General features: G+C 38.2%; 1 long non-coding RNA gene across 1 annotated transcript; it reads right to left on the bottom strand.

Annotated features, from left to right (window-relative positions):
• Positions 1–27,266: 27,266 nt before the first annotated feature.
• Positions 27,267–40,114, bottom strand: LOC113756880. The gene is made up of 3 exons (XR_003466132.1): positions 40,050–40,114; positions 33,775–33,903; positions 27,267–27,335 (listed from the first exon to the last, which is right to left on the bottom strand). It is a non-coding gene; the product is annotated as an uncharacterized LOC113756880 (long non-coding RNA).
• Between the last annotated feature and the right edge of the window lie 15,476 nt (positions 40,115–55,590).

Raw genomic sequence — 55,590 nt, 5'->3', positions numbered from 1 at the left:
CGAAAATGCTTTTGATCTTGGGACTGACCCGGAAATGCTTTTGATCGTGGGACTGACCCGAAAATGCTTTTGATCTTGGGACTGACCCGGAAATGCTTTTGATCTTGGGACTGACCCGGAAATGGCTTGAATCGTGGGACTGACCCGAAAATGCTTTTGATCTTGGGACTGACCCGAAAATGCTTTTGATCGTGAGACTGACCCGAAAATGATTTTGATCGTGGGACTGACCCGGAAATGCTTTTGATCGTGGGACTGACCCGAAAATGCTTTTGATCTTGGGACTGACCCGAAGATGCTTTGATCATTGGGATAGACCCACGGGATCTTTGGAATGTTGGCGGCACAAAATCCAGGCCCAACGTGATATTTGGACTGGTGGCGGCAGAAACTCAGGCCCAACGTGACATTTGAACTGTTGGCGGCAACGAACACTCAGGCCCACGGGATCTTTGGAATGTTGGCGGCACAAAATCCAGGCCCAACGTGATATTTGGACTGGTGGCGGCACGAAACTCAGGCCCAACGTGACATTTGAACTGTTGGCGGCACGAAACTCAGGCCCAACTTGATATTTGAAATGTTGGCGGCACGAAACTCAGGCCCAACGTGACATTTGGAATGTTGGCGGCACGAAACTCAGGCCCAACGTGATTTTGTGATGTTCAGTGGGATAAGACCCAATCCTGCCATCCAATTGGTCAAGAAATTGAATTTGACTTGTTGAGAAACAAGAAATTAAATTTGATTTTCCAAGAAACAAGAATTTGAACTTGATTTTTGATTTTTGAATTTTTCTGATTATTCGAGAGAGTCTTTTTCACAAATAATTTGCCCCAGTGTAGGGCCCTTTTCCCTTCTTTCTGCTCTCTTTCTTCGGCATCGGCCTTCCATATCACCAGACGCTCTTTCGTCGATTTCAACTATGAATACCTGCACAGGGCTTACATGCACTCAAATGAGCGTGACTGATTTGAAAAATGCATTATTTTGATTCTTGGACGAAATCCTCAATTGGACTACAAAAATATCTGCCCCTGTGTGGGCTTATTTTGCGAAATTTTGCAAATAAAAATTTTGCCCCAGTTTGGGCCCATTTGATTGCAAAAATTGGTTTGGATGATTTCCCATTTACTTGAACAAAGAAAAACCGCACTTTCTAAAATTTAGAAAAGAGTGCACATATACAATAATGTGAAGAAACTTTAATCGTTAAGTTTGAACTCATGCAGAAATTTCATGATGAATTCCTCGAAATAACACCAAATTTAAGAAGAAGATTTCTTCCTTACTTTTAGCATTGGTGCTTAGGGTAATGGGTCACCACTTCTGGTTGACTCATCTTTTCAGGACCAATCAAGTGACTTTATTTTTGAAATGGCTAAGGAAATGGGAGATAAGAATCTGTCTCATTTTTGTGCCCCAGTTGTATGTAATCCATTCAATGTCACATCTTAGTGAAAGCAAAAAGTTTGTTACCCTTATTTTCAAGAAAACTTAGTCAACATACAAGCTTTCTAGGCTTGTAACATATGGACAGAAGTGATAGCTAAACATGTGGAAACGGGTTATGCCCTTATGATCACAAATGATTGATGGATTTCGTACGAGCATAATCGTCACTTTGGATTGTCATGAAAGAATAAGTCAACGATGGACTTTATTAGCTTGTAATTTGGCTTGAAAACGATAGCTAAAGAAGCAATTTTCAAAGGACATTGCACTGAAGATCGCATTTTTGAACATCGCCCTCATCTGGACTCCAGGTTCTTGGACTTGGTTTGACTTTTTATCATCACCCAACAGGGTCTTTCAACATCAAATCCTTTTGCATCTTTCTTTGCATTCATTTTGCTCATTTTTCCTTTTCTTTTTCCCCCTTCGCGGGGTTTCACATGAAGAGCAGTGTCAACCTCACACCTAATCAATTCAGAATACAGCAAAAACTTCCGGCATCAGAAATTTGCTTGACAGGGCTATTGCAAAGAACAGAAGTCAGGACTTTCGGTTTTGTAATGGGGTCAGGTGGGGTGCTTCAGAAAAGTTAAGGCTTGAAAACGGATTTCAAAACTGGTTTGAAGAATCTGAGATCGCATTGTTGCGCCAACCCTATTTTAGGGTAAAATCAGAATTTGCCTCAGTTTATGCTCGATTGAGGCTTTTTACTTTCATTTTCTTTCTTTTTTGTTTTTGACTCTCCGGCTTTTTGCCATTCTTTGAAATTTGCCCCAGTTTATTTTTGAACTGAGGTTCTCTTTTTCTTCCTTTGTTTTTGATCTTGTTGCTTTTCACTTTTCACTTCTTGAAATTTTCTTTTCAACTCAGACTCGCCCCCAGTGTGGGGTTTGCGATTCTCAGGGTTCGCCAAACGAAGTATTTTATTCTGAAGGCTCAAAAGGGATAACTAGAGATAGAATGCTTGATTGGAAAAGAAGAGGGCCTGACTTTTATTCCATTCCTTACAATAACTCTGAAAGGAAACATTCATTAATGGGAAATTTTTAGCATGTACCTGAATTAACTGATTGAGGAAGACCCTTACTCATCCATATGTGAAACATAGGCGATCCACGCGGACAAATCCCTTCCTTTTCTCTTTTTTCAAAATTCGGAACCCAAGTGGAGTCAATTTTCCACAATTTGCGGTTCCCTCCTTATTCGAGCATTTTTGCTTTTCCCCTTTCCTTTTTCTTTTTAAAATTTTCCAATCTCCTTCCCCAATGCGGGGTACGATCATAAGTGCATTAGAAAAGAACCACCAATTTTAGCTCAAAATGGGGATGCAAGGGGTGATCAGTGTTTAGGTTGTAGAAACGACGGCCAAAGCATCATTCTTACACCTCATGACAACCAAAGTAACGAAACGGTTATTGAAAATCCATTCCCCTATTTGATATTTGAAAATTTTCCAACATAGGGTAGTGATCATTAGGGCTCTTATTTGAAACGAAATTATTCTTTCATAGGCTCAAATGGGAGAGCAAGTGATAAAAATCTGTATAGGTAGAGAAAAGAATGCTCGAAGTATCACTCCAAATTTTCCAAACGAATAAGGATGATGCACATTTCTGCTTTCACTTAGATGTGATTGAATCGATTAAACACAATGGATATTTTCAAGCAAAGATGGCCCCAATTTGCGATTTATCAATCAATGTGACTGATTTTATTTTGGGGTTCAGTGAAGGAAAAAAGATATCTCATTGGGCCTTCTGAATGACCTCTTTTAATTCTGAACACTCTTATTGTGAATTTTCAGGTCGGAGGTTGAAAAAAATCCCAATTTAGTCTTATTTCTTAAAATTCATCATGAAATCTCCAATGAATAAGAATAAAGAATGAAATGTACATAAATATACACAAAACAATGATTGTCCAAACAGTTTATTGCTGAAAAAGTTTGAAACAAATTTTCTCATTCAATTACGATACAAGTGAGAAGGGAGAAACTTGTAAAGAGCTCCACATATACACTTTTGTCTCCTTTTCAAATATACAAAATTTCCCTTTGGAAAACAATTACAACATCTCTCAGAGGGTTTTCATCGTAGGATCCGCCCAAGAATCAAATAACACTTGTAATCTTCAAACTTTATTGGATTAAAATTATCATCAGATATAGAAGAACATTTTCGTCTTATTGAAATATTTTTATGAATGCAGGGGAGGGGGAAACAAAAGAAAAATACCCCGAGTTAGTAGGCAAAACTGCAAAATCGGTATGCATGTCCTATGGGAGAACCCTTTTATGCCAAGGGTAAGCCTAGCATGAAAATGCAATCCTCCAGAGCAGGCACTATACCATACCTGACGGATCTGATCAACTCATGGAGTGAAAATAATTTTGAAAGAATTTGGTCAATTGGGGTGACGAGAGACACTTTGTCAAAATGAGGTCAACGTCCGAATGGATTGATCACTTTTGATCGATACAAGAATTTGCAAAAACGCACGGGTTTGACCTTGACGAACTTCCTATCGAAGAGATTGGAATTCGTTTTAACAAATTTTCTCAGTGAATTACGGGTCAAAACCCTAATTGATCAAATGATTGGATGCAATGGACGATTTTTCAAAATTGACTAGATCTCCCAATTTGGAATTTGACAATGAAACCCCAATAGGGCAAATGGATTGAATGAAATTGACAATTTATTTAAAATCGATCGAATTACCCTAAAAGGGAAACAGGTCAAATGAATTCAAAGAAATTTCAAAATTAATCAGAGCACCCTAAAAAAGGGTGAATTGATCAAGTAGATTAAACGGAACTTGGTTTATTCAAAATCGGCTCGGTTGCCCTACAAATGGGTAAATTGGTCAAAAGACCCTAAAAAGGGTAATTTGGTCAATTGAATTGATAATTTATTCAAAAGCGACCGAATGACCCTAAAAAGGGTAAATTGGTCAAATTGATGATTTATTGAATGAATTGGCAAAATGGATTGGTTGAATTGTTCAGCCATTGGTTATTTCAAAATTATTGAGGTGCATTAGTCTATGACCTTCTAAAAATCAAATTTTGGCCTCAATTTGTTTATCGTCTCAATAGGAGGAATCATTTGTGAATTTCTTCAAATTAATGTCCTTCACGCAAGGGATTTTTACCAATTTTTGATAAAATGGCCAAAAAGTGATTATTAGATGCTCATATTCCAAAGATCGCTCCATGAAAATGATCGGATCCTACCTTACCTTGTGCACTACCCCTTCGGATGGTACGAGAAAGGTAAACGTGCAAGTCTCACTGGACTAAGTATCCGAGACACAAGGTGGCTTATTCCTAAACACGGGATTCCCTATGTGGCATTCCCTTTCTATGGTTAATGCATGATGCCAGTTTATTAAAGCGATGTAAATATGTGACAAATACGGCCTAAAGGACATAAATAATACATCGGGGGGAAAAGGTCTAAAAATGAAATGTATTTATTGAAAATCAAGTGCAATAACTGAAATTTAAACATGTAAGTTATCTAGTGGGTAAGTCACTAAAAGAGTGCCCAAGAGGCCTCTTATTGCTAAGGCATATGAATGCAAGCCAGGAAAACAAAAGAATGGTTAGTGCAATTGATAGTACACATAACACATTGGGAGCAATTAAGAAAAGAAATACAATAAAACAAGTAAAAGGGGTGGAACCCCTTCCCTCGTGCCTAATGTGCTTAAAATAGGGTGAGGCTGACTCTAGCCTAGGAAAATGCTAATATGGATGCATGAGGTTTGGTTCACTAATGCCTAGACTCGATAAAGCTTCGGCTCCCAAGCCTTCAGACCTAAAGGCGAAGGGTCATCACTCCCAGGGCCTTTGATCGGTGGCTCGAGTGATCCCTTAGGTAGCGCTATGGGCGCAGAGCACACCAGCCGCCTACCCAAGGCAATCGATCCTAATCCTACAAGGTGGTGTGGGAAACGCCCACGAAAAATAAAATAAAATGGGATAAAAGCAAGTAAACGTGCACGTATGAAGTGTTCCCCTATTTTGAGGGAAGGGGTTGAGAACCACGCGAGGCTCTAAAGGTGACACACCCCCTCCCAAATGCAATGCAAGCCCGAGATAAACAAGTAAACAACATCCAATCAACCAATCACACGTACGTGAGTGAGGGAAATGTTTGATACGCGCGCGATGCGAAAAAGTCCTAAAATAAAAAATGCAACCTTAATATCCAAATGCAATGCATAAAAAGGGTAGAAAAAGGAAATGAATGGCTAAGCCAAATGCTTGGACCCACTTAGGAAGTCCCCAGTGGAGTCGCCAACTGTCGCGCCCCACTTTTGAATGAATGTGAAATGTGTGTTGGTGATGTGTGTGTGAAGTGTGGTGTGAACGTGTGCAAAATGAAAAGTAAAAAGGCCATGGGACTTTGGAAAGCGACGATTTGGCCAAATGAAATTTTAAAAAGGGTTTTTTAAATATGAAAACGGAGTCGCCACTTGGTATAGATTTGGGGTGTACCAAGTCACCCAGAAAGTGTTTTTTTAAAAGACAAAGTAGCAAAACCCTTTTTAAAACGACTCCTAGTCCACGTAAGCCAAAGAAAAAGGTTCGGGGGTCACGTTTGACAAAGGGGAAGGCAAGGATAGAATCCAAGGCACCCCTTTGACCTAGCCAAGGCTAGTTGCGCGACTTAAACCAATTTTTCCTAGTTTTCTACCCAATGTATGTTCGCACGTTGGATATGACTATGTGAATGCAGAACGGAAAGAAAAATGCAATCCTAAATTCTACGATGTCTCTTGTGAGGCTTTTGGTCCCAAACCACATGAATTGTGGCGGCCAACAAAGGAACACCTCATAGAGGTCGATTAATGCAAATGAGACTCAAGTGCAAGTGTGGAAGTGTATGAAAGAAATTAAAAATCCAAGTGTTTGTGTGCAAGTGTATGAAAAGGTGCACGTGTGCAATTGTATGAAAATTCCAAGTGTTTGTGTGCAAGTGTATGAAATATAATGATAAGTGCATATAGGTGTAATTAAATGCAATTTTGTGAAGTAGAAATCAAAATGAACAATAAGGAAAGGAAAATGTGAATTGAAAAGAATGAGTGAGTGATAAATGAGAATGAATGAACCTAAGGGAATGCATCAGGTCGGGTATGGGAATGACTCCTAACTTGTCGACTTCGATTTTCCCTTTGATTAGAAGGCAAAACTAGCGTGCTAAGGCTATCGAGTAGCCACACTCGCTCGTTTCCCTTATCAGAAGGGGACCCTCAAGCAAATGGACCCTACAACTATCATGATATGCAAAAATCCTAAAATGAAGGGAAAAGGGGTTCGAGGAGCATGCCAAGTGATAAAACTAAGAAAAATGCATGATATGTGGTGAACAAGCAAATGATATGCTAATGAGGGGAAATCTCTAAGGGTCTAGCGTTGGACTAGCCCATTCTATGAATTCCGACTAGCGTTGGACTAGCGGAAACGTACATTCATCCATTCCATTCATTCATGGCTATGAAAGCAAGTAGACATGCCAAAATACTCGTAAACACATAGCACATAGCATTTAGCATGCTCGACTAGATGCAAGAGCCTAATAAAGCAATTAAACATGTAGCAACAAAAGCAAGCAACCAAGGGGAAGGGGAAATGGACCAGATGCTCTCCGAGCCCTATCTATTACAAGCCAAGAGGTGTACACATACCCCATAATAAGACTTCAAAAGGGGGAAGGGGAAATGGACCAAATTGCTCGCCAAGCCCTATCTATTACAAGCCAAGAGGTGTACACATACCCCATTAATGAATAAAATAAAAGCAAAAGTAAATGAAATAATTGAAAGGAATTTAGGCAAGGCAAGGCAAGCAACGTAGACATGCATATTCACATAACACGTAGGAGCACGTAGGGTCAAATGAAGTGCAAATATGGGATAGAGTGTACCTCCCTCGAATCAATGCCTTAAATGGAGTGAAATCATTCATTTATCCTCCAAAATAAAAGAAATGGTCAAGGTACCAATTTATTTGGGAAAATTAAAGAAAATGTGCAAAACAAGGCTCACCTAGTCATAAGGTCCCTAAAGTCATAACTTAAGTGCAATTTAAACTAGGCATGGTAATTAATTAAAACAAACAAACAATGAAGTGGCACAATTTAAAATTAACAAGGACCAAAATGATGAAATTCTCTAATTGATTGGGTCATAGTGAAATAAGGAGAGACTTGGGGGGTTAAAGTCCAATTTTAGAATTTATTTCATGCATGCATACGTAAAGAACTTAAAATTCTGCAACTAAAAGGAATGAATTCTGCTGACTTTTTGTCCCAAGCTTGCGGCAATGTCCAGATGCAATTCTATCCGTTTACCATGGAAACAAAATTATCAACTAAACCCACAACTTCATGGTGGGATTGAAACAAACAAAATTGGAGCTGACCAGCAAAAGAAAAACTAACAGCAAAAGAAAGAAAAAGAAAAAATGCAGCAAAACCTTCGACAATCAAGAACAGGCGCACACTACTGCCTTTTCCTTTCAAGTAAAGATTCCAGATTTAATCCAGAACTATTCATCTAGACTTCAACTTAAATTGAGCAACGAAACTACATGATGATCACAATCCAATGGCCAGAAATTTGGAAAGATCTTATGCAAAAATACTGGAAAAATATGCAAAAATCTGAAGAACAAAACTGCTGCAACTTTCTTTGTTCATTCAAGACAAATTTCATGCAAACAGGTTCACTGAATACCAGGATTTTAACTCTCAGCTATCAACTAAAACAATAGCTAGACTTTGTTGCAGGTCCAAAGCAAAGAATCTAAGCAAACCGTCAGGGATTAAAAGGAATTAATCAACAAAAGAATGGAAAAAGTGCAGCAGAAATTTTTCTTTGCAACTTGCTGTGCTTCATTACCGAAACATTACCAGCCAAACCTCAACTTTTGAATCAAATGATCATAAGACATTCCCCAAATCATCAACCAAGCCAAATAAGACACTCATTGCAAGATCAAATAAGAAAATTCAGGTTGATGACTGCTAAACACAAAGGGGCGGCAGAAAATTTATAACAGCCCAAACAAAAATGCAGCAAAACTCTTCTCCATTCTCTGTGATCTTACAACTTCATTAGCCATTCAGTGAGCTTACATTAGATTCCAGAATCATCATAAAACGTTAGCTTAGACATGCAAACCAAGAACTCTACCAAATCCAGATTACATCAATAAGGACCAAAGATATAGCCTTTCCAACAAGATTATCAAGCATCTGCTTGGCTCTTCAACTCACGGACAAGATGGGCAAGCCTTTTGAACCGAATAAATGAGAGGAGGGAATGGGAAACAAAAAGGGACCGGTCATGAACAATTAAGTGACGTTCATTTCTAGCTAAAATGCAAATTTTTAGATGTCTTAAAAGAACACAAACAGCATGCGATTGATGCAAGACCCATAACAGAGCAAGAACTCAGATTTCATATGAAATGACAATAGACAAACAAAAGGGTGAAGGTTACCTATTCACTGCCGTTGGAGTTGAAGCTTCATCCTGGGTTCGACGACAATAGGGAAACAGCTTCTGATGAGGAAATCTACTGGGGATGTTCAGCCTTCTCCTTGTTTTCTTTTGAATCGATCAGTTCCTCCCTTTCTCCCGTCCTTGCTTGATTTTCTTCAGCCTTCAATGCTTTCGTAAGCCACAAAGTCTAACCAGCCGCCCCTTCGTCATTTGATTTCTTCCTTTGTTTCCCTCCTGTCACTCCACTCTCGGACTTCCCTCTGTTTTCCTTTCTTTTCTGGTTCCTCTCCGTCAGAACCCCCTCTTGCCCGAAGCCTTTCTCTGTTTTCTGTTGTCACCCTCTCAATCTTTCTTTCACTCCTTCTCAACCTCTCCAAACCCCTAGCTGTAGCCGCCAACTTTCCCTCAGTAGGTTTCTTTTCTTTCGCTTGTGTTTCTCTCTTCCGAATCTCCCCCCTGCGGCTGTCCCTTCTTTTCCTTTTATATCAGGACTTTCCAACCCTAAAACAACTCAGCATATTTCCATATTTGCAGCCAAAGGAGCCGTCTCAACCATTTTTTGCAAGCTGCAACAAAACGCAGCTTCATGCCGCGTTTCTGTGTTTTTTTTTTTTTAAAAACTATTAATACAAAAATTAATAAAATATAAATAATAATAATAACAAAATAACAGAATTGAACACAATTTAAAATAAATAAAAAAGTGGCCATTTTCAATTTTTCACATTTTTCTTTTCCATTGTTTTTTCTTTTCTTTTCCCTAAATAAACCAAACAAAAATAAAAGATAAATTAAGTAGAAATGACTAAAATAGATAAACAAAAACAAAATTGCTATTTTTCCCTTTTCCTTTTTTTCCTTTTTCATTCATTTTTCCTTTTTCTTTTTTTCCCTTTTTTTTCTTTTCAAGAAATTCTATGCTAAAAACTTAAAAATAAAAATAAAACTATAAACTAAAAACTAAAAATCGAATAAAACTAACACGACAAATAAAAAAACTAAAAATAAACAGTAAATGAAATTACACCAAAAATTTGGTGTCTACATCGGGACTTGTAGTCTCGGGTTGAGCGGTAGTAGCAGACCTATCCGACTCCTCTGGGCTTGACTACGGGATCGCGTTATGATGGGGCTTCGACGAGAAGCTATATTTAAATATTACCTGAGAATTTTGAAAGGAATTGTCTTTAGATTCAACTCTCGCTCAATTATTCCAAAGAAAATAAAGAAAAGGAAAAGAAAAAGGCAAGAGTTAGTAGATATCCAGAAAATTCGGATGCATGTCCTATGGGGGAACCCTTTTTGTGCCAAGGGTAGGCCTAGCATGAAAATGCAATCCGCTAGAATAGGCACTATACAATACCTGATGGATCCAATCAGCTCATGGAGTGAAAAATAATTTTGAAAGAATTTGGTCAATTGGGGTGACGAGAGATATTTATCAAAATGAGGTCAACGTCCGAATGGATGGATCACTTTTGATCGGTACAAGATTTTGCAAAAACGCACGGGTTTGACCTTGACGAACTTCCTATCGAAGAGATTGGAATTCGTTGATAAAATTTCTCAGTGAATTACGGGTCAAAACCCTAATTGATCAAGTGATTGGATGCAATGGACGGTTTTCTTCAAAATTGACTAGATTTCCCAATTTGGAATTTGACAATGAAACCCTAATAGGGCAAATGGGTTGAATGAAATTGACAATTTATTTAAAATCGACCGAATTACCCTAAAAAGGGAAACAGGTCAAATGAATTGAATGAAATTTATCCAAAATTAATCAGATCACCCTAAAAAGGGTAAATTGATCAAATAGATTGAACGAAACTTGATTTATTCAAAATCGGCTCGGTTGCCCTAAAAATGGGTAAATTGGTCAAATGAATGAAATTGAATTTAGGGATTTATTCAAAAATCGGCCGAATGACCCTAAAAAGGGTAAATTGGTCCAAAGACCCTAAAAAGGGTAATTTGGTCAATTGATGGTTTATTGAATGAATTGGCAAAATGGATTGGTTGAATTGTCCAGCCATTGGTTATTTCAAAATTATTAAGGTGCATTAGTCTATGACCTTCTAAAAAATCAAATTTTGGCCTCAATTTATTTATCGTCTCAATAGAAGGAATCATTTGTGAATTTCTTCAAATTAATGTCCTTCACGCAAGGGATTTTTACCAATTTTGATAAAATGGCCAAAAAGTGATTATTAGATGCTCATATTCCAAAGATCACTCTATGAAAATGATCGGATCCTACCCTACCTTGTGCACTACCCCTTTGGATGGTACAAAATGTAAACGTGCAAGTCTCTTTGGATTGAGTATCCGAGACACAAGGTGGCTTATTCCTAAACACGGGATTCCCTATGTGGTATTCCCTTTCTATGGTTTATGCGTGATGCCATTTATTAAAGCAATGTAAATATGCAACAAATATGGCCTAAAGGGCATAAATAATGCATCGGAGGGAAGAGGTCTAAAATGAAATGTACTTATTAAAAATTAAGCATAATGACTGAAATTTAAACATGTAAGTTATCTAGTGGGTAAGTCACTAAAAGAGTGCCAAAGAGGCCCCTTATTGCTATGGCACAATGAATGCAGGCCAAGAAAACAAAAAAAATGGTTAGTGCAATTGATAGTACACATAACACATTGTAACAACAAGATAAAGCAATCAAAGAAACAAAGCAATAAAAAGGAAAAAGGGGTTGGACCCCTCCCCTCGTGAATAGTGTCCCTAGCTCAGGATAAGGTCGACTCTACCCTAGGCAAATCTAATATGGATGCATGAGGTTGGGATTCGTTAATGCATCTAGACTCGATAAGCTCAGGTCCCCGAGCCTTTAGACTTAGAAATCAAGGGTCATCAATCCCAAGGTTCTTTGTCGGTGGCTCGAGCGATTCCCCAAACACCGCTACGCACACATCGTGTCACGGCTACGTGTTTGAGTGAATCTATCAAAACCTCAATCTTCGACCAAAAGCTAAAGGCTATCAACCAATAGCTTTAAGCGGAAGATTGAGTGACCCATTGGAACATGCTACACACACATCGTGTCGTGATCACATGTCCAAGTGAGTCACCTAATCCTAATAGGGTGGAGTGGCGTGACAAGCCACTAAAGAAAAATAAAAGGGATAAAAGAAGTAAAGCGTATGCTCGTATGCTAGTGCTCGTTTGGAGGGGAAGGGTCAAGAACCAACGCGAGGCTCTAGGGTGACCCATACCTCCCAAAATGCAATGCAAGCGCGAGATAACAAGTAAACATTCATTCAAACATACATTCGTGAGTCGAGGGATTGGTTTGATTACATACATAAGACAAAGATCCTAAAAATGAAAAATGCAATCCTAATATCCACATGCCATGCATAGAAAGGGTAGAAAAAGAAAACGAATGGTTAAGTCAAAATGCTTGGACCCACTTAGGAAGTCCCCAGTGGAGTCGCCAACTGTCGCGCCCCACTTTTTGAATCGTGTTGAATTGTGTGGTGTGTAATGTGTGAGCGTGTGCAAAATGAAAAGTAAAAGGCCATGGGACTTAGAACGCGACGATTTGGCCAAGTGAAGTTCAAAAGAGTTTTTTGTATCAAAAATGGAGTCGCCACTTGGTATAGAGTTAGGGCGTACCAAGTCACCCAAAAATGATTTTTGTTTTTGAATAAAAAAAAGTAAATAAACCCTTTTTGAGAACTTTTGGGTCTACGTAACCAAAAGAGGGATCGGGGGTCACATTTGACGAAGGGGAAGGCAAGGATAAAAATCCAAGGCACCCCTTCGACCTAGCCAAGGCTAGTTGCGTGACTTGAACCAATTTTTCCTAATTTTTCTACCCAAGGTATGTATCGCGTATTGGATATGTCTATATGAATGCAAAAACCTAGACCTAGGGGGATTGGGGGAAATTTCTCTTCAAAGGTTGAGTGGTGCCAATCACATTAATTGTGAAGCCCAATAATGATCCTTTTGGAGAGGTCGCACCTAAACCTAAATGACGTGAAAAATGAGTGGAATGCATGCCATGTGAAAGTGTGAGTTTGTGTGAAGTGAGAAAAATGATAAAAGTAATAAGATAAGAGTGAAGGTGTGCAAATGTAGATGAAAGTACTCGTGTGCGAGTGAAGATAAAAATGTTCGTGTGCAAGTGAAGATAAACGGGTTCGTGTGCAAGTGGAGACAAAAAAGTGTTCGTGTGCAAGTGAAGGTGATAAAAAGGTGCATGTGTGCAAATGAGACAAAAGTGAAAGTGTAATGATAGAGTGGATTGAGAATGCATGAGCCTAGGGAATTCATGCATATTGGGTACGGGGAGACCTAAATCGTGACTTGATTTTCCCTTTGATTAGAAGGCGAAACTAGCGTGCTAAGGCTATCGAGTAGCCACACTCGCTCGTTTCCCTTATCGGAAGGGGACACTCAAGCAAAATGAACCCTATAGCTAGTATGGGATGCAAAACCTAAAGTGAGGGGAAAAGGGGGTCGAGGATCATGCCAAATGATAAAACTAAGGAAAATGCGTGATATGTAGTGAACAGGCAAATAATGCATTAATGAAAAAACAAAGGAAAAATCCTATTGGGTCTAGCGTTGGACTAGCCCTTTCTATGAATTCCTAATGAAAAAATGAGCCACAACTAGCATTAGGCTAGTGTGGTGACGTACATTCATCCATTCCATTCATTCATGGTTATGAAAGCAAGTAGACATGCCAAAACGCTCGTAAACACGTAGCACGTAGCACTTAGCATGCTCGACTAGATGCAAGAGCCTACTAAAGCAATTTAACATGTAACAACAAAAACAAGCAACCAAGGGGAAGGGGAAATGGACCAGATGCTCTACGAGCACTATCTATTACAAGCCAAGAGGTGTACACATACCCCATAAAAGCATAAAGGGGAAGGGAAAATGGACCAAATGCTCTTCGAGCCCTATCTATTACAAGCCAAGAGGTGTACACATACCCCATAAAAGCATAAAGGGGAAGGGAAAATGGACCAAATGCTCTTCGAGCCCTATCTATTACAAGCCAAGAGGTGTACACATACCCCATAAGACTTAAATAAAAGTAAAAGCAAGTAAATGCATGCAAGGAGGCAAGGAAAGCGAAGTAGACAGGCATATTCACATAACACATAAGAGCACATAGGAGAAACAAAAAGAGATAAAAAGAAATTGTACCTCCCCCGTGTGTAATGCTAGTAAGGTGAACGAGACTCAACTTGGGCTATGGTCACTAAAGAAGAAGCTAATTTGGGCTAAAACCATTCAAAGGAAAGGATTAATGCACCAATATAATGATAAAAGATAAATATGACACTCGGAATCCATCAAACATCGAATCCGTCCTCACTTTGCAACTTAGAAATGATCAAATAAAATAAAAAAAATAATAAATAAAAAAAAACAAATTAGACCAACCGATCACCTAAACCATCTCAACATGAATCTTCCATCAATTGCAACTCAATGAATATCAAAAAACTAATTAAAGCCCAAAATAAAGGCATGATCATCCAATCTCCAAGCATAACATCTACTAAAAACCCCAAAAACAAGCATTACTCAAACATTTGAATCTAATAAATCGTTTAAGCACTTCAAAGATTCCAAAAATAAAGAAAGAGTCAAACAATGATTGAAGTTGCAATGATTTTAGGACTTAATTACAAGATACTAAAACATGCTTGGGCTATTGTGGCACAAAGAGAAACTTAGAGGGATCAAATTGATTAAATGTTCCAATTACTTGGGCCATAGTGGCATAAGGGGAAACTTGAGGGGGCAAAGTGCTACATTTAGAAATATTGGCATGCATGCATACGTAAAGAACAAAATTTTCTGCAACAAACAAGAAACTTTCGGCAAACAACAAGGAAATTTCGGCAGTAACAAGAAAATCTTGGTAGGCTAAGCTAGCTCATCCGCAAATTCATCTATGAATCTTTAGCTAGCAAAGCATTAAACTAACTCCAATTAAAGCATGCTTAAACAATACTTAATCAAAGTAATTTCTTGCAAGTTTACAAAATCAAAAAAAAAACTGCTGCACTTTTGTTACAAAACCAACTCAAAGATTGCTGCATTTGCATTTTTTTTCAAACAGATTTTGGCAAAAACTAAAGCCAAGTTTGGACAAGTTTTATCTAGCAACATCCCCACCTTGAGTCAAACAACATAACACCCAACTTGGTTCCCCCAAACAAACCAAAACATAGCAGGAACAAACATGCAAGTGCTAGGAAATTTTATGCCAAGAAGATTCAATGTTCCTAACCTCATCAAAATTCCAGCAATGTTTAAACGTTGTTCAAACTATTTAGAGCCAAACGTACATCTTCAAAACCAATCAAACACTACCCTTTTCTACAATAGATTTAGCTAGCAAAAAGGAAATGGGCAAAACCAACTTATGTGTTGTTGCAAGAAGCTAAGAAAACAGCAAGTTATGGAGATGAACTGCAGCAAAAGAAAGAAAACCATCTACGGCAAAATTTCTGTTGTTATGTCGCAACTCCATTCACATGAACTTCACACATATAAAGCTCACCAAGCTCATGGGTTTATGAGAAATGCAGCAAAGAATCCAAGATGAAAGTTCATGGCTAAACTGGAGAATTGTAGCCAGGGAACAACATGTGTCAACTCATGGCTAGATGAAAAGTGCAGCAAAGGAACAACTAATGCAAGCTCATGGCTAAGCTGAGAAATGCAGCAAGGGAACTACAAATGCAAACTCATGGCTAGATGAAAAATGCAGCAAAGGAACAAATAAGGGAAACTTCATGTGTCACGGCTGGAAAATTCTAGGACAGAAAGTTCGGCAGTTTTAACTTACTTATTCTCAGCAAACATTCGACCATAGCTCAAGCGTTTTAAGGATGCAAATGTACAAACTCAACACCTAAGGATGCAAATGCCACAGAAATTTCGGCCACTTGCTCATATGTTTTTCCAATAAAGAATCAAACGTTTTTTCAAACCTTATTGAACCCAAATACACACAGCTTTGATTAAATACTTTCAAATCCAGGTTTGCAACTTTACACTAAGCAAATAACTACACAAACAAGCCAATCAAGAACAACAAAAATTAAACGGAAAGCCATGCCAAAAATCTAAAGCATATGTGCGCAAGACTGGTTCAATGGTTAATTTCAGCAAACATTTGGTTCTAATTTAAGGTTTTCAAGCCTTCCCAAACCCGCACGTATATTGCATCTTCAACTCCAACCAAACACATAACTTACGTGCATTAAACCAAAGAGGAAAGTCAGCCATTTCAGAAAGCTTAGCTACCCAGAAATTATCAACCAAAATGAAAATCTGTTTGCCGTTCAACTGTGAGTCAAACTTCAGATTCAAAGCACTTCAGAAATAACTGACATTCATGCTAAAATTTGACTCAAACAAACCAGAAAACAAGGCCAATGAACCAGAGTTTTAATGAAGACCGGCAGGTTTGCAATGAGCCTGTTTGGCAAAGAAATTGCCTTAGATTGCCGCAAGACTCTTCATCATTTTTTTGTTTTTTTTTTGTGTAATCTTCGAACCCAAATCACAAACCTTTATTATTATCGAACCACATCCCAACAATCAATCATCATGTTTTCACATTCCAACACTTCCATATGCAAAAAAAATTTTCCCAGAAATTCTAACTTTTTGGCACCTTTACCATTAGAACAATCATGAAGAAATAGCCTAAGACAAACATGAAGAAATAGCCCAAGACAAAAAGGCATGATCAATGACTATCAAACAAAGCTGATTTCCCGACAAACAAACTGCTGAGTTACGGACCATGTCCAAACTATGTTCCAACCATGTTCAACCATCAAAACTCAGAACATCGAAACAAAATAAAACATCATATCAAACCATGTTCAAACCTGCAATTTTTAACGTGAACTCGCAGACCAAAAGTTAAAAAATGTATAAAGTCTTAATGGAAAAGGAAAAACATACAAAATGCTGAGTTTATTTGGAGATACGAAACCAGAAAAGGACTACCTTTGTAGCCTATGAAGTTGAGATGTAAGAACCAAATTTCTGGGAGCTCGAATCTTCCGGCCGTTCACTGGAAAAAGTCGCAGCCTTGGAGACAGATTCTCTACCGTTCCCCTCTTCCTCGACTCTATCCTGCTCTCCTTTCCCCTTTTTGTTCTTCTTTACCCTCTTTTGGTTTCAACTCTCTCAACTCTCAGTTTCGATTCCTCCCTGATTTCTATTTCTTCCCTTTTCTTTTGCCGTGAATTCTCCCTATTTTCTCCCCAGATTTTTCAGCCGTTCCCCTCTCTCCCAAAACCTCTCCTCTTCCAGTTTCGCCTAGCTGTTTGATTTTCATGCGCCGTTGCCCTCCAACTCTCAGACCAAACCCTCAGCTCTCGATCCCTCTATTTCTTTTCCTCCTCCGTTTTTCTTTCTTTCCGATCCTCCCCTCCCTTTTCCGGCTGCCTTTTTCCTTGGCTTTTATATGGGACTCAAGGCTACTAAACCCTCACCCCAATGGTGAGGATGAAGGGCCTGTCCTTCCTTCACATCCAGCCATCCAAAGGACCCTCTGAGATTGTGCTTTGCACGCTGCAAAAAATTGCAGCGTGCATGCCGCGACTCTTTTCCCTTTTTTTTTTTTTTTTTTCTTTTCAATAAATACAAAATTGGTAAAACATAAATAAATAATATCAAATTAAAAAACCAGGTAATAATAATAATAATACTAATAATGATGAAAACAATCAAAAAACTAAACAACTAAAAATGGCCATTTTTCAATCTTTTTCTACATTTTCTTTTTTTCATTTTCATTCATTTTCTTTTTCTTAATAAAAATAACTAAAGTGCCCAAAGATTGAATTTAAAGAAATAAACATATTTTTGTGAACAAATTTTCCTTTTTCCTTTTTCTCTTCTCTCTTTTTTTATTTTTCCAATCCAACCAAAGCCTATTTTTTTTTGAATTTTTCTTCTTTTTCCTCTTTTCCTTTAATTTTCTCTTTTCTCCTTTTTTGTGATTTTTCATTTTCATTTCTCTTTCAAGAAAGCATTGAATAAAAACAAAATGACTAAAACATATTTTTGATGTCTTCCTTTTCTTTTTTCCTAAAAACTCTACGCTAACTTTAAACTTAAAAGCTAAAACCAAAAATTAAACTAAAAGTAAACAACGAATGCAAGCAATCTAAAATGAAAGTCATGAAATAGATGCCACATAAAATTATTCAAAAATTTGTTAAGTGACTTAATATAAACTAATGGCAGTTGACTTGAACATCCGGTTTTCTTTCCTTTGTGATAGTTTACGGCTTTTTGTGTCCCTTCACTACTACAAAAATGTCATTTTATGACATTTAAAAGCGTCATTATAGCTTGATGTAATGACGTTTGATCTATAATGACGCTCTGCTAGAAACGTCGTCCATTCCAGCGTCACTATAAGTTCATGACAGTTATACGAGTCCTAATTTGTAGTTCTATTGGCATTTATAAACGTTATTATTTATCGTTTTAATGACACTTTTAAATGACAAGAAATGCTAGAGAACAGTTAAGGTTATATGAATCTAAAGTGATACTCGATGCCTGTCATATATTGGATCTATCATGACGCTTCTATTATGTAAGTACAATAAGATATTATGACACATTTGCCGTATAAGTAAAATGAAATATTATGACACTTTCATGGTGTAACTAGATTAGATTGTTCTGACACTTGTTAACATGAAATTTTGTGAATATTATGAACCGCAAAACTCGAAGTGGTGACACTTTTAAGTGTCAATACATCATATTGCATTAGCCCTGTATCCCATCCGAGATTTTATACCCAAAAGCAGAATCACATTTCATCCTGCCTACACAATATAGATTCTAATTTTTGGAATAATAAAGTTATTACTACCACCTTATAAAGGAAAACCAAGGCGATTTACATTTTCATAGTAATTACTGCAATACAAGTAGCCAAAATGGTGCAAAAGTACTGAATCCAAGCAACTGACATTGCTGCTATGTCAACAAATTACATGCCAATTCAGAGATTTTTCAAAAGTTATGAGTATTACAGTAGCATTGCCAATACATATCAAAGAAGCAATAGTTCAACAAGAACTCAACAAAAAACGCATTGACAATGTCTTCAAAAAATAGCCATTTGACCCAAGGACGATCCTTTAGTTTTCTTCAAGAATCACCTACAAGTGTCATAAACCAAGAAATAGAAGTTACAATCACATCTACAGCTCTTCTTTTACAGTTTTAATGTTAGAAAATAAATAAAAACTAAGTTAACCAAATGATAAAGATAAGATAAAAAAATTACCAGGTTTATTGGCCAAGCAATAGCTACTCCAATTGCATCTCCAATCTTGAGAAAATTATGGTATGGCCTCATTAGCTCTTCATCATTCTCCACAGGCACATTCACATGAACTTCACACCAATGTGATCCCAAAGGTATGTCACCAACTTCAGCAGTTGGATCCAAATTTCTAACCACTCCAACAGCACAAATTTTGGACGAATCAACCATGCTTCTTATTGTAACTTTATCCCCAACCTTGAAAACAAATTTTATAAAACATATAACCACATATAAGAGAGCAAGTCTTGAACAGATATTCAATACACAGTACCACAAGAACCAACCCAAAATGACAGCCACAACAAGTACCAAAACCAAAGTGCAGTCCATTACAATCAATAATGATATCCAAAACAAGAATCTCAACAATTAACATATAGCAATTACAAACATGTTCATGAAAACCATTTGTGAACGCAGCATCTAAAGAAGGTCATAATTGAACTGTTTATTACTTTTATTGGCCGAGAAATAGCATTTGATGACTGTGAAGTATGTCTTTGCGAAGATGGCGAAATTTGTCCTTGTGATCTTCCTTGTTGAATTGATTCTAGTTGCTGAATTCTTCGCTCCATTTTTGACATCGCAGCGCTTTGTTCCATAACCAAGCGAAAACATGTTGAACGACTTGGTATATCGCCCCACAAATCAGATTGTGTAACTCCTAAACAATATGTACGAACTCTTCCACTCCTTTCTTCACCCATTACTTTTGCATACACGTCATTCCTACCCACACTATCTTCTTCTCCTTCTGGAAGTTGATTTTTTAAGCTTTCCATCTCCTCCTAAAATTAACAATTCAAAGTTACTACATTCTCGTTCTTATCGTAACAGAAAAAGCCTGTTATGAATGAAGTGAATAAGCAGCAACAACATACCATTTTTTCCCCAACTTCATAACTAGATGGCACTCCATTAGAATTAGTGTAGCATATGGTGAACATATCTGCTCTAGAGAGAGAATGCCCAACCTCTTTTTCCTACATATAATAGTACATCCCAAGAATATATCAGAATGAAAAATTAGATGTTGTTATCAATTTATATATTATACCTTTTCTACTCGAACTTGAGCAAATGGCTTTTTCCCTGTACTATGATTCATCTTTTTCTTCTCTCGGTGCTCCTTGTTTGTTGCAGATATTCTCTACATAGTTAAACATAACAAAAAATAGTTAAGTATAGGCAAACAGAAAAAATGATCATGACTATGTGAGCATTTCATACCTTTGACTCTTCGGAAAGCCATTTAGTCAAAATATTTCTCCATTGCTGTGGAAGAACTCGTTTTGGTCTTTTAAGCACTTGACTTTCAATTGACTCATTTGGATTGAAACAAGTTTTCTTGAGAGCATGCTTCCAGCTTCTCCATTTCTTTCCTACTGATTGCTTAACTCGTTCTTCTATGCCAACAGGGAGATCAAATTTTTCTTGTAATATTGAATACTCAATTAAAAGAGAACAAGCATTCAACTAATGTAGTAGGTTCAAGAAATGGGTACCTTTACTACATCTATCATGTCATTCTTTAAAGACTTGGGAACTTTACGCCAACTATCAATGTCAATTGGTGCATATTTTCCAATTCTTGCCAATGCTCCCAAAAATTCATTGAATTTGCTTCTATTTGTACCAACTGGCTCACCAAGTGTATTGAATTTCACTTTAATTCGCTTGTCAGTACCATGTCTACCCCAAATGTGTCTCATATAAGTTGGTCCCCGAGTTTTCTTAGGCTCCTGATCATCATCAGAACCACCACCTGCAAGTATAATAGACAATTATGACATATCTTATGAAATAGAAACTATTGTTATAGATTATATCTAACTGAAATATTAAGTAATTAGTAATTAATAACATACCAGTGCCTTCCTCATTTTCCAAATTTTCAGGATCTTCATCACGCAATTGAAAGCTCCTTGATCCTCGATAGCTTTTTCCTCCTCTTGTTCTCGCCATATTTGTATAACTACAATTTTAAATTCATAACAGAAAGTGTACAGCTAATAGCATATTAACATGTAATAAACAGCAAAGCATAAAAAATTTAAGCATGTAGATACACCACAATTCAATACATAAAAAGCAACCGAATTTACTGGACATTAAAGCGAAATGAAAAGATAACATTCATTTAATTTATATAAGATACCCAAAGATCATCCCTTGGAACTAGATGCCACTCTAGTAGTATCAACTATTTCTCCTATGACACCTTCTCGAACCCAATTAATATCATCAAATGTATCTCTTTGATGACTACTTGAAGGCTGACTTTGCAAGTACATCTCAACATCTATGGGATCCATCTTCAAATCATCTCGTGGTACAGTTGGAATAACAACATTCCACCCCTTATCCAAAGGATCCTCCACGTAAAATACTTGTTTCACTTGGGATGCAAGAACGAAGGGTTCATGGTGGCGCTTCACATTCATAAAATTCACAAGTGTAAACCCATCATCATCTTGTTTCAATCGTTTCCCCTTAGAGACCCAATCACAGTCAAACAAAACCACTCTTCGACCTCCACCATAGTCCAATTCCAGAATATCCTTTAAGACACCATAATAGGCCAAGTCACTTGAAACCGGATTCATATCCTTGGTGCTTGCGAAACTTGATGTTATTGCAGTAACAATCACCCCACTATTCTGATTTTTTCTTTTGCTCTCCAAATATTTTGTATGAAATCTAAAACCATTCACAATGTATCTCTCATACTTCAAACCCACAACATTTGGACCCTTGGCCAATAATCTCAAATCTTTTGAGATAACTTCATTCTCGGGTAGAAAATCATCCACCTATGCAAAATAAAAAAGTAAATTAATAAAATAACTGTACAGAATTTGGACAGCTAAAAGCACAATGATACTTTGTATATTAACTCACATGGCTGTCAAACCAATTTGCAAATGTCTCACTATGAATCCGCTCCTTTTCATGTTTTGAACTACGCAAATGCTGCTCTTCAACCAATTTACGATGTTGGCTTCATCAATTACAATAGTCAATCAACATAGTTGTCTATATACATCCATCATTATTAAAAGATGATTAGTTTTATACAACAAGTATGGAGTACAATTACTTACTTGATATATGGATCCATGGCTTCACAATTGAATATCACATATTGATGTGCCTTTTTTATGGTTTCATCATCCATTACAACTGAATTTCCTTTTCCTAATGGCCGACCTTGTATAGAAAAAATCTCAAGTCCTTCAGTTGAACTTTCACCTCCATCTTCATTTCTACTTGATCGATTGAACTTAGTTGTCACTTCATCAGACAAGTAGAGAGAGCAAAATGTCAAGCACTCATCAACTAGGTACCCCTCTGCAATTGAACCTTCAGGCCGACTTCTATTTCGTACATAATTTTTCAAAGTGCATAGGTACCTAAGACAATTACAAATGTAGTAAGTGATTAATAATGATACTCACATAGCAATAAAATAGAAATTATAAAGTTATAAAAGTTACCTTTCAATCGGATACATCCAACGATAATGTACTGGACCAGCTATCCTTGCTTCGGTTGCTAAATGAGTGGTCAAATGCACCATTATAACAAAAAAAGATGGTGGAAACACGCGCTCTAACTGGCATAGTACAACAGCAATTTCCTTTTCCATACGAAGCAGTTCCCGAGGACAAAGAGCTTTACAACATAAATCTCTAAAGTATTTGGACAGCTTTATCAACGGAGACCGCACCGATTTTGGAAGAAGTTTTCTATAACAGAGTGGTAACAGTTGCTGCAATAATATGTGATTGTCATGACTCTTAAGTCCGGTTAGCTTGGAAGGTTTCAAATGCACGGACTTTGAAATTGTGGCTGAATAACCATCCGGTACTTTAACCTTTTTCAGAATTTTACAGAATAACTCTTTCTCCTTCTTATCCAAATAGAAACATGTTGGAGGCAAGTATGCTCTCCCAAACTCATCTGTAATAGGATGAAGACCTGCTCGTATGCCCATTTCTTCCAAATCACGCCGTACACCAAGGTTATCATACTTGCCATCCACATTCAATAATGTTCTAACTATTGTCTCACATACATTTTTTTCAATATGCATGACATCAAGACAATGACGTAACAAATTGTTCTTCCAATATGGCAAGTCAAAAAAAATGCTTTGTTTCTTCCAGTTAAAGGGTAATTCAGGGTTATCATTGACTGCCTTCCCAAATTTGATTTTATAAGACCTCAACTCCTCCAAGATCATATCACCTGTCAAGCGAGGTGGTGCAACTCCATGTTCTTCCTTTCCATCAAAGTGACGTTTATCTTTTCGATATGGATGCTCCTTTTCCAGAAATCGCCGATGACCCATGTAACATTGTTTTGAACCATGTCTTAAATGGTGTGAAACGGTGTGCTTATGACATACTGGACATGCTAAATAACCTTTAGTACTCCAACCAGATAAATTAGCATAACCAGGAAAATCACTAATGGTCCAAAGTAAAGCAGCATGCATCTGAAAATTTTCCTTTGATGATGCATCATAAGTAGTCATACCTACATCCCACAATTCCTTCAACTCAGCTATAAGAAAAACTTGACGGGTATTTTACATACATGCAAGCTAAAAAATACCGAATTACACCCGTTCACTGCAAGTATACAGATCAACTAGTAGTTTAGGGTATATATCGGGTCGATCCCACAAGGAAGAGTGAACAATTACCGGTATTACTAAAGCTTCTCTATTATTTAGACTATCAATGAATGATAAGAAATCTAACCTACTGCACTTATACAAGAAATTAACAAATAAAAGCTCCTTAGGTTGTGGTATCCCTAACTACTCATGCAAGTGTTATATTTGGATCATTGAGTACTACATCTAGGCTAATTATGGTGTAATTTCCTTATGCATTTGAATCCTACTTTCGCAGTGAATCAATTATACTTATAACTAATCCATACCTATTCTCATGGTTATGAAATTAGCTACAAGTTCATTTCTTCAGTGAAATTACATGAAATGAATCACTAAAAACCACATAGGTGCACTCTACTTTCGTGAGTGTACTCCTATGTTTAGCACTTTTATTGAACTAATGTTAAATCTCAATTTTCATTGCAGAAATAACACCTTAGATAATCACAATTAATGGTACCATATTAATCATGATTTAAAGAGTTAAAGTGCTAAATAACTTGCTCAAATCATAGCAGTCAAATAGCCAAATAATAAGCACTAATAATCATAGAAAGTTCAACCCAACCCAAGGTATAAACTTTAAAGACACATAAATAACATAAATTCCAGAACTTGTATATTAACTATATTTAAGAATCCAATACAAAAGATAAAGAGTTGGAGAAGAGATAACCCATGTCACTTGAGCTTCAACTTCTCTTTCTTCATCTCCATTTTCATCCTAATCTAGCCATTATACAAGAATGGATGAACTACACTTACTACACTATCCTACACTAAGAAAATGGAAGAACTACATTTCTGCACTCTTCAAGCTTCTCCCGTATCCTTCATCTCCAAATGTCTCTGCATATAATAAGCTGATGCAAAGTCCTTCCCTTACCAGTCAAAAATTTCTGCTATGACTCTCCACTTTGATTCTCCAAATCTGAATTTGTTAAGGGAGTCAAAAATAATGGCTTTTGACTTGGAACCTTGGCTATATCTCTTCCTTATGTCTTCTGAAGCATGTGCAGCCTACGTTTCTCTCCAACTCTAGCTGGAAAGTAGTGTCAAGATGAAAAAAATGGGCTGAGCAAATTACAGAAATTGCGGCTGCCATACACGTTTTTACTTTTGACCTCACTGCAACTGCATTTTTCTTCCATGATGAAGGCCGAACTGGCTTTGGGCAAAAAACACAAAAGTTGTAGCCCTTTGATAGAGTCCAATGCTTTCAAGAATCATCTAATGTGGAGATCGGTGGACTGCGATATGGGTCAAAATTACCATAGGACTTGCGTCAATTCTGGGCTTCAGCTTTCGAGCCATCCAGATAAGTTTCTGTGTTTCGGACCTTTTGACCAGAAAACGCGCTGAATTGGGCTTTGATGTCTTCATACCAAATGTAGATATATCTCTTAGCTTCCAAAATGGTACGAAGAGCACCGTTGATCCTATCATTGTAGCTATGATATAGTCAAAAATACGAAAATGTGTCTGAGTTGTTATCAAAGCTGACTTTTCTTGATTTTTGTCCTCAAATTGCATTTCTCTTTACACTTCATAGTTTATTTTCAACAACTTTAATCCATCATCAATAATCCCAAATATATTCTCAATGCACTTCATTTGATGATTGAATCATTAAACCTACAAAATATGAAGTTTTTACCATAAAAATCCATAAAATGCAATGTTTAGCCATTTTAACATAAAATGTAGTTTTTTACCAAAATCTTAGTTATTTTAGTTATAATACTAAATAATCAAACCAAAATTAACTAATAAAACACACTAAAAATACGTAAAATAAACTCTTATCACCTGTCAAGCGAGGTGGTGCAACTCCATGTTCTTCCTTTCCATCAAAGTGACGTTTATCTTTTCGATATGGATGCTTCTTTTCCAGAAATCGCCGATGACTCATGTAACATTGTTTTGAACCATGTCTTAAATGGTGTGAAATGGTGTGCTTATGACATACTGGACATGCTAAATAACCTTTAGTACTCCAACCAGATAAATTAGCATAACCAGGAAAATCACTAATGGTCCAAAGTAAAGCGGCATGCATCTGAAAATTTTCCTTTGATGATGCATCATAAGTGGTCACACCTACATCCCACAATTCCTTCAACTCAGCTATAAGAGGTTGAAGGTAAATATCAATGTTATTCCCAGGTGCATATGGGCCAGGAATGAGTAGTGACAACATAAAGTATGGCTGTTTCATGTACATCCATGGTGGCAAATTATAAGGCATCAGTACTACCGCCCATGTACTATGGTTCACATTCATATTTTTAAATGGATTAAATCCATCAGAAGCTAAACCCAATCTGACATTACGAGGATCTTTTGCAAATTCGGGATTTTGGTAATCAAATGATTGCCAAACTGGAGTATCTGCAGGATGTCTCATGCGACCATCCTTAGTACGACCCTCGACATGCCATTTCATGAAAGATGCTGTTTTAGATGACATGAATAGACGCTGCAATCTGGGTTTAAGCGGAAAGTGCCACAAAACCTTGTGAGGAACCTTTTTTTTTTCACCAGTAGGATCATCCTTTGTTCCTTCCCACCGTAGATGCTTACAAGTGTCACATTTTATCTTTGATTCATCTTTTCCCCAATACAATGTGCAATCATTAGGGCATGCATCATATTTTTCGTATCCAAGTCCTAGATCTTTCATTATTTTTTTTACTTCATAATAAGAATTGGGTAGATTTACACCTTCTGGGAGTGCTTGCCTCAACAAATCAAGAAGTGTATTAAATATAGAATTGGGCATTTTGCTGAGACATTTAATATGTAACAAGCGGACCAGAAAATATAGTTTAGAGAATTGCGGGCAATTTGGATAAAGGGGTTGCTTCGAATCATTTATTAAATTGTAGAATTTTTCTGCATCAATATTCGGCTGTTCTGTTTCTAATCTTTCTCCCATATCTAGGTCCTGGTTTAGAACTCCTAATGCATCTTGTAACAACCCTTGCATATCATCTATGGGATTGAGTGGTGGAACTTCATTTGATGAGCCATGTGAAGATGTATGATGCAAATTCGAAGATAGCTCTCCATGAGCTAACCATTGAGTATATCCCTTAATAAACCTTTTACATATCAAGTGTGATTTGGCCTGCTCTCTCGTGACAAATACCCCATTCCCACACCTAATGCATGGGCATAAAATCATCTCCCCTATATTTCCATTCGTAAATGCAAAATCAAGAAAATCTTTTAAACCAGCTTTATACTCATCACTTGATCGTGACATACTCATCCATCTTTTATCCATGTTCACATAGATTCTAATTATAAAAAAAAAAAGAAGCTTCATTAGCATCTACAAGATAGTTCTACCTAAACTATTACTGATTTTTGCATAAAACATATACTTAGATAAGAAAACTAATTTCAATGAGATTAATAGAAGACACAAATCACTCATGGAATATCTTCTAAAGTAAAGATACCAAAAGTATCAAAACAGAATGTTAGAACCAATTCAAGTGTTCTAGACATATCAAAACAGAATGTTCACATATCCAGGTGTTCTAGACATTTGAGTAATAAGAACTAATCCAAAAGTATCAAAACAGAATGATATCAAAAGGAAAGACAGCAAAAGTTCAATTCCAAATTATAAGACACAAACTATCGAACAGATGGTAGGAACAAAAGAATAACAGTCTACAGAATTCAAAATTAGTCCAATAATGTAGCCAATATCAATTTGAGATAGAGAACTTAGACAAAATATTAGCAACGAAACTAATCAGCAATAGAAGTTCTACCCAATTGAAAATAACTGCCACGAACTTTAATGTATTGGTAACCTAAGAGGAGATAGTGAACGCTCCGAAGAAGTAGGAAACATAGGGAACGTAGGTAACATAGAAACATCCTCTAGGGTTCACCCGCCGCTTTCGGCATGGCGGCCTTGGGGCCGTGGGAGAAACCCCCGCATGGCGGGGCGCCGCTGTCCTTTGCGGCGGCGGTGGCCTCTTCGGCGGCGACAACGGAATCTGAGGCACTAGGAGTGGTGTCATCGTTCAGAGGAGAACCTGCACTTCGCCTCTCTCGACAAGAAATCGTGAAGCTGTCGGAGCCCTTTCAGAATGCTCTGGTTGGGCGATTCCCGTTCAGCAGACCAACAATGGAGACCATCAGGAAGTTCATTACCTCTCTCGGATTGAAAGGTGAATGTGCGGTGGGTCTCTTGGACTCCAAACATGTGCTTCTCAGACCGGCGGTGGAGAGGACTATACACGGTTGTTTGCACGCAGGCTCTGGTATATACAAAGCTCTCCCATGTCGATCTCCAAATGGACGTTAGATTTTAAGGCGAACCAGGAAATTGCCATTGCTCCGGTTTGGGTTTCTTTCCCAGAACTCCCGCTGCCTTTTTTTCAGAGGTCCCAGCTGTTGCGCTTGACGGCGACGCTGGGCCGGCCGCTGCGCATGGATGCTGCCACTACCGACCTCCGTCGCCCCTCGGTGGCCCGGGTTCTGGTGAAGGTGAACGTTGCAGCAGCTCCGACGAAGCGTGTTTGGATTGGCGATGAGAGTTACGGGTTCTGGTAACCAGTGGTCTGGGAAAATCTTCCTACGCACTGCGCCTTCTGTCACACCTTTGGCCATCCCGAGGAAACGTGCTTCAGGAAGAACCCCTCCCTGAAGCTCCCAGGCAGCGGGGGAGGGTGCAGACCCATGCGGAGGAGCCCCAGTCTGAACCAGCGCCGCGTATACAAGATCCCCAAGAAGACCGGCCGGAAGGCCCGCCCACTGGGGGATGACAATGCAGTCCCGCTCACGGGAGAGGACCAGGTTGCACTGAGCGCTGACGCCTCCATGGTACAGAAGCTGCCGGCTTCGCTTCCGCTGATAACAGACGTCACGTCTGAACAGGTTCCTGCTGAAGGAGAGCTGGTTGTTGATGGCATCACCATCGCAGCACGTACTGAGGGGGCTCTGGTTGTCGATGGCGCTCTGCCACAATCTGCCCCGCTGCTGGCTAATGGCGCGCAAGGGCCTGCACAGCCAGTGGTCTTAGCCAGTGAAGAGAAGGATCTGCAAGTCCAGGTTACAGGAGCTAGCGGAGATGCATTGCAGCAGCTGGACGTTGTGCACGGAAACTCCTTTGCTGCTTTGGAATTCATGGAAGAGTCGGATGAGGACTCACCTGGTGGTGCTACCTCCCCGAGACGCGCGGAGGGCCAACGGCTAACTCGGTGTAGATCAGCGGAGCCTGTGGGGGCGCTAAAGGGTTCATGGAGACAATTTAAGCGATTCCAGCAGGAGTTGAATGCACGACTTCAAGGCGGGCCTGTTCAAGAGAGCGCCGACAAGGGGCCGGAGGCGCCGGGGGCAGCAGGGGACATGGTGTTGGTCGTGGACTTGATGGGTGAGCCACCTCTTGAACCAAAACGGGGACGAGGTCGGCCACGGAAAGCGGGCGCCGGACAGGTACCTGTATCCCACACTTCGTATGAATTGCGTTCCCATGTTAGATCCGATTAATATCTTAGTTTGGAATATACGAGGAGCCTCCCGTAGGGATTCCTTACGGTACCTACGGAAGCTTTGTCGCGAGTATTTTGTTCGTATGTTGCTTCTTATAGAACCTATGTCTGAACTGGCCCAGTTAGATAGGGTTCGTAGAGAATTGCAGTTTGAGCATGCAGGTAGCTTTATAAATGGAAAAATTTGGGCTCTTTGGGGGCATATGTTACGCGTCGAGTGGAGAGAACATGCTGAATAACTGGTGCATACACGTGTTACGTTTGCTTCAGGGGCGACGTTTAGTATTTCGGGGATTTACGCGAAGTGCACTCGAGTGGGGCGAAGGCCGCTGTGGGAGGCCATGGAAGAGGTGGCGGAGCATCTCCCTGCTGGAGAGCCATGGATGGCAGCAGGCGACTTTAATGTTGTGTCGGCACTGGAGGAGCGGGAAGGGGGGCGCCGGCGAATGCCCGAAACATGGAGGAATTTAATGCTTCCATTTTCAAGTGTGGACTCTCAGCCCTCGACTTTGATGGCCCAAGATTCACGTGGACGAATGGCTCTGTCTGGCAGCGTCTGGACCGTGCACTAGTTAACGGCAAGTGGATGGAGGTCTATCCGGTCTCCAGGGTCGCGCACCTAGCGAGGGGGCGATCAGATCATGCCCCCCTCCTCATTAAGTGCAGAGCCGCTCCGCCGGTGCCAGCTTCCTTTCGTTTCCTGAACATCTGGCGCCGGCACCATCTTTTTCAGGATGTGGTGAAAGAGGCATGGGACATGGAAGTACAAGGTGTAGGAATGGTAAGGTTCTCAAACAAGTTATACTGAGTACGACAATCTCTGAGACGCTGGAACCGGGAGGTCTTTGGGAACGTGGCATCCAATGTGGCATTTTCGGAGCGAGTTTGGAGACAAAGGGAGACGGAGTTCGATGAACGCAGGGATGATGAGTCCAAGCTTCGCCTCCATGAAGCTAGGGCTCGATACAATAGGGAGCTGTCGGTTGAATGCGAGTTTTGGAGGCAAAAGGCAGGGGTTCGATGGATCAAGGAGGGGGATGCGAATACTGCTTTCTTCCATGCTCTTGTCAGACAACGGCGTAACTCCAACTTTATTTCACGCATAAAGCGGGATGATGGGGGATGGTTTGAAACTGAACACGAGATTACGGCGTCCGCAGTGCAGTTCTACTCGGACCTCTTCTCGTCCAATAGACAGAGGGTCCCGATACCAGATCTCCCTTTTGAGGTGCCGAAGGTAGCGATGTCGGAGAATGAGATGATGAAGGGCATGCCCTCTGAAGAAGAGGTTCAGGCTGTGGGTGTTTGGCTTGGATATTGATAGTGCACCGGGCCCGGATGGCTTTGGGGCGGGCTTCTACCAAAGTTGTTGGGGCATCATCAAAGAGGATCTCATGCTGGCGGTACAGGACTTTTTCAAGGGAATGCAACAACCTAGAGGTTGGACGAGATCTCTTCTGATTCTCATCCCAAAGACTGAGGGAGCTTCACACTGGAGGGAATTCCGACCCATCAGCCTGTGCAATGTGAGTTCGAAGATCGTCTCTAAGATACTCGCTAACAGGATCAATCGGTTGTTGCCCAACCTGATCTCGCCATGGCAAGCGGGCTTTGTTCCAGGAAGGGGGATCGTAGACAATATTCTGCTTGCACAGGAAGTTATGGGTGAGCTTGATAGGAGACTGGCAGACCCCAACGTGATCCTTAAGCTAGATATGGAGAAGGCCTATGATCGGGTAGACTGGTCCTTTCTGTTATTCATGCTCCGTCAGTTTGGATTTGAGGAAGGTGTGGTGGACCTGCTATTTCGGACGTTCTCCAATTCGTGGTTTTCGGTATTGGTGAATGGGGAGCAGTCTGGGCTCTTCAAGTCCTCTCGAGGGGTTCGGCAGGGGGACCCATTATCTCCTGCACTTTTCTTGTTTGTAGCCGAATTTTTGGGTAGGGGTATCCAGCAGTTGTTTGAAGCTAAAAAGAGCCGCTACTTTGTGACTGCAGGGCCGAATGTTCCGTATCTAGCCTTTGCGGATGAAACAATTATCTTTACTCGCTGCTCCCATGACGCGTTGACCGCAATCCAGGATTTTTTACGCTTATATCAGGCATATTCGGGGCAGGTGGTAAATCTCAGTAAGAGTTCCTTCGCATCATCCTCGAGGCTGTTAGAGTCACAACGGGGGATTATCAGGGCAATTCTTGGCTTTAAAGAGCAGCAGCCCCCCTTCAGTTACCTGGGAGTCCCCTTGATACGGGGCAGGGTTACGAGTGCGCTCTTTGATGGTCTACTGTCTAGGATGCAGCAGCGATTATTTCACTGGAGTTCAAAGATGCTGTCAATGGGAGGCAAAATCGTCCTCATCCGTTACGTGTTGGGTTCTATACCATTGTATTGGCTTCAGGCTCTGCAATCCCCAGGGGCAGTGCTAGTAGCGATGGGTCGCCTCTGCAATGCCTTCTTATGGGACAACCCAGATTCTCGCCGAATTCACTGGACGGCATGGGAGAAGGTGTGCTACCCGGTCGAGGAAGGGGGGTTAGGTTTTCGGTCATTTGAAACGCTAGGGCAGGCGTTTGCATGCAAGCTGTGGTGGAAATTAAGAGCAAATGAGTCACCGTGGGCAAAGTTTATGCATTGCAAGTATGTGAAAGGCGAGCATCCGGCCTTGGTTTCGATTCATCGACCTTCGGCTGTGTGGCGGCGTCTGCTGGTGGTGCGGGGGGTTGCTGAAGAAAACATCCGCTGGTGCCTTGGTGAGGGTTTGGTAGATTTCTGGCAGGATAGATGGTGCACGGATGTCCCCCTCGCCCAGCTGGTCCCGGGTCATAGTCACTCATATCTTCTGGTAGGGGAACTCTTCATGGACACGGGATGGGATGCTCAGCGCTTGCGGCAGTTGTTGCCGGGAGCCATAGTGGAAAAGGTCCTGGCCCTACGTGTGTTCCCGGGTATGCGGGACAGGATGATATGGGTGGCATCCCAGTCGGGGGAATTCTCCATCACCTCAGCGTGGGAGCAGTTTCGGGGGAAAAGAAACATCTCCATGGTGGACTTCCTTTTATGGAGCCCGATTGTCCCAAAAAAGATCTCTTTCTTTGGGTGGCGGGCACTGAGGAGCTGGCTGCCATTGGATGGGGTGTTACAGCAGCGGGGACGTTCTTTGGCATCAAGGTGCTCATGTTGTGGGAGTGCGACGGAGACCACTGGCCATCTCTTGGTATCTGGGCCAGTGGCTGCGACAGTGTGGAGGAGTTTTGCGGATCGCTTTGGGATTATGACACAGGGGCGGGGGGTACAGTCTAGACTCTCCAGCTGGTTCTTCTCCCACTCCTGTGTGAGCAGGAATCATATTCGTGTCCTTCTCCCTATGGTGATCCTATGGTTTCTATGGAAATCCCGTAATGCAGCTCGCTTTGAGGGGACGGCCATGTCCCCAGGGATTATTATTTTGCAGGTTAGTGCATTTATCCAGCAGCTGGGAAGGGGAGGTCGGTTACGCCGGAAGGACTTCCAGGGGGATGCGGATTGCGAGTGGGCGACATTTGGCATGGACAATCGACGGCAGGTTATGCCCCGCGCAGTTACTTGGGCATTGCCACCCACGTCCTCAGTGAAACTGAATACCGATGCTAGCGTTACCGAGGGGCTGGCCTCCGGGGGAGGACTGGTGCGTACTTCAGATGGCGACCTGGTTTTTGCATTTTACAAGGAGTTCGGGGAGTGCGATGTGCTCACGGCAGAGGCGTTGGCATTATTGGAAGGTTTGCGGTTATGTTATGCTCGGCACATCATGCACTTTGTGGCTGAGGTGGATTCGAGTGTTTTGGTGCGCATGGTCTCCTCTTGCGGTCCTGCTCGATGGCCTTTGGTCAATACTCTACGTCATATTCAATGGCTTTCAGGGCAAATGGGGGTCTCAGTGGCGCACATCTATCGAGAAGTAAATACGGTAGCGGATGCCCTTGCGTGCTCGCGGCCACAACAGGATGGCGTTTTTACAGTCAGGGCTGCGCTTCCTCGGAAGGCCCGGTCCGCTCTCCAGTTGGACAGGCTCTCAGTTCCCTCGATTCGCCTAGTCAGGGTCCGGCATTAGTAGTGTTTTCTAGACTTTTTGGCTCTGTGTAACTTTGTTCGCTCGGTGGCAATAAAAGTTGAGTTTTTTTTAAAAAAAAAAAAAAACAAAAAACAAAAAAAACAAAAAACAAAAAAACAAAAAAAAAAAAAAACCTAAGAGTAGCAGAAACTTAATGTATAATTTTGGTTACCAACAACTCCAATTTGCTCCAAGTGGAAAGGGAATCAACGATCAGTGCTCGCTAGATGGAATCGAAGATGATGGCCGCTACAAACTTGAAACTGCATTGATGGAATAAGTTTGACTTAGTCACCACTTTTTTTTAGTCACAAAAAGAATATTATATTATGGAAATGAAGCCTGAAGAGCCAGAACAAAATGATACAACATGATCCCGTATAGTTGTGGTATGCATTAAGCAGAAGATGAGTGACCACAAATTACAAACAGTACATCTATCCTTCTGTAGTTCTCCAAAGTGTCTTAGACAAAGCATCACACGTCTTCCTACTACAATGCCGCCCTTAAGACCAACATTGAGTTTCAAGATCCTTTTAGACTAGTAACACTTTGACAGTGAAAACAAAATGTGGTGTATATGACAATGAACCATATAGATATACTCAACAGATCCGTAGAAAGAATTGCAAGACCTGCCAACAAGCAGCAATTTTTTTTTCCTTGGTTTGGTTTTTGGTTCTGCAATTTTGAAAAAGGAATTAGAAAAACACAGATGAGATGTTAATACTCAAAAAATGAAAAAAACATTTATGTCAAAAAATTATTGAGCAGATATGAGTAATTTATCATCACATATCAAGCTTATTAAGTAAAAAGAAGTTTCTAATGTCCAGTACGCAAACCAACTTGTTCAATTTTTCAATATTACTATTACGCATGAAAGGGGAAGGAAATTGAACTCTATAAAATGCAAGAATGGTCAAACTAGACTTCATTTTGGCCATCATATGCAAATCTTGGCATCACGCATGACCTATGCTTCAACTATATAAATAACTGAAACTTGATGCTACTGCATTAAACTTCTCTGTATTGCTAGTTCTTATAACTTCTGAGCACAAGGAAAAAAAAAGTTTTGGTTCATTAGTTGCATTAATAAAAAAAAATCTGGTAAACAGAAAGAAGGTGGAACATGGGCAAGAGAAGGAATAATCTCAGCAACCAATCCGTTTATTGACCCCATATAAGCTGGGCAAATTTCAGCTATTTCATAGGTAAATCCTCTTCTCTGCATTCATTCCTTGGTCTGTCCATTCACTGGGCCCATCAATTCCAGGTATGAAATCTAATCTAGGACCAGTCCAGTTAAACTAACAATGGTAAACTCAAGACCGTTTTCAGCCCCCTCAGCATAGATCAATCTCTTAATTAATTGCTTTTTTTTTCTGCGAGTTGAAGGATCAAAAAATTTTGAAACAAAAGGGAGGCAAAGAAATGGAGAACCCATTAGGTGGTCTCTGTTTTGCTGGTTATCAGACGAAAGGCGAAATAATTCTTCAACTGCTGCTCCACTGACCCAAAATTTCACATCCCAAAAAGTCTGACTTCCTGACCCTGTAAACCCTGAAGATGGGGTTGATTCTTGGAGGGAGGTTGTGAGGACCTGAAAATTTTCTTATTTTATTTTATTTTACTGGCTTAATTAATTATTTAATTCGACTATTTAAAATTCATTTATATGGAAAAAATGTCTCTCTTATGTTTTTAAAGCGTTTTGTTAGAAAATTACTTTTCAAAAATTCGTTTAGTGCGGAACAACGAGTGCACGTCTTTCGAGGCTATACTTGAATCGGGAGTGTATTAATATTGGAAAGTTAAGAATGGTTAATGGTAGATTAAGAAAGGTTAATTGAGGAATTAACACTCGACTCATGTGAGGACTTCGCAAAAATTTACCTATTTTAAACTCCTATTCTAGCTCATTTAATTATTTACTTGGCCATTTACTCCGAATATTATTTTCTAGCCTCTTGAGACCTAATTACATTGATATATGACTTACTTATATTCTTAGAGTGGCTCGTTTCAAAAATTAATTTTTCGAAGTTCGTTAAGTGGAAATAGTGAATACGCGATTGGAGTAAATAATTGAATTGAGAGTACAATAAGCTCGGAAAATTGGAGACATGTACAATGGTCCTAAAATAGGTAAATTTAGGTTTAAATACTCAAGTGATAGTTAGTGGTACGATCGTTATAAGAATTTCTCGGAGGTTTCACTTTATCGTGCTTAAAGTGGAGATACGCGTTTTCACACGCGCGATTTAATTGAGGGACTTTAGACCCTTATTTTGGGACAATTAAGAGTGAATAATATTTATATGAGTATAAGTGCATTAGAGGTTTAGTGCACTAGTGAAATAAATTCGAGAGGAATTGAGCACAAAACGCGCGCGTACACACGCGAAGGAGAGTTGACTTTTGCACCACCTTAGGCCACACATTAAAGCTTCTCAAGGAAGCTTCATTTGATCAAAACACACTCTCTCTCCTAGTCTCTCTTGGCCGGCCATCAAGCTGCAAAAACAACCAAGGAACTCTTCATTTTTCATCTCAAAATCTTGCCCAAATCATCTCCAATTTCTTCCAAATTTCACACACACTTAGCTTAGCACTTGGAGAGTTCATCTAGCTACAAAAAAGGGAGCTTTCCACGGTTTTCTTCAGCTAAGAGGGAGCCGAAATTCTGCCTTGTTCATCAACCAAAGTAAGTGACGATCAACTCTTAAATTCTTAGTCTATGGAAGTTGATTTACACATATGAGCCTAGCTATTCATGTGGGTGGCTTGTTATTGTTGGAAAATTTTGAAGGTGGGCTCTATGAACTCCCACTCTTGGATTGATGGCTGATGTGATGATTGATGATGGATATAATGTTAGTTTAGTGCTCAAATTGGTAGATTAATGGTACATAGCTAGTATGAACTTCAAGGGATGCATGGCTCTAAAGTTTTCAAATCTGCCCCTGTTAAGATCGTGCCCCTTTTTGCTGAATTTTGAGGTTGTAATGACTTGTATGTGATGTTTATATGTTGTATAGATGGTGTATCAAGTTTTATGGAAAAATATTGAGGTTTGGTTGGTCAAATGGATTAATCTTGCAAAGCTAGTAAACCTGGAAAATTTTCCCGTAATGCTCACACAGTCTTCTTGTTTCATCCATAACTCTGTGCTCCGAAGTCGAAATCAAGTACCGTCAGTGGCATTTGAAACTAGACATTCCCAGCTTTCCAAAAGTATAAAATAAAACCCCTAATTCCACCCGAGTAACCCGTACCAACCGTTTAAAGATGACTGTCCTGTTTCTCTGTTTTCCTGAAACGAAGTTCAGAAGCTGCAACTTGAGGCTCAAATTCGAGCTAGTTGAGTGCGAGATTTCACAACGATTTCCTCTGTGAAATTATTTTTTTATGAATGTATTTTCCAACGCCACCAACCACGCTCAGTTCCGAGTTGAATTGAGTGATTTATGATCAAAATTCGAAACTGGTTTGGTGAAGGAAAACCATGCATTTGGACAGATTTGAAACTAACGATGCTTTGGGACTTGTTATCCGAAACTTCTTGGTGTTAATCACCATCAAACATATCTTGGATGTTTAATAAACATTTTCTACTAAAATGTACCATGTTCGCAAGGATTTCATGTGGCCAAAAACTTGGAAAAAGGACATTTTGTACCCAAGGCAGTTTTACCTTGAAATTTTAGAAACTAGGGTGTTTTAGTTAACCAACTTTCCGTACTTATATATCCATGAAATTTGGCAAATAAATACTCCTTATATGGTAGTATTATACTGCTAATTTTGGTGCTATTCCGAGGCCGTTTCATTGCTCAACTAAACTTCCAAAGTTCGTGACTTGATTTTGGAAAACCCTTGTTTCACAAGGAAATTTGGGTAACTTTGAGCCATCATATCTTGGTGCACAAAACTCTGAATCTTGTTCTGTTTGTTTTGTTTTAAACTTGGATTCCAACTCTAATAGATTTGCAAATTTCAAAGGCTAGTTCCAATCAACTGAATTTTGCCGAATTTTCAAAATTGGCCAAAAACCAACTTAAATCTGCCTTATGAACCAAAACAGCGACTTTGAGCTCATTTTTGAATGTTTTCCATTTGGAATCATAGAAAAGTGTATTCTAGGAACTTTTAGTACTTTGGAAGGAGTTTCCAACGGTACCAAGTTTTCCAATTTTGGACTTGTAGAGAGTGAGATATGATTTTTTCAAAGTAAGTGTAACAAATCTGAAAATTTCGAAACTGAAAGGAAATGGAGTTGTTTCAAACTCTCTTTTCCCTTTTAATATCACTTGATCGTTTCACACTCGATTTTAAGGATGTAAAATCAGATTTTGCTTATGCGTTAAAACTCCACTTGTGAGCCTCGATTTACGAGATAATTAAGGCTCATTTTCGTGAAATTTTCTTAGATTGTACAAGCGTGCAATCTTCCTTGATAATTGGGGTTTATAAGTGATAGTTTATTATTAAAATGCTCAGGCGCTCAGAGGACCTTCCAGAAGATCTCACGGGAGACGCCTAAACCATCATTTGAACTCGCTACTTGAATCACAGTGAGTGTCAAGTGCATGAATTTGTTGTTAAGTGTTTACTGCTTCTTATCCGTTATTTGAATTTGAAAATTTAGAGACGAGTGTGTACTTTACCGCACTCATTCTCTTTCAAATGAAATTATATTCGAATTTGGCTATGTGAAATCATATTCGATTTGTACATAGTAATGTGGATGTGATTCGTATTTGTGATTCCTATTCGGAATCGTCGATTTGAGCATTGCTCATCGACTTATATTCATATTCGTATTTGTATTCGTATTCGGGGGACGCCCAAACTCGTTGGCTAACTTTGCGAATCAAGCCAGCATGGGCTTGGTCGATAAGTTTAGCAAACCATGAGATATTCGTAGAGCTTGATCTATTGGAGAGATCTTGCTCGGCATTACTCGCGCAGTATTGCCATGATATACTCGAATATTATCAAAATTTTGATGAGCGGGCCCGGTAAGGGGGTGTAACGGTGACGGGATTCGAAGAAAGTGGTGTATTTAGGACTTGCTACTTATGTGGTTGACGGAGTGTCAACATGAGATGTGATCAAGATCTGGACACGACTGCGTGAAAATTAGCTCCTGAGAGCTACAGTGTCCTTGAATTGTTTCTGTCTACTCTTCCTATTCGAAATGTGAAATTTTAGAACCTGATAGCTTTATTAAATATGTAAATTGTGGCTACTTGGATTACGTGTTTGCATGTGTCTTTCTTGGCCTCTCTGAGTATTGGCTCATCCCATTAGTTTGTTTTCCTTAACAGGGACCTGATTGGAAGGAGTTAAGCAAATGCCAACTTGAGGCACTTTTGTATTAGTGTTTTAATTGTAATCGATTAGACACTTTTGGAGTTTGTATATTTTGGGGAAAGTGATTGTAAATTTGAAGTTGTGATATAAGACTGGATATTTATGTATGAAAATGATTTCGTACCTTTATTCCGACTTTCATTGTTAGTATTAGACTAGATTTGAACTGGATTTGTCTCGAGTCCTGGCGAGAGTTGGGCAGGCGTCCCGCGGATACCCTTGGGTTCGCCCTTGGGAGAAGTGGGGGCGTCACAGAGGTAAGAGGGCACCGGGCTTTCTACTTCCTAAAAGAAGTCCTCTCGACACCGGAGACATCATAAGATCGGTTGGACTAGTATACCTCTCAGGATATTTGAAAGCCTTGGGAACCTTAAGACGACTAGGAGTCACAGATTTACAGGGAGCAGCCACAGTATTTTGAGAAACTGGGCTTTTAATAGATTTCCGCAGATTGTGAGGAGGAGGACTCATGGTGTCCAAAGTGGTAGGCTCCATCTGATTAAGGGCGGTTTCCAGCATATTCTCCATTGGGGTATGGAATTAGTGTAATGGGAATTTGGTATCTGTTGTTGGTCCGATCTCCAGCAAGAGAATATCAATCACTTTACCAGCGTGGATATAGGGAGAGAAACACGAGATGAAAGAGCAGAGAATATCAATCACTCTCAATTAATTGCTTTTGCACATGCATAGGACCACCTCTGCTTCTCAACTGAACAGCGACGCTGGCTCCAACAAATGGTTGATCTTATCGCCTGTAGACATCCACGGCAAGGACTTTATGCTCCGTTTCCGACATCAATTTCTCGCAGAGGTAGGACCTAATGAATCCACTGGCGCCAATCATGCAAATTGTCATCGGCTTTATTGGATTCCCATCCAGATCTACTCTTCCTGCCATTTCGTCTCCCCAAATCCTTAACCCTCCGTCACCCACCTTGCTCCTACCCCATTTCCCATACGTCCCCGGAGAAGAAATAAAGTAATAAAAAAAAGCTATCAATTTTGTCTAAAATGTATAGGTTACCTGGTAGTAATCTTCCTTCAGATGTTGTTGTAAGTAGGAGAACAAGTCCTGAGACTTGTTGGCGATTTCCAATGAACACCGTAGCTCCACTGTTGCTAAAAACCCAGATACCAATTCCCATTCAAACTCCATGCTATTGTTGATTATGCTACCTTCTTAAAAGTTTACATGTTTGTCTTCAAATTGGGGAGAATTAAAAATTGGGTGGAAGAAAGAGAAAGAAACAAGGGATTCGGTGGTGAGAGGGGTGAAGGATGTAGGTTTTTTACAGAGACAGTTAACGGATGAACAAAGAGTAAAGTACATTGGATTCATTGGAATTGGAGTAGTTAGAATTTTTGCCACAAAAAAATGGCGCTGAAGTGCAGCGCCATTCTCTTTCCCGCTTTTGTTTTTCACTTTTTACTTCTATTTGGATAAGTTAGAGTGATACGATGTCGTACCCGTCATTTTCTTTGTCACTTTAATGATGTTCCCTACTGCATGTTACATTAACTTGCTGTTGTGACACTTTTAGGAAAATGTCATATTAAGTGTGTGACTAAAGGTGCTTTTTGTAGTAGTGCTTTTTTTGTGAATTAAATAATGCATCCAAAGATACATATAACTTTTCCAACTAAATCGGTAAGATTATCTTGTAAAATAGTAAGTTTTAAGTGCTTAACAAATTTACTTTTTTAATATTGAATCTTACCATTTATGTAATGAATTTTACTATATTTTTTTTTGTCAAACTTAGTTGCTTTAGCAATAGGTAAGTTTCTGAGGTAAATTAGTAAGTTTATCCAACAAAGTAGCAAATTTCAAAAGTAACATTTTTATTAGTAAAAATTACTATTTATCTAACAAAACTTACTATCATTTTGATTAAACTTACTAATTTAGTTGTATGCAAGTTTTTCAAGTAAAACAATAAGTTTGTGCAAAAAAAAGTAAATTTCAAAAATTACATTTTTATTAGCCAAATTTACCATTTATCTGACAAAACTTACTCCTAACCTCATTAAACTTACTGATCTAGTTGTATGCAAGTTTTTCAAGTAAAATGGTGAGTTTGAACAATAAAGTAGTAAGTTTTAGTCATCCATATAAGTTACCTTTTTAATGCACAAACTTTCTATTTATCTTCCAAAACTTACTGTAATTGTAAAGAATTTACTAACCTAGATTTAAGTAAGTTTCACAATAATATTGGTAAGCTTGTGCAATGAAGTAGTAAATTTGTAAAATTTAGCAATTTACCCTTTTATTTGTTAAACTTGCTATTTTTTAACAAAAACTCACCACTATTTGAATTAAATTTACTAATTATAATTGTTGTAACTTTCTTAAGTAAAATGATAAGTGATAAGTTCTCAATATAAGTATAAGTTTAATCTAAAATATACCCGCTTGACTGCAAGTATACAGGTCAAATAGTAGTTTAGAGCATATATCGGGTCAATCCCAGGAGGAGCAACTATAACAAGTATTAGGTCCTTTACTTGCTCTATTAGTTAGACTATCTATCGAATAAAGGCAATAGAAATAATAATACATACTAACTAGCTATTTTAACTAAATAACATGCAAGAAAACAATGGAGAAATTTCACTAAATAATTGAGTTTAGGGAAATAGAGTCTACTTATGGCGTAAAAAATATGAGTGAATAGATTTACCTCTTGTTACTACCTTATTTAACTAGAGATTCATTTCCATATTTGCCAAAACTCACTCTCATGATGTAGTGGTTTAGAATAGTCTAGTTTTCTCTACTCTCATGGTGAATAATTAGATCTACTCTTTTATTCTTCATGAAATGCAAAGTTAGTTCACTTAAATGTACCTCTATTCTCATGAGTCTGCTCTTTAAACTTCATTTATGTTGTTCCATCACTATTATCAATTTTCATTGAACAATAATAACTAAAAACTTACTATTGATGATCAAGCAACAACAAGTAATAAGCATGCATAAAGTAACAAGTTAATACAAGAGGTAGTAAGCATAAATCATATTCAACTCATATCAAGTAGTCATAAACTTTATCTACTCCCTAGATCTAGAAATTTAGCTATTCATGTGAAATAAAACAATAAAGAGCATAATTTCATTGCATGCACATATAATGAATCACAAGTAAAGAGAAAAATAGAGAAAGCTTAGTCAAGGCGATGAACAAGCTATCAAATCTTCTATTTCTTCAACAAAATGAGTGGTATAATGAATGATCCAAGTTTTTCTTATAAGTTCCTAACTAGAGAGAATAAAAAAAGACTAAAACTAAGCTCTCGAGCTAGCAACTAAGAATAACTCCCTCTAATGACTAATCTCTTTTTCTATTCAATGATTCTTGCATATGTAATGTTAGGAGAGTCAAAAAGTGAAAAATGATATGACATAAAGCTCCTTTTTCTTTCCTAAGGAATCTTAAGCATGTGCAGCCGAAATTTTGAGCTAAAATTGAGCAGGAAAGCAGTATGAAAATAGAGCAAGTTACAAAACAAATTGCAAAAAAACAGGGCACAATACGCGACCTTAGAATACGTGACCTTAACCCTAGTATTTAAGGTCACGTTTTCTCTTCTGGTTCTTTTTCTTGCTTCGTTTCTGCTTCAATTGACGCAATGGATCTCCAGTCCCACATCTTGTGCCACTTTCTGTCCCACTTTTTATTATATTGTTATTTCTCTTACATAAATATCATGTTTTAGTTCTTTTTTATTTCCTTAAGATCTAATAACTATTAATTGAGTAATACACAAAATTTAACAAACTCAAAAAATCAAAATGCATAAAAATGAGATGTTTATGAATTTTCTGCTGTATTTTTTAATTTTCTATTATATATTGCTTTTTTGAATCTATTGTATTTATTTTTTATTCAATTAATAGTTATTGAATCTCAAAGAAACAAAAAAGAACTAAAATATGATGTTTATGTAGGAGAAATAGCAATATAATAAAAAGTGGCATAGAGAATGACACAGGGTGTGAGACAGAAGATCTGTTGCATTCAATTGATCACTAACATCTTGTTCAGGTGTTTTCTCATGCATTTCACCAATAATACTTGCATTTGATACTCTTCTACTTTCCGAATTGCCGTTGAATCAAGCGCTAATGAATTCAAATTGAACCCATCTCGATCCAACGTTGACAACTCACCTCAATTCCTGCAAATATAAACACTTTGCATATTAAGCTGCTCAAATGAAATTCACAAAATTTAGAAATTTAGGGAGCAAGTTATATCTTAATACATCCTAATTTGTGCCAAAAATAAGCACAAAATGCAACTTTAAAACACTCATAATAAACGCTTATCAAATTTTCTCACACTTAAATCATTGCTTGTTCTCAAGCGATAAGAAAATGATCCAACACTGATTTAAGAAGTGAAACTGAACATCAATCTTTCCCAACTCGGCAAACTTTCATTATGCAACCATTCATATCACCCTCAATACTTATCATATCATGCAAAAGAAAGATAATTATACCCAAAATTCAACTTAACAAAGTCAATCTCTATATCTCACTTGTCTCACAAATAACTAACCTATATAGTCACGCTAGAGTTTCTTCCTTTGATATGAAACGTTAACTTTACAAAACTTAAGAGGAAACTATTCACTTTATTTTTCTTTTATTCATTCTTAAAAGGGTGAAAGTGTCTCTTTACGTGAAAATCGATAATTTTAGATGCAGATTCTCAATTACTCAGCACTTTACTTATTTCTCCTTAATTCAAATACCTTTTTACGCAAAAGTCAACATTTGTAGATGAAACTCCCGGTTACTCAGTACAAGAATTTATTAGGGCTTTTTTTTTTTTTTTGATAAACAATTTCCTCAATAATGTAGATATAAGGAAGAAAACACTTTAGCAAGTATATAAATCAATTATATGTAAAAACAAGTAAAATGAGAGATTTCATTTATCATATAAAATTGTAGGCATAATTTTCCTTATTTTACAAGATATACTTTTTCACATGCAATGGTAGTAATCACATAATAATTGCTTTCAAGTCGAGTGAATATTGACTTTTCAAATTACTTACTTCATCTCACTTATATAGCAAAATTTGAAACAAAAAGGGACTTAATCGTCATGCATTTGTGGATTCAAGTGAAGTAGATATGAAAAACTTGGAGCAAATGTTCAAATGTGGACAAGATTTTGAAAAATTTTGATAGAATTTTTCCTTAAAACTAGACAAAACTCCTTGCCAACAAACCCAAGAGTCAACAATTTAAGCACAAAACAAGTTTCCAATAACATGTCCAAACATCTAAACGCACAAGTAACTTCTACTTAGGACATTCCTTCCCCCACACTAAACATACACATTGTCCCCAATTTGTAGGGAAAGAAAATAAAGAAAATAAGAACAAGTTACTCCCCAAATCAATGGTTGAGATCCAGTTCAACCTTGAGTCACAAACCATCAACCAATCTACAATTAAGATCTACCGATGATAGCATCATGGTGCGTGGACACGCTAACGGTGGCTCGGGTGATCGAGGGGCTGAGGATAGCGTGCACGCTCCAAGCGGACCCATCACTAGGGCTCGGCACGGAGATTTCGTGAGCAACTCAATGCACTTGTTCCGGCCATACACAAGTCCTTTGAGGGATTCACACACTCTAGCGAAGATGATCGAGGCCCTATATTGAGCATTGAAACTATACCAAAGGTTTAGGGTTTTTGTTTGCCAAACCCTAGTTTCCAATTTTAGTAGTTCCAGTTATTTACGTATTAGTTTGATTAGCTTGAATAATTGGCTAAGTGCATGTTGCACATAGAATCGCCGAGGTTAGGATTGACATTTTGTTAGTCATTATATGTTGGTTAAGGTCGGCTGCTTAAGAAGGAAAGTCCGCGCGAAGCCTTATCCGCTGAGGGTTGAGGTCGTAGCTTCCTTTTGTGTTTTCCTTCACTTGTTAGGGCTTCATACCAGCCGCACCTTAGTCCTCTTTTCCTTATTAGATTAGGTTTTACTTGTAACCTATATAAGGAACCATATTACATCAATAAAGGGGTTAGACATTTTTATCATAAAACTAGTGTGAGAATTTTCTCCATAACTTTCGAACAACCCTTGAACAACTTAGAGTTATACTCTAGTGTTCTTGTTTGGCTTATCAATTCAAGAATCACACTAGAATTGTAGTGCCTTCTACACTTGCCTGAGGTTCGCTAATTCGTTTGATTACGGGTTGAGATAGTATCAACAAGTTCATATTCACGGGGATTAGAGGGGTCGTAGGGTTTCCGCTACTACCTTCTTTTGTTCGTTCGATCACGAATCCAACAACCAATCTTGGGTCACGAATCTTCTTCACCAACGAGATTCGTATTAGCTGGCATCAGAGCCAAGTTGTTGGTAACATCGTTCTATCTCTCTTATCATGTCTTAATTCGTGTCGTTACCGTCTGTTGCGTTAGTTAAAATTCTGTTCACACACTGCAATCTGTCCGCAAGTTTCCCATGCTTTCAAAGTCTAGTCGTCATTGTTTGGAGTCTGTCTTGGTATCGTTCGTAATTTCTGGAATTTCTGGGAGTCAATTGTATTGTGTTTGGTTTAGTTGTGTGTTGATTTCATCGTTTGTTAACAAAAAAAAAGGACAAAAATTTTTCTGTTCGGTGACTTCTTCCAAGTCGCGAAGTTGCAGCTTTTGAAGTTTCCAAATTCTGTTTGTGTCTCTTGTTGAAGTTGTGGTTGTTTCTAACTCTGTTCTTGATCCGTCTCTTAGTTGTTCATTATCTAGGGAAGTAGTGGTACCTTGTTCTTGAATTTCGTAAGCAAACTTCACAATTTCTTGGAGTTCTTGAAGAGATTCTCGATACTTTTGAAATCTGAAAATTTGTAGCGATCTTCTTGAAGTTATTTGCTGGAAATTTTTGTTGAGCTTAAAATTTCTGAATTCTCTTGGTTGTTGCATGGTCTATACCTGGAGCTGAGCCTTGACACGTTTGGGAACCAAACACCTAGCCTACCCGATTGCAAAAGCGACCACAATAGACCGTAACAAAACTCAAAACAGACCTAGAAAATTCTTGGTAAGCAAAGCCTTCGTTCACTCGAAGTTGCTACTGTCCAAAAAAAAAAAAACACAGCAAGCAAATTTCGAAACAAAAGAGTCTTGCATACTTTTATTGAATTGGGGAACTTAAACAAGAAACTAAAGCTTTGTTGGGAATCACTTGTAGATTACATTGAGCCTAGTCTACATTCAAAAATTCTGATCAAACACTTCTGGAGTTTTTTGAGTCTCTTGAACCTTGAAAACTTGTAGCTTGCGTTTCTTTAACAACGTTTTATACTCTCGAGCATCTGTAAAGGGTCTTCGCGGAGTTCTTGAATTTTTCTTGGGAGGTTCTTAGGTAACCCGAAGGGGGGAGGCCCGTGGAGGAACTTGAGCATCACCTTGATTTTACGACTCCATCCGGAGAGTTGTTCTTGCTTCTTATGAGTTGAACAGCCGGAGAGAGATCCGGATTGTTGTTCTTGCTCCTTGTCCTTGCCCTATATATCCCAGCCTTTGTGCACTTCCAAAGCACCTGGGAATAGGAACTCATTCGGCTGAACAACTAGAAAAGAAAAAGGAAACAGCCACTATAAGACTCCTAAACCCAACTAGTTTCTAAAACCAAAAGGGTTTCCAAAACAAGACCAAGTGGCCTTCAAATTCACCTTGTTTCCTATTTTGTAGCCATCACTTGCCTAGATTTACTCCTAGGTTTTATCTGCACCTCTGCAAAAAAAAAAAAAAAGGGAACTAGCGCCTTGAGTCGGCTAGAAAGAGGTTAAGCTGACCAAAAAATCCAGCAAAGCAAAAGGGCCAACTTCCTTGTCGGTTAGGACCTTTGAGCGTCATTCTTAATTTTTTGTAGCTTTTGTGTCAATTCTTTTCCCAATTTTTATTCTTGAATATATTCTACCACTCTATTCTTAGTGTCCTAATTTTGTTTTGCAAGAAAATCTCCACTCTTACGAACCTCAAATTCTTGCATGAACTTGATTTTTAAGCTAAATTTGAGCACTTGAGGAATTCTAATTTCTTCAAGGTCTTGCAAAGGGTTGTGAGAAAATTTTGGTGAGCTCATTAGAGTGATCTGAGTGACCATATACGAGTGTGAGAGTATACACTTTAGGGGGTGAAGTACAAAAACAAAAACAAAAAAAAACATTCTTTCTTTTCTTTTCTTTTCTTTTCCTTGCTACTAACCCTTGCAGGTACACTCGAAACTCTATGTCTAGTGGGAACGAAGAAGCATCCCGTCCTATGGACTATGAAACGATGATGGAGCAACTGGAAAGGCGATTCCAACGCATGTTAGAACCAATTCAAGATGAGTTGCTGCAAATCCGGGCATCTGAAACACCAAAAACTTCTAAATCCATGCGAGGGCGAAGGGACGTGGAGGAGTTCGATGGTTCCAATAATGATGATGATGACATGGAACCTCATGCTCGACCAAGGCAAAGGAACTAAATTGGACCTACCAATGTGTTCAAAGGAATCAAAATGAAAATCCCTGACTTGAAAGGCCGGTCCGATCCTGAGGCCTTCCACGAATGGTTATCCAAGATCGAAATGGTCTTTTTGTGCCAAAACTACACCGAGGAGCAAAAGGTGCAATTGGCAACCATGGAATTCACTGAATATGCTGTGGTTTGGTGGGACCAAATAAAGAAGTCAAGGAGGAGAAGTGGGCTACCCGAACTCATTCCATGACCCAAGCTTCGAGTCATGATGCGTACCCGATTTGTTCCTGGACACTATACTAGGGATTTGTACCACCGATTATAAACCTTAGTCCAAGGCAACCGGAGTGTGAATGAGTACCATAAGGAGATGGAGATCCTGATGCTTAGGGTAGATGTGCAAGAGGATCCCGAAGCCACCATTGCTAGATTCTTGAATAGGTTAAAATCTGATATTGCTGAACGAGTGGAATTTCAACACTATATGGAGTTGCATCAGCTTGTTGACAATGCCATTAAGGTCGAACAAAGGCTGAAGAGGAGGGGTACTACTCGCCCGAATTTCAGCAATATCACCTATTCTACCAACCATTCATTCCAATCACGAAATGATTCTCGGCCTTCACCAAATGCTCCTACACCAAAGCCGAGATTCGAGGGAGGTAAGGTGGGCAATTCTAATGTTGGGAAACCACCCTCTTCTATGCCAAAATTTGAGGAGCCTAGGGCACAAACTAAAGCTCGTGATATTCGATGCTTCAAATGCCAAGGTAGAGGCCATATTACTAGTCAATTCTGATGAGAATATAAAGACCAAAACCCATTCAAGCACATGGGGAATTGGAAGATTCAAGTGAAGACTAGTTGATTGCACGAATGCTTGAGTTTAGTAGGATTATTTGATTTTCCTCGTTGATTTTGGTTATTTCTCGTTTTAAAAAGTCTAGGTAATTAAGATAGTTTAATTGCGGCCCATTTGTTAGTAAGTAAGGCCCAAAATCTTTCTTAAGTATGTAGGGTAGTTTGGTCAACTTTTGGATTAGGGTTAATGCTTGTAAGGGCTATAAATAGCCCCACTTCCTCTTTGTTTGGGATCAGTTTTTGGCTATTAAATACAATTAGTGAGTTTTCACTTTCTCTTTGGCAAGAGAGTTTCCTTTGAATACTTGAGAATCTTCTCAAGTTATTCACCCGAACTTATCAATCGAGTATCTCCTTGATTGTGGCGTTCTACTACCTCCAATTTGGTTCGTTAATTCGAGTAGTTACGGGTTGAGATAATATCAAAATTGTTCGTGACTTCTAGGGATTAGTTGGGTCAAATTTCCGCTGCCTAAGCCATGGAGTTTTGGTTGTCTAGATCGGGGTTTCACATCAGTTGGTACCAGAGCTAGTTGACAACCACCAGGTTATATCTTTTTTTTGTTTTTCGTTTATTTCGAGTCATATATGTTTATCCCAATCTGTTCATTTGTTTAGAACCAAAAAAAAAAAATTTCTGTTCACAGACACTGTTCATAGTTTACTGTTCATCCGAATACAAATCTGTCCAGCCTTGTTGTTTGTGTTATCCAACTTGTTTACTTGGTTTTCAAATCTGAATTTTGGCAAAACTTGTTGGAATTTTGTGAATCTTGAAGAGAACTTACAATAATCTTGAGCTTCTTGAATTCTTGACCACAATCTTGAAATTTCTGAAGTTCCTGACAACTTCCTTGAACGTTCTTGAAAGATCTTGGAGTTCTTGGTTGTTATTATTTATGGACTTCCTTGTTCTGTGTCGTGGTTGATAGTTGTAGTCAAAAAAAAATGAAGAAAGAAAAGAGGAATTGGTTGGCAAGAGAAAAAAAAAGGAAAGGAAAGAAAGGGGCAACCGAATTGTTTTGAATAGAGAACCAAATCTGATTTGTGCAATCTTTCTTGGAGTAGAATTTGGAAGTTACCAAAAGTTGTTTCAAGAAGATTACCAAAGGTTGTTTCAAGAAGGTTACCAAAAGTTGTTTCAAGAAGGTTACCAAAAGTTGTTCAAGAGGAAGAGGATTTTCAAAAGGTTTCCAAAAACTAACTTGTTTCCAAAATCAATTAGGAAACTAAGTAAAGCACTTGGATAACTCTTTGTACTCACTTGGACACTCTCTCTCCTACCTTTTTAGGAAACTTTCCTAAATTCTCTCATCCATTTTTTGGAAACTTTCCTATATTCTCTCATCCAATTTTAGGAAATTTTCCTAAACTCTCTCATCCTTTTTTTTTGGAAACTTTCCTAAATTCTCTCATCCATTTTTTAGGAAACTCTCCTAAAATTCTCTCATCCATTTTTAGGACCTTTCCTATATTCTCTCATCCACTTTAGGAAACTCTCATATATTCTCTTCCTAGATTCTAGGAACACTTTCCTACATTTTCTCCTACATTCTTGTGATTACACTTGTGGAAAGGTTGGTAACGGTTGTTGGACTTGAGCAGCATTTCTCAACTACCTAACCCAACAGGTAAAGGTATTTGGTAAGTCCATTAGAGTGACATCCATATACACGAGTGCGAGTGGATACACGTAAGGGAGCTTGAAAGGCAATATCTTCGGTTTCGTTGCTAATGATAAGTGACTAATTTACGTAATAATTGTATGACATTTTATATTATTTTTAGTCACTTTGGTTATATTATTGGAAGAATATGAATCATTTTGGCTATAATTTGTGAATAAATGTTTTTAAGTGATTAAATGAGGTTTTTATCACTTTTTACTTGGATTTTGTGTATTTTGACAGTTTTGACACATTTTCGTATTTCGGCTATAACTTGAGTTACAATGATCGGATTGGGATGATTCTTGAACACATTTGAAGATAAGAGATAGATCTACAACTTTGGTGAAGACATCTAAATCCAGTTTGAAGGTTTTCCAGGTCAAAATGCCGAATTACAATAGCAAATTTCTACTGGTCGAAGCTGGAACAGGGCAATGAGCAGGCAAGGGTATTTTAGTCATATCTCAGCCTACACAGATCCAAATGAGGTGATTCTTGATGCATTAGAAAGATAACTCAAAAGGCTACAACTTTCGTGTTTTAGACATGAGCTGGTTCAGCCTCTAACATCAAGAAAAGATTGGTTGAAATTGGGCCAAAAACAGAGTAAGTGATCCACACTCGGATCCACTATTCATCCGAACCCTCGGTTGTTTCTGGGTTAGTGGAACCGAGCTCGGATCCATACGGATCCGAGGTACTGTAGCAGCTCGGATCACTGGTCAGAAAAGGCTGCTCTGTACGCGTAAAACTCAATTTCACCTCCACCAACTCACATTGGATGCTAGACATGTGAGAAACATTCCCAGCTGTAAAAGGGAGATGTAATCCTCATTTCTTGACCACCTTTCATCATAAAAGAGCAAAAATTCATTGCAAAAAGGAGATGGGAGTTCATAGCAAAAATATAGAGAGTGAGCTACGGGAGAAAGCTTGGAGTCTGCAGAAATGTAGCTCTTTCATCTCCCTAGTGTTAGTTTAGCTTAGTATAGAGTAGTGTAGCTTTTCCATTCTTGTTTATTATCTAGATTAGGATGAAGATGGAGGATGAAGAAGGCAAGGAAGAAAGCTCATGTGACAAGGGTTGCATTCCTTCCAAACTCTTTATCTTTTGTATTTGATTCCAAGTTTAGTTAATATACAAGTTCTGGATTTTGTGTTCATTATGTGTTTCTAAAGTTTATGCCTTGGGTTTGGTTGAACTTTCTATAATTGTTAGTGTTTATTATTTGGTTATTTGATTGCTATGATTTGAGCAAGTTATTTAGCACTTTGGCTCTTTAAATCATGATTAATCTGGTACCATTGATTGTGATTATCTAAGGTGTTGTTTCTGCAATGAAAATTGAGATTTAACACTAGTTCAAGAAGTGCTAAACATAGGGAGTACACTCACGAAAGTAGAGGTGCATCTATGTGATTTTAGTGATTTATTTCATGTAATTTCACTGAAGAAATGAACTTGTAGCTAATTTCATAACCATGAGAATAGGTATGGATTAGTTATAAGTATAATTGATTCACTACGAAAGTAGGATTCAAATGCATAAGAAAATTACACCATAACTAGCCTAGATGTAGTAATTAATGATCCAAATATACCACTTGCATGAGTAGTTAGGGATACCACAACCCATGGAGCTTTCATTTGTCATTTTGTATAATTTCATTAGGTTAAATTTGTTATAATTTATTGATAGTCTAAATAATAGAGAAGCTTTAGTAATACCGGTAATTGTTCACTCTTCCTTGTGGGATCGACCCGATATATACCCTAAACTACTAGTTGACCTGTATACTTGCAGTGAACGGGTGTAATTCGGTTTTTTAACTTGTACGTATGTAAAATACCCGTCAAGTTTTTGGCGCCGTTGCCGGGGAAGATTTGGCAATATCAGTGTGAAGAGCAACTTTATTAGTTTAGACATTTTATTATTTATAGTGTGAATGTTATTTTCTGTTATTTTAGTGTTTTTATGTGTATGTGTTTTATAACTTATTCTTCTTAATAATCTTGCTCTTAAGTTGTTTAAAAACAATTTTAGGTGATGAGAAGGGTAGGTCAATTTGGAGGACAATGCTTGAGAAGTGGAAGATTGGAAATGGATGGTTATCAAGTGCAAAGCTCCTTCAACAGAGGTAACCAAGAATTTACTGAATGTATGTCTTTTGAAGATGGTTTAAGGTGCTTAAAGGCAAAATTTGATGTAATTAAGTTACAAGTTCAAATGGACACCATGATGCATGAAATTGAGCAAAGGAGGAATGTTAATGCTTTTAATTCTTATCATGTGATTTGTGACTTGTGTGGAGGTTATCATGCTACTAATACATGTATGCAAGCACAAAATGTGGATTATTATGATGAATTAGAGCATTACAATCCTTGTTTTGATCAATATAGTGCTAATTGGAGCAATTCTCCTGCTTATGGTTGGGAAAATCAATGTGTATATAGTGACTCTCCAAATTTTTATGATTACCAATCTGAAAGTGTCCAATATGAATTAAAACCATCTTGGGAGTTGGCAATAGAGAAGTTAGCTAATACACCTCTACCTTGGGAGTTAGAAAGTGAACCATTAGCTAATGATTCTAATGCATCTTGGGAGCTAGCTGTAGAAAATTTTTCTAATCAATTTGATTTAGCCATAGAAAAGCTAGCAAATGCAACCTCCGACCGTTTTGATAGGATTGAGGAAAGGTTAGATGAATTAGCTTCTCACTTTGGTGATATACATGAGCAATTGAATGCATTGTGTGAAGTTATTTCTTCTAATAATTTGCAAAATGATCCTAGCATAAATGGTGGGAATGTTGTATGTGATAATGGGTTGCATTTTGATGAAAATGATGAATCTCAATTGTGTTTCAATGAGCAATTGTCCATTTCACATGATAATATCTTTGGAACTAACTTTGAGCCTCAAGAGGTGAGTTTTAATGACTCATTTTTCACCTCTCTTGAGGAGTGCAGTGAAAGTATAGGATCTAAAGGTATTCCTGCCCAAGATACTCTCATGACATTTCCTTTGGTAAGTTCTCAAGTGGTGCATATTCATGGTAATATCTATGAAACACTTGGGATAGGTAAGTCACTTTCATTTCTCACATCATTAGATCATGTGGCTTTGGCTATAAAGTCACCATTTAATGATCCACCACGACCTAAAATGGTGGATTATTCGTTAACTAAACCTCCTTGAAAAATGAGGAGAAATAGTCAAGCTCTTGACTTTAAAGAAGCGCTTATTGGGAGGCAACCCAATGCTTGTTTAAGTTGGTGTTACTTTGGAGTGATTTTATGTTTAAAGTATGAGTTTGAGTTATTTTGTTATTTTTTCATTTGTAGGTTTTGGAAAAAGATGCAAAAGTGACCAAATGAGGTGAAAAAGGCGAAGTTTGATCAAAGATCTCAATACCTCAAATTCAGTAATTGTGATTTTTGATGCATTAAAGAGGTTTAGAATGCATGTTTAGATCATTTTACATGTGCGTGAACGATTTATTTTGACATAGAAATGATCTAGGGTGTATTTTGAAGAATTGGGGTCAAACTGAAAATTGCAAAAATTCTGCAATAAGTGCAGATTCAATGGATCCGAGGCCTCGGATCCACTTCTGCAATCAGAAAAAAATTCGAACTTCTTAATCCGAGCTCACTCACAATGATCCGACCTCGGATCCTTTCAAAAACGACCTCGGATCCTTTTAAAAACGAAGGCTTGGATCACTTTTCAACTCCACTTTTCTTCATGTTGGCTTGTTTTTTTTAGTTGTTCGATTAATGTTTTTATGTGTTTTGTAGGTGGCAATGGCAAGAGTTCATGCAAATGATCTCAATTGCAAAGGGTGCAATAAGTGAACTTCCATTCTTTCTCAAATACGGTTGGAAATTCATCACTTGGACATGGATTCGGATTGCGCAAGTCATAAGGGGAGTATTTTCTTTTACTCTTTCTTTATTTTCTTTTTCTCACATTGAGGACAATGTGAAGTTTAAGTGTGGGGGAGGAAATATGTGAACTTGCATTCTAATGCTATGTGATGATATTTTGTGGATTTAAATGCTTAGAAATATTGGAATTGTGTTTGAATTATTTGCCATGTGGATAATTTGCTTGAAATTGGGTTTGTTGGCAGGGAGTTTTCATCCATTTATAAGGAGAAACTCTGTAAAAATTTTTCTAAAATCTTTTCCAATATTTCACTATGGCCCAAAAGTTCTTCAAATTTTTGCATTTTCATTCAAAAAGGGCAAAGTATTCCAACCTTAAGTGTTTTATTCTTTCAATTGTTGAAACTTTATGTGTATTTTGGAAGGTTTAGTCCTCATTTAACTTGGAAATAGTTATTATGCAATTAGAATTTTTACATTTTAGAAAGTATATTTGGTAAAGTGAGGAAAATTATGCCTATAATTTTACATGTTTAATGAGATTTCTTCTCTTTATTTAATTTTGCAAGTAAGTGATTGATATAGTCGATAAAGGTTATACTCCTCCTTTGATTATTTTTATATATTTTTCTATGAGGGAAAAATAAATAAATAAATAAATAAAAAAGAAAAAAAAAGAAAAAAAGAAAAGAAAAGAAAGTAAATAAAAATTGTTCTACTCCAATGATTCTCGTACCCAGTAACCGGGGGTTGGCATCTAAAAATGTCGATTTTCGCGTAAAAAGGTATTTGAATTAAGAGTATGCATAGCAACTTGAATAAGTGAAATGTTGAGTAACCGGGAATCTTCACCTAAAAGTGTCGATTTTCGCGTAAAAAGGCATTTTCACTATTTAAGTAAAATTAGTATGAATAAATCCCTCTTAGTTATAGAATTTTGAGAAAAAGATGATTATAGGAGGAGGAAGGCTATAAATCGACTATGTGGGTTGCTTATTTGTGAAATTAGGTTAGGGTAAGAGATTAAGTTTAACTTGTTGAATTTAGGGTATAATTATCTTTCCTTTACTTGATATTATGAGTATTTAGTGTAAATTGAATAATTATATAATAATTATTTTCCAAGTCTTGAGGAATTAAATTGGACAAAGTGCATATATTGTTTCACCTCTTGAATCATTGCATTTGATTATGTGTGAATTGCTTGAGGACAAGCAATGATTTAAGTGTGGGGGAATTTGATAAGTGACTAATTTACGTAATAATTGTATGACATTTTATATTATTTTTAGTCACTTTGGTTATATTATTGGAAGAATGTGAATCATTTTGGCTATAATTGGTGAATAAATGTTTTTAAGTGATTAAATGAGGTTTTTATCACTTTTTACTTGGATTTGTGTATTTTGACCAGTTTTGACACATTTCGTATTTCGCTATAAACTTGAAGTTGCAATGATCGGATTGGGATGATCTTGAATCACATTGAAGATAAGAGATAGATCTACAACTTTGGTGAAGACATCTAAATCCAGTTTGAAGGTTTTCCAGGTCAATTAATGGTAATTAGCAATAGTCAAATTTTCTACTCGTCGAAGCTGGAACAGGGCGAATGAGCAGGCAAGGGT

Source organism: Coffea eugenioides, unplaced genomic scaffold (genome assembly GCF_003713205.1).
Source record: "Coffea eugenioides isolate CCC68of unplaced genomic scaffold, Ceug_1.0 ScVebR1_249;HRSCAF=891, whole genome shotgun sequence".
NCBI lineage: Eukaryota > Viridiplantae > Streptophyta > Magnoliopsida > Gentianales > Rubiaceae > Coffea > Coffea eugenioides.
This window is presented reverse-complemented; position numbering and strand designations above follow the sequence as displayed.